Genomic DNA, 62807 nt, shown 5'->3' with positions numbered 1-62807 from the left:
AAATAAATTAAATTAAAACCATCTTGCACTGTAAGGGTTCCGATCGCACTGACGGAATGATGTTGAATGATACATGATCTGCACATTGGTTTTCATTTGGCCTTGTTTCTCCCTGGAGACAATACTGTTTTGATTTACAATTGGTCTAACACTGAGAATTTGACGAGTCTCCTTAACCGAAGTGAAACTTGAAATCATGTATACCCACTGTACTCATCATTCACAAATGAATTTTTACGTGTTAACATAAATAACTTATGTGAAAACTCTCATCATTTTAAATAATAGCCCTATATTTTCCCTTCAGTATCTTTTGTAAATAATATAGTAAATAAATAATACAGACAGAACTGATTATGCATAGTCTTAACCCTGAAATCCAGTGAATTGCTTATCTATGGAGAAATTTCTTAGGATTGTTCAGTTGTTTGTTTTCCGTCTTTCAGTGGGGCCTACTTCCCAAAAGTACTAGTTTTGTAATATTAGTGTAAAACTTCTCACAACTGAACATTTTATAATATGTTCCATAAAACTACTACAAACTAGAGGTATCAGCATTATTATTTAGAAATGGCTTCTACTATTATTCTAATAATTAGTCTACTTGTAAAAACATATTACAAGACTAGTAGTTTTGAGGACTAAGCCAACGTTCTGTGATCATGGACAGATATATGCAAGGGCGCCGATCCTGCATAGTGCATACTCATGTGGGGCCCATGCATTTTTATGAATATGTATTTTATATGTTTTTTTATTATTATATGTATTGTTAAATGCATTTTTATGAATATACAAACACATATTTGAATGCCCCCCTCCAAAAGTTTCAGAGAAATCGACGCCCTTGGTTATATGTCCCTCAAAATGTAGAACAATTAACGAAATGAAATCCCATACGAAGAAATACCTTCCGATTTTAAGAGAATCAGTTGTTGTCGTTCTCTCAAACTGTTGTTTATTTTGATATTTGACCTTCATCCAACATACTGTAGTTATAATCTATTTTATAGTAGCTTACAGAATTTTACTGCTGAAAAACTTATGAAGTATATTGCATTGCTTTCAAAACTGTTGTATTTTCAATATACAGGGTGAGTCAAAAGTGTTTGGACACTCTTTTATTTTCAAACCTGAAAGGAAACTGTGAAACCTGAGAGACAGTAGTAGAGAGGGACACATGGACACAATTTGTAGGACAGATGGAAACCATGGCCACCATCTTGAATGTAAATTTGAAAATGAAATGAAATATTTCAGTTTAACTTCAAAAACAATTATACCTTTTGAGCTACGGGAGACGATGATTAATTCAAGTGAATAATGATGGAAGAATTGGTGGAATGAAAAGATAGAAGGAAACGGAGTACCCCGAGAAAACCAACGGAAGATGTTTTTCACAACAAAATTTCTTGGGAGGGGATCGAACCAGGGATCCCGCACACCAGAAGTAAGCATTCTACAACTGACTCACTATATTTCCCGAATGCAGATCTGAAATTTCAAATGACAAAGGGATATGTTGCATTTCAAGTAACATCAACATGAACTCAGGCATTCAAAAGTATAATTTTGCCTTTAATATCTTGTATGGTTTGCGCATTACAAACACTGAACATTTAAAAATCTCCTAACAACTTCACTCTACAGCCCATGTTCTATGTAGTGGCCACCCTGTCTAACTTAAAATCGTAGTCACCGCATCCACTCCTACACACGCAGGATGTCCAGTGAAAGGTGGGTCACACGTGAGCTGAAAGTGTTCCTGTAAGCTTCTTATTGCTGGGTATCTCAGCATACATCGTTTTCGTCGCATGGTCTTAGAGATAGAAACCAAAGGGTGCGAGATCACATCTCTTCCTCTTGGTTAACAATAATACTTCACGTTGAACCCATGGCCAACGTAAATTGAAGCGTATCGCATTCACATGTATTACGCGTTTCTAAAACGTGTTTACATTTTTTTTTTTTTTTGAACAGACCTGTATCGAAGGAAAACAATCATTGAACAAGTATATAAATACAATTACCCGAATCATCAAATTAAAGTAATATCATCAACGCATTCATCATCCATTTGAGGAATGTCAATATAGAACGCTGAAGTAGACCATTAGAGAATTAAGATGTCCGAAATAATTCCCAGATACCCTTAGAATAGATGTTCGTCCATGACTCATCACATTGGAGTATTTTAAAGAATTGAAGGCCTCGGTGCAAAAAGGGGACAGCTCCATTTTTTTTTTTTTTTTTCAGGATTGAAAGAAATAGTTACAAATCAATACTTGTACTTTAGCCTCAAAACTTTTTGAAAAGAAAGGTTTTTACCCCTATAATAGGACTTCTCTTTACAAAACGTTTGGAGGCTAAAATGAAATAAGTTGAGTTTTAATTTCTGTTTTTCCTTTCAATCCTGAACGAAATATACAATTGGAGCTGTCTCCTTCTTGCACCGAGGTTTTCAATTAGTAGTCAGTACTCTTCTACAAATAGATCTGTTTTAAGAATCCTTGTTTTATTTGTCACAAGAGAAATATACACATTATTACAATATATAATTTAAAAATTCTTCATTTCTGTCTGACGTCCATATGTAATTACTTAATTGACAAGCTGAATTTCAAGGTCCATCATATTATGATCAATCCATTGTTAACGATTTTCATGATTATTTAATACAGATAGTTTCGTTTTAACACTCAAATTAAATTAAACTAATTTTTCAGGAAACTAAGGAACTATAATAATTCAATAATAGAAGACATTAATAATATTGTTTATGAATTATAAAATAATCGATAAGTTATTAACAATGACCGAAATTGCGCTACACAAAGCACTTTTTGATTACCAGATAAGAGGATAATTCAGTTTAATTTCTCATAAATAGGGATATAATAATTTGATAAAATCATATGTTGATTCAATCATTTCAGAAACATAGTAAATAGATTATTAACAGATAACAAAATCGCTGAATATACAATATTTTTGATTGTTCCAGTACATCACACGAAACATAATTTAACTAATGTGTTAGACAATTTGTAAGATCGTCTCACGCTTACAATGAATTTCCATTAAAGCATGGAAGATTGGTTATACATGATTTGACAAGCAAAATTAAATAATTTTTCTAGGCAAACTTTGTGCCATAAAAAAAGAAGTTTGTTATTTATCCTCCAATTAGAATTGTAATGTAGAAAAGGAAATGTTATGAAATTCATTAACATATGGAAAAGTTAATCAACCGGATACTCGGGAAGTTTGTTTCCAAGTATTACTTCTCTTCTGATTCCATTCTCTGTGATCACACCATACCGTATACAACCTCCACTTTGTGTATCACGACCCATCGCCAGAGCTACAGCTGCAAATACAAAATAATATTCAATAATTCGTATCCATTACTCTCTAAAAAATAAAAATTCATTCCAGTAACACTTGGCTTGCAATGAAAAATTTAAAATGAAATGTTATTACCAGTCCGGGGAATGTAAGAAATTTTCATAAACAGGAGAGTAAAAAGTTCATATTGTAACATTAGCATAAATTGTAATGTTATTTAAATGATATTTGTTTCTAATACCTACTAAGTGAAATTAAAATCCTTTCTAGGCAGCTATAATTAAGCGAACTCATTATGAAGTAACAAATATTTCAAGCTGAACGACAAAGATTGAGGGATAATATTAAATCTAAAGAAAACCGATTGTTTTCATCAACTAATTTACATGTTACAAAGTAAACTATAAAATTACATACATCAGAACCTTTTGTGTTATCTCATTAGAATTCAAACTTTTGCTTTGTATAGATTAGTAACTGTAATAACCAGGAACATAATACAAGATTTTTTATTATAATCCCATAATATATTTTTTCTGCTGGAAATCCTCACTTTAGATACATGTTACGACATCTCATGTTGACGTCTCAACGGTATTGTGCACCTTGACTTAGTGTTAAAGACGTGAATGCGTGTGATCCGTAGGATTGTGAAATGAGTAGACATCGGATTTTTTTTTTTTTTTTTTGGAAATACATATTTTGTTTCCCTATATGCATCTCTACGTGGTAGGAGTTTATAACAACAATACAGCTCAAATTTGAATTTTGGTAGTGCCTATAAATGCATATTTCAAAGGTTAGAGCATATATTAGTTCTAAAGAGCATATACAGCATATTCTATAGCATAGAATTTTATTTCAGATGTATGCTTATAGAAAGGAATAAATCCAATTTAATTTGATTTGCAATGCACTTACATGTCTATGCAAATGAACGGCCTTTTTCATGGGAAGATGGAAGACCGCCTAGTTTATGGATTACTAATAATGTTAGTAACCGATCAGCAGAGCAAAGACCTTACAATTGCCAAGACGTTAAGAGAAATCTGGTAATGATAAAGACATTGTAATATCATGTGTACATCAATTCAGAAACAAGAGACACGACGAATGCTTCTTAGTGAATGCTTAGCTCTAGTTGATGAAGTTCGACATAAGCTCCAATCAGTTCCTGGTAAATTCGGGCTAGTATGGAAAAGAAATTGATCCGACTACAAAACAACTGAAGCCATAGGAAAATCCGTCATGGTTAAATTTCAATTTGCCAGAAAATATCTAAACTTGCTTCTCTCTGTAAATATTGTTCAGTAACGTGTTGATGTTAACAGATCATTTTCTGACTACAAATCTCACAAATTTCACACTAAGAAATGAAGAGATGCATCTTGTGATATTACTGTACCCTTTAAAAAAGGAAAAGAAAAGAAAAGAAAGAAAGAAAGAAACGAAAGAACTTCTTTTTAGAGTTGAAACGTGTAGAAAAGTGAGCCACAAATTATATCGTGTAAAGTAAATGTGCTCTAAAATACAAATGTGAAGAAAAAGTAGAGATCGTGTTCGCATATCCAGTGAGATGTGTTTGTTTTGATCTCATAATTTTGTGCGTTTTAAAAAGTTAGGAGTATATAAACTGTAACTGTTATGAAAATAAACGTTGAAGAGAAGTCTCTGAAAGATAAAGTACACTTTTGAGATTATATTTCACATATAAAACTTTGTCATAACTTTGCTACAGAGACATACGAAATGATACAAGTATTTTCAGTAACGCATTAATTATACACGCAGATAATTTCAGTAGTTTTCAAGTCTCCAGAGAAGGAGAGCAACGAACTGTCTCGGTATAGAGGACTGAGTTAGAAATGGTTGGACTAATAACATGAATAATATGTAGTAGTAAAACAACTTCACTAGCTTGGGATATAAAATGCTAATCCAAAACTGTCTCGGAACAAAATGAACTAGGGATTTGTTTTTCCCTTTTTGAGTTTTTGAAAGCATTTCACGAAGTTCTTATATTCTTTAAAGTATGTCATCAAATTCTTAACATATTCTATCTTCATATCCTCGATTTGCAACAAGTGTAAGACATGAATAAAGACATATTTCACGGTATACAGGGTAAGCAGCTCATCTTCAAACGCTCTTAAAGGACCAGGCAAACGCATCAGGAGCACTTCATCTCGACGATGAGAACGAGCGAATGGGTGTCATTTTCCAAGGTGTAACTTAACTGTGTGAAATTTATTTTCATTTGCCTAGTCCAAATCTGTTTGCCAATGAGACCGCATCAAGGTATGGAAATAGCTAAAGAGTTCGGAGAGAGGAAGACTAACAAGGAACGTATGCGACCCTTACAGATAGATATTTATGAAAATTGCTACCCTGACTAATTGTAGATCGCTAATCATCGTCGGTAAGTCACTCGTTGCGGAAATGCCTTGTTTACCCGCTACGTATAATATATATATACCAAGCAGTGACCGGGTGAGGCTATGCCGAGTTATACCCCAAAAACGCAAAAAAATAAATAAATAAAATAAAATAAAGTATGCAGGTAACCTGATACCTACGGGAGCGGGACGCGTGACCAAGAACACGGCAGTAGTGTCACCAAACAATGATGTCATCCCAATACAAATTTATAGTTTTTCAGATAAAGCATATACCATTTTATGACATTAAAACAATTGACATGAAAAATAAAAGAAAATAAGCAAAAGGTGGGTTATCATTGTTGCCAAATAAGAGAGATGTGAGGCTCTAAAGTTGCGAAATTACGGGAGAAAGAAGGGAGGTGGGAAAGGCTAGATCCCACACGCACTCGAAAGTGTCATTCATGAAGAAAATTCGCAATAAAGTGAGCCACATGTCCACAAAGACTTCAGTCATATAATTGTTTCAATATACCGTAATGCCAAGTGGTGTCACACGCGTTCTTTAAGTCGATAAAGTAGCAACAAGATGTTTTCCGTTGAGAAAGGCACCCTGAATCTGCCCCTCGAGATGAACGAGATTGTCGATAGTGCATCGGAACGACCGAAACCCACTGTCATACTGTTCTAGAGCGAATTCCAAATACCAAACCATGCGCGTATTTACCATGCATTCAAGCAGCTTAGAGATGTAGCTCGTAACGACAATATATATGTCTGTTTCTTATGGGATTAATTGTAACTTTCCCTGATTTCCAGATGGGAAGAACCAGAGCCTCACATCAACATGGTTGAGAAATTCCTCTAACCAGAGGCAATTATACAATTGTAATAATTCAACTGTGCATCGTGAGAAAGGTTACGCAACATTTCTTACAAGATTCGAACAGGTCTGGGACAGCATTCGCGGAGAGCAGAATGAAATTCAACAAGCGTGAGAGGATGTTGTAATGCTCGCTGTTGGCAGTGCGGAAGTTTAATCGGTTTCACTCTAGATTTGCCCGAAAACGACCAAACGCTACGGGGCAGTGTACAGACTCATAGATAAACGAAAAGGTAGCCGAAAGTTTTAGTTACGAGTATCTCTGAAGGGTTAGTCCGTAACACAACATTCACAGATAATGCAGCTACAGCAACAGAAGAATTATTACTAGTAAGAGAACAAATCCGACGCCACGCTGTAGACACAGGTGTTCGACAACTGAGAAATTTCAGCTTTGGTGCTTCGAGAGTTTTAAGCCCGAGCATGAACAACGCGAAATCGCTTCTCGTCAATTGGATGACGGTTAAAAGTATCAAGAGCCCGCTGACAAGCCAGAATATCCTCAAGGATTTCCGCAGACCACCAAGGAATTGGCTGACGGGGATCGTTGCCATCGCATTCTGGAATGAAACCTGAAGCAACATTGAGAAGAGTCTCCTCGAAACCCTTCTACAGCAGCTACAGGGGAATTATGATTACAATGAAACTTACTGAGTGTACGAAAGTTTGATCAGTCAGTAGACTTGAATTTGAAGTGCCGGAGAGGAAACAGAGGAGAAACAGGGAGATCTTCGAGAAATGACGGAAAGTGATCATTGCCACAAAGACCAGGATGCACTCTTCACAATGAGGCCGACAGACCAGCACTGCACGTGGTGAGGTCGATACAGGAATAGATACCATGGGCAATGGAGAAACAAGTCGGACTGCCATCATTGAGGATGAGTAACCCATTCTCCTCAAGAAAGTTCATTACCTGATGTCCACGATCGTCAGTGCACGAAGATCCTCAGAGACGGTGATACACATTAAGATCTCTAACAAGCTAGACTGGCGGTTCAAACTGATGATAGAACTGAAGCAGATCGGTGTTTGTAAAGGCTTCAGGTTGAGGAATGTCTCAGCAACAAACGGTAAGCAGGCGAAGGAAGAAAACTCGCATAGCTATAGCTTGCAGTCAGGAAACCATGTAAATCAGCCCAGAATGTAAAGAATCGGAGAAACATGTGGCCATGCCACCGGTAGCGCGACCAGCACCAGGCTTATCACATATAAACAGTACAGCCATAAATAAGATAGGACTTGGTAGGCTTAAAATGAGTTTCTTGCAACCAGACACTGATTGATGAGTGGTCTGAGAAGTCGTAACAATTCCCAAGATGACTACTGAACCCATTGTAGTTCCACTGAAGAAGCGCCATAACTGGATAAATTAGTTTTTGAGGGGAACCTTTCCATGTCTGCCAAGTATCATCCACTCAGTGCCCATTAGTTCGCCTTCTACTTTGTTAGATTACAAAGACACTGTAGAGTTTGGTCTTTTCGGGGAGCTGGCTTATATGCTGGCTAAGTTTTAGGTCGACGACAAAAGGTGAGCTGGTGTTCGTCCAAGACCATTACTAATAGGAACACGTGGGGTTTTGAGGGGTACGCTAGTCGATGCGACTGGGGTCAGAATTTCTGGACTTTTGTCGGGAATATCAGTTTGGGTGGAAACATCAAATGTTTGGGCTGCCACAGATCTACAACAGCAGCAACAATACCTGCAATAGTATCAAAGGGCACAAAAGGAAGGGATGTTTTGTTATAAGTGATACTTAGGATCAGCAGCAGATATCTTCTCAATAGCGATTAGCTCCCGGATACGTTTCTCACGTTGAAAGCCTGGACAGTCCGGAGACCAATCAGAATGCTCGTTCTTGCAGTTGACACAAAAGGGTTTGGTCGCCATGCAGGGTTCCACACCATGACTACCCTAACCACAATTCGCACAAAGAGCAGCACTCGCATTACACGAGGTGGTAATGTGCCCAACGTGTTGACATTTGAAACAGCGCAGGGGACTGGGAATATAGGGACGGACCTTAAGTCAATAACAGCCACCCCTCACATAGTTCCGAAGTATAGGCAAACTGAAAATAAGGATTACATGTCTCGACCACAGTGCACATCTCGAACATCCACAGTATGAAAGTCTGGCCGTTTCTGATAGTTGAGAACCGTGGCAGTTGAGTAATTTATATTTAGATCGTGCCGTATGAGAACTTTTATGCACAAGGGTTAATGATGGCGAACTACTACCCATCTGCAGCGCTGGTAACCACCATGGTTACATCCACATTTTCAGTTGCTTGTTGTCATCTGAAGTGAACGAATTCATTTCACTCAATTACAAAACTCCACTGAGTAGGTCGGTAACACTGTATTTTACATAACGGTCCCTTCCTCCAGTACCATCATAAATAGCATCATCATCTGTAAAAAAAAAAAACAGTGGAAAGGACACTACCGGAACCACAGCACAACCGCATGCATAAAATGGCGCTTAAATTTCCAAAAGAACGAAAGTATACGAGAGTGCGAATATTATATGTACTTTTTAAAACAGTCTAGTATAGCTTAACCCGCCTCCCCAAATTTTAGCATTACATCACTGATCACTACTCATCTGGCACTTATGTTTATTTAATTCTTTAATTTCAAATATACTGAGCGTTCAGAAACAACATTAAAAACCATTTGGACATGAATTCTCACACGAAAACATGAAAATATGGATCAACGTAAGTGCACAAATGCCTTACATCGGAGCTATAGCTTTTTGAAAATTATTCGGATCGGTGAAATGAAGGATGATAATCTGAGGACAAAATATCGGATGAAATTCAGGTAAAGGACCATAAAGATTATTCCGAGCCTAGATTCAATTAATGTACCAATAGATGTGGAATCGGGACGGTGACAGAGTTAGCCTCGAAGCATAGGCACGGGAAATGATAGATCAGGAATCCAAAAACTGACGCATATTTTATATCCACTGACACATGAATGGCATCCAAGCACAAAATAACTGCTATGTGTCTTTACTTGACATCACTTGATCCTCAAGCTATAATCTTTTTTTTTATGATTCCGAACAATTTTAGAGGTGGACGGGAGTATAATTCTGAATTGACGTATTTGTGTGTCCATATTGACTTTTTTCTTGTTTTGCTGTAAGGATTCATTTTCTTAAGTTTTTTTGTGTTTCTGAACCCCCTGCGTATTAGTTACTTATATACATATTTTCTTACAGCATAGTGATAACTCATCAGCAAGCAATAAAATAAATATAATACTCATCTGACTTAAATAACTATTAATTTCATATGTTTACTTTATAGAAGCAACACTGAAAGTAGAAAACAAACAAACAAAAGAAAGCAGAATTTACCGTGTGTAACCATATGGACGCATTGCTTTTCAGTTGGCATCTTTGTCTTAGAATATTGTTGGTCAATATAACCGAAAATATAGCTAGAACCAGAACCACCTAACGCTACACGCTGCCTCATTATCATGCCTCCCATTGGAACGCTGTACACCTTCGAGAAAAGAATTTCAAAATAATTATTAGAAAATAATTTATTATATCATATTCATCATCATCACTATGCATTTTCAAATAATTAAATGAGACCACATACTTTAAGTTGCAATTATATCATCAAAATATATTACTGCACAAAGACGCAAATATTAATGATCAAATCTAAATATGGTTACGGCCCTTGTCTTGATAAAATAAACGTTCATGTTCACTGTTCATCTTGAAATAATTAAACTGAAACAATACAGTTTAAGTTCCAATTAAATCATCACAATATATTACTGTAGATAGACACAAATATTAATATTTAAATGTTAATATGGTTTTCACTTTGCCCTATTACGAAATAATCAAATTCAAATTATGCAGTATCAAAGTTCCCATTAAGTCGTTACAATAGATCTAAATATGCAAATTGCCTCACACTAACACTAAAGTTACGCTGGCTGTTAACTTCAGAAATTAGCGTTACTCAAAGACTGAGACGATTTCGTTTTTCCTTGTACATGCTCCGACAAAAAGACCTCTCGTATTTGGAGAGGGCGCTGTGCTAGTTGTGGTTTGGGATACGCCAGTGGAAGTGATATCAGTGGATAGCAGTATACGTGTAATTTTCAGTAGTTGCCATGGCGTGGCGCGGTTAGCATCGTGCGTTTGTTGTGGAGGAGTATATTCGTAATGGTGGTTCTGTGATTCTGAATGGAGCCACAGAGATCATGAATTGTATCAAGTGGAATTTTACATTATTTCACATGGAGTGAATGGCTCAGTTGTTCCAAGAGAGAGGATGGAAGCGAAAATCTGTGCCAGATTCGTACCTCTGAAACGAACTATAGATGTTCAATTATGTTTACTACAAATCTAGGGATTAAGCGGGCCAGGTGAGATGTTCCATTCCACTCCATGTTAATGTTCCTCAAACAATTCTCAACAGCTCTAGCGGTATGAATGAGGGCATCATCCTGGAATATGGCGTGATTGATTGACCGAAAACAACATCTGGACCGTAGGATGCCCATGGTCTCCTAAAATTGCGATATAATCAGGGGAAATGATATGACCAGTAAGTGTCAGCACAGAAGCCCCTGGAAATTACAATATTGCAGCCCGCACCATCAGAGAGCTTCTGCTATGTTTCACGGTTGGGTGGAGACATTGCAGATAATGTTTCTTTGGAAGACCACCTCAAATAAATATCGTTCGTGGTTTGAAATAAGGTAAACTATGGCTCACAGAGTTGTCAGTCATCAATGGTCGAGGTTACATCTTCAGGGAACTATCGGCGTTAGCTAAAGCGTTATGGTCCCTTATCAGTGGGCTCTATATGCCTGTGTCATTTAACTTGCGGTGAATTGGGATTGTAGATACAGTCTGTAGAAGATGCTGCTTAAGTCCCTTCGTCATTTCCATGTCGAACGCACATCCACTTTCATGCTTTGCGGGGCTCGTCGCTGAGGGTTTCTTCCGACTACTGCTCTCCTCTTCACCGATGTGCTTTTGTCATGAGTTTTCTAGGCCATTGTTACCTTGGACATTGTCCCTCACAATACATTCAACACGCTTTCCAGTTTCGTTACCCTCGTACCTTTAACAGGTCACCAACAATTTGCCCACTTTGGAAATCAGAAAGGTAGCACATTTTACACTATCCCTGTCTTCTCGGTTCACTACACACTGTCATTCTATTTCTCCTCATGTAACACAGCCTCATCACCAACTACATGTATTTGTGGTCGCTGCTTGACTGTTGCCAACAGATGCATTTTCTGTGTTTCCAACTAAAGATGTCTCCATTATTCTCATAACCATTCGTATATCCACACAACGTCAGGTTCAGCAATTTAACACCCACGTGTTGGTATCGATCACTGTTCAATTATCTTATTTTACGTGTTCTTAGTATTTAAATGTAGATTACTTTTAGTTTTCCGAGATATTCTGAAAGTAGTTACTTAAGCAAAGTTAAAACCTAGTTCTCCTATCTGCAATATATGATGGGAAATATTAATTTACCATAATGACATGAGTCGGACCACAGGCTCTGTAAACGTTCACCCCAGCTTGTTTGGTGGACAGAGCTTGTGATACTAGACGTGTGATTTTATTTCTTCCCAGTGCTGTGATATTTAGGCAAGTTTCCCACCAGACATTAAATCGGAACTTTCATTTGCACCAACCTAATATTTGGATCACATTTCATCTGTGACTGAGAGGGGAGATTAATAATTAAACAAATTAAAGTTTTTGGTCAATTGAAAATACTTGTCAAAACTAAGAATATTGGGAAACATACATTTCTCATTCTCTCTTGCATTAAAAATTCAGGTACCAAACTTCATAATAAATTCTCATCCTTCGACCATCCCTGTTAACGGAAGTTTTGACTTATTAATCGATTTCGTGTCGATTAAGTCGAACTGATGTCATTTTTGGTCCAATTGACTATGTAAACCAAACATCTACTGAATTGCTTGCTAATCGAATGCAACTAATCGATTTTCAATTGACAGAGGTTCTATTTTCTGAGGTCGGTTCAGACTGATCGACAAGCACATTGAACCAGATCGCGTAATGAAAATCTGCCACCGGAAAAGTACTGAAGAATGCAAGTTGCGACCACAAGTGTTGCGACCACAAGTTTCGACCACATATTTATAACACTTACCAGAATATTAAGGCTAAGAAATCTGTACTAGAAGCGATTATAAAGCAAATTAATTTTATAATGCCAATTTACGAATTATAAACTAACTATAATTGTGAAGTCACTAAAATTAATTATTTCACTTCAAAGATGTCTGGAACATACTCGGAGTCCGGAGTAAGAATAAATCAACTTTGTCCTCAATGTGACAATGTTCCATACGCTGAACATTCTCGTAGTCTAGTAAATTCAAGTTAGTGCTGCTGAGAGTTACACAAATGCGATATCTTTTTTCCGAATGCTCCAACAAATCTATCGTTCTTCACAGATTCTATGAACCAATGAAAAATTCATAATAAAAATGCAAACAGAACTCCAATGTTTGAGCAAAACACGATGGTCTATCTGTGATGATGTGTGTCACTCTACAAAATGACTGGGCATGAGTTATTCAATATATAGAATTATTTTCCAAAGACGAAAATGCAGAAGCGCCAAACACGAGACAAGGTCACATCGTTAATGAAGAATCTCAGTACTTTGGAAACAGCGTTTATGACAATTGTTTGGGGGTAATATCCTAAAATGATTTCAAGATGTGAATGCTAGACTTCAGGCTGTAAATATTAACGTAGAGCAATATGGAATTGTACTGTTAGATTTTACAATCCTCAGACAGAAGACTTCATTCGATTTGAAGAATTGGCTAAGGGCACATCTGGACATCAGACTTATTCATTGGATGAAAGGAGGAAAAATCAAAATATTTATTATTTCCTGGTGACAGCGTCATCGAAACGACAGAACTGAAGGCTGGATCAGAAAATTTCACGGTTGCTCCTGGACTCTTTGCGTTTCTCTCTCAAAGAACGCAGTGATCGCTACAAGGAATATCATGATGGATTTGGCTTCTGAGAATGTCTGTTTACTTAAGTTTCAGCAGCTGTAAAGAAGTTTAAATCACTGTATAAAGATGGACTTGGCTCCACTTTGCATGATGAATGCATCCGAAATCTCATGTACAACTTCTAACGTCGGGCGACAATAAGGCAGCAAATTTGTCGTATCTGTATCGTCAACTTTGCGAAGAAGATCTTGTGAAATCGTATCAAAACGTAGATATAGTAAATCGGATGTCACTAAGTACATCGGCCACCAACTGTTCAGGAACGCCTTTTCTCAACTTTGAGACGTGTAAAGACTTATTTGAGGTCATCGAAGAGTAGGGAATGGTTTATAGCTTTGGTACTTGTCAACATTGAAGGAGAAGTGATACAGAAAATGAAATTTATTGAAAGTCTTCTTTGGAAAACAAGCTAAATATTAAAATGTAACATACATAATTTGTGTTAAGGTATCGCTTTGATACATTTTTGCGACATAATGTAAGTATCACTTAAGTTCTGTTAATGGTAAAAATAACGTCTTCCCTTAAAAGCAAGGTAAATATAATCCAATTTTAATAACTTATATAATTTAATTACAATGTAGTATGTCATATTGCTTTGTTGCATTTTTGTATGTAGCTATCATTTAATTAATACTGCATACTGTTAATAGTGAAAATAGTAACACAATAATAAGGATTTGCTTTTAATTCTTGACAAACAGTATGGAGCGGCAGAGCTTGTTTGGCCTTGGGGCGGCAACAAGCCGGTAGCCAGCCCAAAAATGTACGGGGGCGGTAGAAGTTAGGGGGGGCTTGATTCAACCATATAATAGTTTATCACCATATTATAGTTCATTTGCAAGCCTACCGTGAAAATTTTAGGGGGCAGCCTTTCCCTAGACCCCCCTTGGATATGGGCCTGGGCGACAAAGAGTTAAATTCGGCCAATCGACGTACTCAATTCCTTTTAGTAGCCACTTTAGAAGGTTGATGCCATGCGCCGAAATCAAATAAATGATAACAGGGTGAACAGGGATTGTGAAATTGTCACGTAAATCCACACTTTGGGACTTCGCGGCAAGAATAAAGAAAAAGATTTGCAACACAGCTGTTCATGGGGAAAAAAATAGTCTCAGTGACGACACAAAATCATCAATGGATGTGTAAAAGTCAAACGACTATTTTTGAAGTTCAAATGTGACGAGTTCATTATAAAGGTAGTATTTAGATTTTCCACAATTATAGTGATGAAAAAATCATTTTATATCCATTTACCGAGAAAATTGCACATATTTGTTATGCAGTAAAATTATAAATGTAACTACGTAATTACCTGTCCCTTTTTAATAGGATCCCAGCCAGCAACTATAAATGATGCCGTTGCAGAATTACGGGAATGGTAAGAGATGGCACGGAACATATTTGCTGCTTTTTCTACTGTTATTGGTTGACCTGTCTGTAACCTGCAAGTAAAATATATAGGGTGTCCGATGAGGAAAGTCAAAGATTTTGGGAGGTGATAGGGGAGGTCATTCTAAGTAAAAATGATTATGTGAACATAGGGTCTATTCCCCTCCGTTAAGGAGACAGGGGTGGGGGTAACTTTGTTGCCCCTTGCACTTGCCTATTTTCGTTTGAAATATTCTAGCACACCCTGTAGTTGGGGTTATGTTACATATTATACCTCGTTTGAAAGCTAATGAAACAGGCTTGCAGGTGGTATACAGATTGTCCAAGTACTACATACAAGAGGGAAGTAACGTAAGGAAATTTTTCGAATTTCCCTATAAAATTCCCTTTTTTAAACAATTTTGCACTGGTCTTGAGTGGAAATACTGTCGCTAGAGAAACAGTATCTAACTAGGCGAAAATATTACTATATACCGAAGATCCAGGTGAGGTGTCAAGTTGTTAGCTTCATTAGAAGTCCTACAATAAGCATTTTTCCTGACTCCTTACTCTAATAACATATCAATGTTCTAACTTTCCATAGTTGACAATGGTCACAAATATTACTAAATGAACGTTTTTATGTAAAATTGGAAATACTATACTATTCCTTAACATACGAGAGCTCTACATTTCTATGCAGGAACACTAATTACAGTTCTGAACAACAGATGGCAGTAAAATAAAACCCACTTGAATTGAAGTTTTCGTACAACATACTACACGAGAATGTCCATTGCACTAGGGTTGTCGGAGTCATAAATAATTACTTCTAATGCACAAAAACGGCGCGAAACTGGTGTATACTAAACTGCAAGAAACTGGCGCCCTTCCCACCGTGAAGATAACATCTGAACGAGCTTGAAAATACACCCCTCAACAAGAAGACAACGTTATTTAGGCTGTACAGCGAAGTCCAACCACCAGCATTAGGGAACTTTCTAATCAATTTGCACTTCCTACGTATGTACACGATGTACTGCGAGGAGAAGGGTTTTATCCGTTCCATGTCCAAATAGTGCAACATCTTCATTAAAAAGACAGTGAAGTACTTGTTGGTTTCTCCCAATGGGTACAGGAGCATCCTAATCTTTCGCCATTCATCTTGTTCACCGATGAGGCCACTTTCACCAGGAATGGGATAAACAACATCCACAACTGGTACCGTTGGAGTGACAAAAATTTAGGGCAATCACAGTAAAATAATATCAGGAATGATTTTCTGTAAATGTTTGAGCGGGGATTATTTGTGATCAGATCAATAGTCCCTTTTTTCTGCCCCAGCGTTTGATCCGTTTGTATTATTTGCATTTCCTGCGCCCTGAATTACCAGTACTACTGGAAGATGTGACTGTTCAAACTCGGGCGTTCATGTACTTCCAGCACGACAGGGCTACCTGTCATGCAATACAAGCTATATGTCGATATCTTGACTACAAGTTTCCACATCGATGGATGGGTCGCGGAGGACGGATATCGATTATTCACTGACCACCCCGCTCCCCGAATCTTACGCCTTTGTACTTTTGCTTGTGAGAATAGTTCAAGGACATTGTATACAGACGAAAGGCCAACTAACGACAAGAGTTAATTCAGATCATTATAGAGGCATTCAGTACGGTCAAAGTGCGCCTAGAAGACATCCATCGGGCAACACTACAGGTACTGACGAGCACTGCAAAGTGCATTGAGGAGGATCCTTGAACATTTGCTGTACGTACAAAATAATTACGTTGAAGGATTACGCTTGTAGAGTTATGTCTCTATCTGTACGTACTAGAAGTAATCATTCTTTATGTATTAGAAGTAATTATTTATGACTCCGACAACCTTACTGCAATGGACATTCTCGTGTATAGCAGATTTCAGATGAGAAACGACATGGCCTTGAGTTGGCTTCACACAGCGTCAAATTGGCATTGAGCAGTGTTGACAGTTCGCGACAAGCAGTTCTGCACGCTGTCTTCTCGCGCTACTGCGAATCTTGACAATATCACAGGCGCTACTTAGAAATATTGTACTAGCACATTAACTGCTCACTTTACCAAGTAGAGAAAAGAATTACGAACAAATACGTGAAAACTACATCTTTCTATGTCAATTGGTTGTCATGATAGACGCTTTGAAAGGTTTCCATATAAAACAATTAGTAAAACGAGCGTTGAGTTCCGCGTCTAATTACCAGCGGATTTTGTTTCGATTTGCAAATAGAACTTACAACGTTTATTACAGGATAATCAGGGGTGTAGACAGCAGATTTTTCTAGGAGAACATTACTTTCAGGGGGAGGCAAGGTTTTCACATATTAAAAGGAGAACAAATTACCTCTTTCACAACATGAAAGCATTTTAACTCACCATACATACATACATACTATGCGCATATTATATTTTCACAATGCTTCCTTATCAAAAGACGGATCGTGACAGTACTGAAGTTAAAAACCGGAGTGTAAAAGATGAATCAATAAGCTATTCATAAGAAAATAAATGCTGTTTATAGCAGTCTGTTTATCTGACTTTGTGTTTATGTAGGTTAAAATACTAAAGGGAAAAAAACTCGAAAAAATATTAACTCCGATATTATTATGCAATAATATAGTAGTGAGTTCACAGTGCACCCAGTTAGGAAAATGAGAATATAAAGCATATGATTAATTTTAGTTGTTTCAATTAGGTATAGAAACCGTATTGATGATGATTGATTTAAAAAAAAAAAAATTCATATTTTATTATAAAGTCCTTCATCTGCATTAACTGTTAAATAAGTTTATTAAACATACTTATACCAGACGAACCTCATTTTGGAGCTGGAAATAGTTCGGAAATACAGAGCCCCCTTTTCCCCCGTGGCTACATACCTTTGCAATCTTTGCAATCATCGTAAGATAAAGCATGGGAAGTTTGTAATTTGTTTTGAAATTTACTTCAAGATAGACCCATTCTTACTCGACAGAAGGAACGCAGTATGTTTTCTGTTTCTTTTTTTTTCTTTCACGTTCCACTGCCTTATTATGTGCGACTTTTAACACCCTCTTTTCTCCTCTATAAGGGAATCAAAAGCATCAGGCGTCTGAATGGTGTCATAAATTATCGTAACCCAAAACAAACTCGAGCATATCGAGTTGCTTAGGAATCAAATAGATTACTTTCGTGGCACCTACACGAAGCCCAAGCTTGCTATTTGTTATGAAAACGGAGAAGGAAACAAAGGGGCTAGTTGTATAGAATTCATTAGTGTCTCGTTGCTTTCTTTCGTGATAGTTCGTTTATTCTCCAAAATTATAGTTGACAGTGTCTTTAAGCAAACCGAGTACAGCAGAAGTTGTATTTTCTGTCTTCCTTTTTTTTCTTTTTCTTTCAAGTGCTACGAAGTCAAGCTCAAAGAATTATTTTTTGTGTTTACAGTTTTTGGAATCCATAAAAATAAATTTACAAGAGTCAGATTCAGACAAAGACGAAATATTAACTGACATAGATGATAGTGAAAATAGTGTTGAAGACAAGTGTTTAGCATTTTCACTGGAAAAGTTAACATGTAAGTAATTTAATTACTATATATACTTCTAGGATGCACAGTCAAAATTCTTGAGTTTGCTGGAATAGTACATTTACATTGTGAATAATGTTGCCAATGTATCTGTCATAATCTCAACTGGAGGAAGAGCGAGAAGGGAAGGGGGAGTCCAAAATCCGGCAACACTGCGCGGAATATCGTGCTCCATTGGCCACTGCCCGTGATCCTTTACATTTAAAACACACAGTAGTGTGTTGTACGATTCAATTCAAGTGGGTTTTGTTTTACTGCCATCTGTTGTTCAGGACTGTAATTAGTGTTCCTGCATAGAAATGTAGAGCTCTCGTATGTTAAGGAATAGTATAGTATTTCCAATTTTGCATAAAAACGTTCATTTATTAATACTCGTGACCGTTGTCAACTATGGGAAGTTAGAACATTGATATGTTATTAGAGTAAGGAGTTAGGAAAAATGCTTATTGTAGGACTTCTAATGAAGCTAACAACTCGACAACTCATCTGGATCTTCGATATACAGTATCATTTTCGCCTAGTTAAATACTGTTTCTCCAGCGACAGTGTTTCCACTCAAGACTAGTGCAAAATTGTTTAAAAAGGGAATTTTATAGGGAAATTCGAAAAATTTCCTTACGTTACTTCTCTCTTGTATGTAGTACTGGGACAATCTGTATACCACCTGCGAGCCTGTTCATTAGCATTCAAACGAGGTATAATATGTAACATAACCCCAACTACAGGGTGTGCTAGAATATTTCAAACGAAAATAGCAAAGTGCAAGAGGCAAAAAAGTTGGGTGGAAAGAGGTGGAAAGAGGCCCCACCCCTATCTCCTTAACGAAGGGGGATAGATTCTATGTTCACATAATCATTTTTGCTTAGAATGACCTCCCCTATCACCTCCCAAAATCTTTGACTTTCCTCACCGGACATCCAGTGTATATATATATATATATATATATATATATATATATATATATATATATATATATAGGGTGTTAATGAACTATACCGACAAACTTTAAGACGGGATTCCTCACATTAAAATAAATCAAAAAGTTCATATGGACCTATGGCTAAAAGTGCGCAGTTTCAGAGCTAGGGCTGTCCAAAATCGCGAAAAAGTTAATTTCAAGAGGCCCTATTTCAAATTCGAGAAAGTGTGGATGGTGGTCCTTATCAGCTTAAAGAAAGCCATGCATACACAATCCAAAAGTGCATATTTCATCAATTGTCAGTACGTGTAAAGGTTATTCCTTACAAGGTGTAATTCACAGATATGCTTTCAATATTAGTTTACAGATATACCCTGATTTCAAGAAGGATCCCAAGTAGGCAGGAGGTAAACCTTGACAACAATGGAAATCCAGTGCTTCGGAGGGAAGGCGGAAGTGTTAGGAACCACAGCTTCATGTTTCTTTGTGATCGCAATAACGTGTGATGGTATGTATTTCGTTACGGTATATTTCACGTTTTCTTCACTTATATGCGTGAGAGAAAACATCGCAGCATGCGTTTTTCCGAGTACGAGAGACTGTGCTGCTGACGATCCTTAACACTGCCGACATCGTTATAAAGGATTGCGTGCTTACTGCTATCAAGGCTTAACGTTTGCCTACTTTGGACCAATCATAAAGTTAAAGCATACCTCACAATTCGGTTGATGGCATGTCTGGGAATTTCACCCTGCAAGGAATAATCCGTACACCCATTGAACATTAATGACATATGCATTTTTAGATTGCTTACGCGTGACTTCCTTTACGCTGATAAGGACCACCATTCACAGTATCTCGGATGCAAAATAGGGTCTCTTGAAATTTGGCTTTTTCGCGATTTTGGACAGCCCTAGCTCTGAAACTATGCACTTTTCGCCATTAGTCCATATGAACTTTTTCTCTTATTTTGATGTGAGGAATCACCTCTTAAAGTGAAAGAAAACTTCTTGTCCGTTGCCATAGAAACCGCCGTTTCTAGGGCAACAGGTCCTGTCACGGTTAGCCAATATTGAAAGAAGACGTAAAAAAAAATTTAACGAAGATAAAAGAGCTAATGTAGAGTTGGAGAGGAGTCGCTAAAATTAATTTTCTTTAACGAGGACGATTACGAAAGATCACTTACTGATTGAAATCCAGATTATTTTCCAATAGAGTAACTTCCAATAAACCTTTTGTTATTGTTAATTATTCCATATCGGACTCCCGAAGAAAACTCATCGAAACAACTTATTGACCGTGCCAATAGCGACTACTCTCAATCATGACTCCATTTTCTTTCATTTAGAAATAGGAAAGAAAGAGAAGAAAGTAGAAGGGTAAAAGAAGGAGGTAGGTAAAGAAGAAAGAAAAGAGATAGGGTATTTGAATGAGAAACAGATTACTGGATAATTCCGGAAATATAGTAAAAGGTCGGGAAAGTCGTTGAAAGATGAATCATTCTAAATGTTATTAACAACTAATCAATTTTGGAATGCTTCGGAATAGGCACATGTTCCCTCATACCACCCAGACCTAGCTCCAGGCACCACGATCATGGGGTTGCCCAGACCTAGACCTGGAAATGAGAAAAGTGGAATTTAATTCTTTGTGATGTTATTCCAACTGGTGATTGATAACCATCCAGCATCTGAACTCCGTCCTCTAGGATCGACCACACATATGAATTAGCCGAGGAAAAAAAAAATCACACTTATCAACTCAATATAAATTTATGTATCGCATCAATAAAAGTCTCAACTTCCTGGAAGAAAGATGTCGTATTTAGGCTTATCCTGCTATTTTTGCTTCACTCCTCGAGCCGATTTAAACCATTAGTGACGGTCCTTCATGACCTAGGTTATTTACCTTAACACATATATTAAAACATGACACATATATTACAGATGTTAATATGACAAATGATATCACTAAAATTACTTATATTAAATCTATCATGCATTCACACGCTCACTCACTCAGGACAGTGTATATATGTTTAAAGGAAACCAACTAACTACAAAGGTACAAATAGTTTATTACATTCATAGTGAAAAAAAAGACAAACATATAATTATGAAGAAAATATTAAAAGCACAAGTTCTTGGTTATATATTAATAGAGTACATAGTATTATATTTTAGTAATTTTTTATATATTCAATCATATTGACAAATGAAAAAGAAAGAAAAAAAATAATTACACGTATCATATCTTAGGCATGCTAAAGCAAAATGATGATTTGCGACATACGCAAAAAAAAAAAACTTATTTCACTTAAAAAAAAATTGGACAAAGAGGAAAGAAAAAAAACTTTTTGGTGTATTAGAACTTATATGAGTCTCTACCTCACGTCGAGATATTAAAATATTAATAATTTCGAGCGTCCAAATCACAACTCACGCACTAGTCGTAGTGTCCAAAACGTTTCGCTCCATTTAACTTAGTTTGTGGTCATTTATATATATCTCTATATGTATATATATATATATCTATTGGTTTACAAAACCATTCGTCGTCTATATTTGGTTTGTAACTGGTAACAGTTTATATCTGCAATCGCACACTGCTACGTCTATACCCATCTAGGGATTTCGAGAAAATAACTTTCACTAGAGGAAGTTTCTCCTCTTAGACGGTCTATTTCCAAATTTATTAATCGAATAATTTCAAGTTATTTATCCAACACTGGGACACTTCACGAGACCTTTCATTAGGATCACTTTCGTATATGTTTATACATGGTTCGGATTAAAAAAAAATGATCTTCCACAGGTGTACGGAGTATGATGGTTCAAATTGAGGATAAAAAAAAACTGGTCAAGTCACAGGATACACATGTAGGTGAGAAGGATTCAAGGTGCACTTTCCACAATGGTTTTAGGTTAATTGTCCAGGGATAATATTTGTTATGATGTGGGTTACGTTTAGACCTGCCGATATTTTTTCAATGCATGCCATTATATAATTACAGAGGTTATCACTTACATTGATTCAGAAGAAAAGGAAAATTACTTAAGTGCACGGCGGTATTCTTAACAAAATCTACATTCTTAAATTCGTCGGAAGACTTCTGGTAAACTATAGCAACCAATACACGTCTAGGGGGACAGACACGAGCGCTCTTACATATATTCATAATACATTTAATATCATACTTTTACTTTAACATCATATTCACATACTAATTACACATACATTTCGAAGTATTTATTTCTCTCTATATATATATATATTTATAATAAATGCGCACACATTTAAATTAATCATCCCCAACAATAAAATTTTACAAGGTTGCAACATTGTCCAAGAAACAAATGACTTCCAACATTACATTTGGAAACAAATCAAATCTTATCTGATACCGCGCGTCTATAAATTTTTAACTTTTATATACTAAATTCGTGCTTAAATAATGAAAAAAAAACTTTGTGAGGCAGGCACGTAACACAGAGCATTTCTAGATATAACTAGGTAAATCAAAATACAATTTCTGGGCCAGGTTAACTACAAGGTAATTGAAAACCAAAACAGAAAGGAAAGTGACCAATGGATTAAAAAGAAACTTAAGAGGAACGACGGTGAAAGAACGTAATCGAAGTGTCGTCAACTACGAAGTCTTTGTTCATTTCGGCGATAGGTCAAAATGTGATGGAGGACCCAATCATTATCTACTCCATTCATGAATCGTGTCTTGCAACGTCTCAGCTGGTAATTTCAGATCAGAGTTGTACGTTAAATAAATCGTAAGTAACAAGTTCAAAATCTCGGGGGGGGGGGGAAGGTTGAAAAAATATTAAAAAAAACTTGAAGAAATGAAGACAGAGAGAGAGATAGAGAAGAAGGAAGACTAAGAATAGGGGCGCCAAAGACTTAAGTGAGAAATAACTAACGCTACAAAGTTAGAAGTCGAATTTCGCTCTCAACAAAATCCATAGCCAAAATATTCTTAACATGCCAGAAAGGGTGGTCTACTCAAATACGTAGACTCAAGGGGCGCCCTGCTGCCAAGGATGCAAGTTCTGTGTCCATAAGATCCCAATCCCACAAGAGTTGGCTTGTAAGATTGAAATCCGATCCCCGTATCCGGCCCAGACCAGCAGGATAAAAGGAGGGGGGAAAGGGACCAGGTAACTGCGTCCCCAATTTTGAAATCTCTAAGTAAAAAAAAATATTCGACCCCTTAGAAAAAACTAAGAAGGTTCGAGGACAGTAATGAAACTAGAATAGAAGTATTATCTAAGATATCCCTAACTAATGATTTGCCGAAATAAAAAAAAATTAAATAAACTGAATTATGGATCGGTGATTTCTATGCCAAACCTCACCGATAGCTACCCCGCGCAGACACGCCACAGTCTGGGATGTCGTTAATTTCCCTCGTCTAATTAAACTAAGAAAAGAAATGAAAATACTTAAAGGGACTAGGGGTCGACATCCGGGTACGCGAAAATAAATTTCAATAACTAATTGTTTTGATTCTGTACCCAGTCAGAGCTGTCGCCTCCATGAACATTGTAAGCTAGCCTGAGTAGGTAACGTGAAGAAAAAAAAAATCTCACGGAGTGGTACATTCTATTTTTAAAACCGACCAGAAGATATGATTCACTACAGCCCTGTTGTCTAACTACTATTGTCTTTTCATAATTTATTATTCAATATGTCTAGTCTGCGATTATATGATGCTACCCCTTCTATCAGATGGTATTACTATGGTTGATTATTACTATAACACATTAAACTACAAAGTATTACCATAGTCCGACTATATATCGCCCTCCGGTCCGCGTGATATTATGGTGCAGGGGTCAGAACCTGAGATGTTTGTAGTTACACGTATCTATTCAATATCTATATATCAACACGCGGCGAAGTATTCACTGGGCTACTATATATTTAACTATATGGGTGTCCTATATTCTATATTCATTTACTACAATATTCATATACTTATTAATATTCATATTCACATTAATATTCATTTGCCACGACGCTATATTCTACAAACACCCTGTTTCCTCTATCTACGCCCAGCCTATTTACACATTTCATCATAATACTTTAAAATCTATAATCACTACAAACATTTTCCCATTCCGATCACCGCACGACAACCTCACTCGAACCCAAGACTCTTTTACCACACACACAATACTATGTAATACTTGGTAGCTTTATTAAGAACGAAAGAAAAAAAAATCCTATGTATGTTCACTGAAAATAGAATTATCTGCGATAATGTCTAATGTTTATAAAATTCTGCATCAACAATGAAATTCTACAGCCACGAAGAAAAATGGACATTTAATATATTTTCAAAGCGAAGAACTAGCATCATATCGCCCGACTTCTGTTAAAAATTTACGTATTGTTTATTTATTTAAATATTTAGATTTCTAGACTATGCAGAATGTTGAAACTTTCAGAATATATTAATTTTAGGTCACTTGACCTAACTGTACATTCATATGGGCTGTGAATTATACCTTCTAGGTTTTATTTCGGAAAGAAAGGTCAATTTCATGAAAACTAAATCACTAAGCACCTCGACGGAAGAATGGCGGTTAGTACTGACTTCTGACACTAGGGCTAGCGACGATATAATGAACCCTTGAACAACTGAATGTGACCTTGTACACGGAATTATTATACTATATTACGTTCACTTAATGACGGAGTAATAAAAATTTATCGCATAGTAAATACTACACTGTCCAACACACTCTTTCATCACTTAATTATCACTATCACTGATACTACATTACAAATATACACATACTACTCGAACTACAAGACACATCATGCCACATTCATACTACACACTACATTAATACATGTTATACTAATAAATATACACAGAAATCATTCAGATTTTACCATGTTAAATCGGCTCTATGAAAGGTAACGAAAGGAAAGAAATGAACAGGGCCAACTGGCCCTTATATTTACTAAATCATATTCTTTACTCGACCTATTTAATCGATGCCCTGAGGGGACATATCGGAGTATTAGCTAGCAATAGGACCCCTGCCCTGAAGGGGCAGGAACCCGGAACAAACTGAATGTTCAACTCATCCCGCTGGAAGCCGTACTCCCAATTTGGGAGTCAGATAGGAGCCCTTACTGAAATTTACACGTGCATTGTGATTACTGGACTGACTACCACAAAATTAAATACCGCCATGTATGTAATTAAAAAAAAATCACTCACTAACTACATAAACAAATCTATAATGGACAGGTCTTGTAACCCTCAATTAGTAGGAAAATTGGGAGGTAGAAATATGATGGGAAACACTGATCTTCTGAACCGGTTTTGGGAAAAGAAAGACGGAAATCACACTACTGTTGAATCCTGTCCATAGCGATCCGCAGATGAAAACATGGCGTCACTGTTGCACTTACTATTTCAGCTTTTTTTAGTCCAGTTTTGACTATGAAATTTAATAGTTTTTTGGCTCCTAGAGACTTCCAACGATTTTAGGTTAAAAAACTCCCAAATATTACCTTGTTTGCAGTTTTCTCACTCCGTTGCGACCTTTTAAGCTCGACGATCGAAATCTGGCTGTTGTCAGCAAGATTTTCCGGCTTGGAATGGAATAATTGCGCCCTAATATCATAGCGTGGGTTTATCAGCCAATCAAAACTAAGCATTTTGGCGGTGGGGCTTTGAAACGAATAAAATTTGGTAAAATCTGGATTAAACTAGATTTTAGAAGGACCTAGGTATCTAAAAGAGAGGTGAAGGGTGGTCCTGAAAATTCTGTCGAATTTTAGATTGGTTATTTGATCTGGAAAGTTTCGTCCAATAGTGGATCTATATTTTCGGATAGCACTGACACCGTAAGAATTGTAATAATCCATTTACATATACATATGCAAGACTTATAACTAATTTAAAATATAAATAAAGATATTGATTCCCAAAACTATCATTCCCAATGAATTTTTTACAGTTTTTCCATGTTAATTTGAAATAGAATAACAAATAAAATTACGAATTATATGAACAGCCAGAAATTTTTTTGTTAAACGTCAAGTACAGTCGGTGCAAAAAAAAATTTCGGGCACCCTCCTATTAAAAACATAATCTCATTAGACTGTAATGGCATATTACAGTTCCCCGGCGTCGTTAAAAAAAATTTTGTTTGAATAACAAAATTTTGTTGAATAGAATTAACATGTATTAATACTAATAAACTAACTACTCACTCATACACTCATACACTCATACACTCAAATGAGACAGTGTAACATTCACTTTGGGTATTGAGATAGAAGTTCCCGTTTTTTGTCCTCAGTACAGTTGAAAAGCTTAAGATTCTGGAAATTGTGAGTTCACCTTTTAGGTAGCAGGAAAACACGAGGCAACCAGTTCGCAATGTTCCCATCGAAAGTGGGAAAATGTTCAATATCCCGGAGGGACACTTTAGAGCTCACGCTAACATGAGTAGGGGAATAGTTACTGGGAATTAACATATTCTCCTGCACGATCGGAGTCGTCACCGGATTTACCACCGACGACGTAGTAGCGGTGTTATAACTACCCATGTAAGTGAAAGGGATTCTGTTGGTCGTATTGAGTATGTTGGGCTCCATCCCCGGACCAATCGCACCCATGAACAACGACTCAGAATGGCACCCATCTCCTTTTCCCGGCAACACGCTATGTGATTGTATACCTCCATGTAAGGAGGGAGCACTCACGCTAGTGACCGTAGTCATCACAACACTCGACTGATTCGGCACACTATTAGAATTGAACCACGACTTTGGTTCTGACCGATGCATAGGGTAGTGCGTCGCAATATCCCGTGCATCAACCGACATTAAATTTTCTTTTCCTGCGCTACGGGTAGTTGTAGCGGGTAATATTCCTGAAGAATCGCTACCGGGGAAAGGATAGGTTACCTCTGATTTTTCGCGACTAGATTTTGTCATTTCTTTTCGAATATTTACTATGTCGTTCTGAATTTTCGAAACTTTCTGGTCAGTTACTTCCAGTTCGGTTTTCAATGATAAGTCTGACAAGGTTGACTTTAAACTATCAATTTCGGCCTGCTGTGTTTCCAGTTTATTGTCGATTTTATGTAATTTGGTATCCATTTGTTCGATTTCAGAATGTACATGATCTAATTTACTTTCAGTCTCCTGCTGAAGTTGCTTTATGGACTGTTGAGCCTCGCATCTGACCAAATCGATGTCAGTAGACGTTTGCTCTCTCAATTTGTTTATTGAGGAAGCAAAGTCCAAACATATGTTGTCTATTTTGTGAGTTAATACTTCGAATCGAGATTCGGTTTCTCGGTTCGAGGCATCTATTTTTTCATTCATTTCCCGGCTATTCTTATTCATTTCGCGTCTCATCTCTCGGCTATTATTATCTATTTTTTTCATTTATTTCGCGGCTATTTTCATTCATTTCGCGTCTCATCTCTCGGCTATTATTATCTATATTTTCATTTATTTCGCGTCTCATTTCCTGTAGCATTTGTTGCAATGAAAGGAGGAGAGCGTCATTATTAGATGACCCAGTCTTCCTTTGCTTTTCTTTGGGTTTATCACCAATTGGATCCCCATCTCTTTCATCATCATCGAGGTCAGATATCTCCACTGGAGATATTTGGCCTCGGTTCTTCGGGGTACTATACCCTCGCTCACCGTCCGAATCGGGATGCTCATTTTCTTTTTCAGAGGATAAACTCATGGGTTCACGCGACTGGTGGAGCTTCTCCTCACATTCTTTACAATATTTGACTATCTCACCAGCCCGGACCTTTTCTGCATTTTCCGCAGTATCCTCTAAATTGATACAACTGAAATGAATCCATTTCAGCCCACATTCGTGACACCTCACTAGCCTACGAGAGACGCGAGCTCTTTTCTCACTACTTTCTAATGTACATTGTGTACATGAGACTTCCGCGTTCTCGTGTGATACTACTTCCCTATTGGTTGCCATAGTTTCCATATAAAAAGACACAATATAAACACATGCAATTATATCCTTATAAACTAACAATACTTATTAATCAGGTACTATTCATAAATTAAAGGACTCCCATCTAATTCCCTCCTTGGGTCAACTTCCAGCATTTTCAAATTTTAGAAGTCACTTTAGCAAATTCCTTCATTTCCCCCTTTCTACAGAGAGAGACAAAGATAGCAGAACAGCCAATGACTATAATTATTTAATCTCACTGTAACTTTTTAATTATGCACCTTTTGTGGCCAAGTCAATATGTGCTCGATCCTAAACAGTGTTTAATAAATAATTTCAGATTCGTTACCAGGGAAAACAATTGTTTCCATGGTAACTGTCCTATGTCAACGGTCGCCAAATTTGAAAGAAAACCGTCAAAAAAAACGAAGATAAAAGAGCTAATGTAGAGTTGGAGAGGAGTCGCTAAAATTAATTTTCTTTAACGAGGACGATTACGAAAGATCACTTACTGATTGAAATCCAGATTATTTTCCAATAGAGTAACTTCCAATAAACCTTTTGTTATTGTTAATTATTCCATATCGGACTCCCGAAGAAAACTCATCGAAACAACTTATTGACCGTGCCAATAGCGACTACTCTCAATCATGACTCCGTTTTCTTTCATTTAGAAATAGGAAAGAAAGAGAAGAAAGTAGAAGGGTAAAAGAAGGAGGTAGGTAAAGAAGAAAGAAAAGAGATAGGGTATTTTAATGAGAAACAGATTACTGGATAATTCCGGAAATATAGTAAAAGGTCGGGAAAGTCGTTGAAAGATGAATCATTCTAAATGTTATTAACAACTAATCAATTTTGGAATGCTTCGGAATAGGCACATGTTCCCTCATACCACCCAGACCTAGCTCCAGGCACCACGATCATGGGGTTGCCCAGACCTAGACCTGGAAATGAGAAAAGTGGAATTTAATTCTTTGTGATGTTATTCCAACTGGTGATTGATAACCATCCAGCATCTGAACTCCGTCCTCTAGGATCGACCACACATATGAATTAGCCGAGGAAAAAAAAAATCACACTTATCAACTCAATATAAATTTATGTATCGCATCAATAAAAGTCTCAACTTCCTGGAAGAAAGATGTCGTATTTAGGCTTATCCTGCTATTTTTGCTTCACTCCTCGAGCCGATTTAAACCATTAGTGACGGTCCTTCATGACCTAGGTTATTTACCTTAACACATATATTAAAACATGACACATATATTACAGATGTTAATATGACAAATGATATCACTAAAATTACTTATATTAAATCTATCATGCATTCACACGCTCACTCACTCAGGACAGTGTATATATGTTTAAAGGAAACCAACTAACTACAAAGGTACAAATAGTTTATTACATTCATAGTGAAAAAAAAAGACAAACATATAATTATGAAGAAAATATTAAAAGCACAAGTTCTTGGTTATATATTAATAGAGTACATAGTATTATATTTTAGTAATTTTTTATATATTCAATCATATTGACAAATGAAAAAGAAAGAAAAAAAATAATTACACGTATCATATCTTAGGCATGCTAAAGCAAAATGATGATTTGCGACATACGCAAAAAAAAACTTATTTCACTTTAAAAAAAATTGGACAAAGAGGAAAGAAAAAAAAACTTTTTGGTGTATTAGAACTTATATGAGTCTCTACCTCACGTCGAGATATTAAAATATTAATAATTTCGAGCGTCCAAATCACAACTCACGCACTAGTCGTAGTGTCCAAAACGTTTCGCTCCATTTAACTTAGTTTGTGGTCATTTATATATATCTCTATATGTATATATATATATATCTATTGGTTTACAAAACCATTCGTCGTCTATATTTGGTTTGTAACTGGTAACAGTTTATATCTGCAATCGCACACTGCTACGTCTATACCCATCTAGGGATTTCGAGAAAATAACTTTCACTAGAAGAAGTTTCTCCTCTTAGACGGTCTATTTCCAAATTTATTAATCGAATAATTTCAAGTTATTTATCCAACACTGGGACACTTCACGAGACCTTTCATTAGGATCACTTTCGTATATGTTTATACATGGTTCGGATTAAAAAAAAAAGATCTTCCACAGGTGTACGGAGTATGATGGTTCAAATTGAGGATAAAAAAAAACTGGTCAAGTCACAGGATACACATGTAGGTGAGAAGGATTCAAGGTGCACTTTCCACAATGGTTTTAGGTTAATTGTCCAGGGATAATATTTGTTATGATGTGGGTTACGTTTAGACCTGCCGATATTTTTTCAATGCATGCCATTATATAATTACAGAGGTTATCACTTACATTGATTCAGAAGAAAAGGAAAATTACTTAAGTGCACGGCGGTATTCTTAACAAAATCTACATTCTTAAATTCGTCGGAAGACTTCTGGTAAACTATAGCAACCAATACACGTCTAGGGGGACAGACACGAGCGCTCTTACATATATTCATAATACATTTAATATCATACTTTTACTTTAACATCATATTCACATACTAATTACACATACATTTCGAAGTATTTATTTCTCTCTATATATATATATATATTTATAATAAATGCGCACACATTTAAATTAATCATCCCCAACAATAAAATTTTACAAGGTTGCAACATTGTCCAAGAAAACAAATGACTTCCAACATTACATTTGGAAACAAATCAAATCTTATCTGATACCGCGCGTCTATAAATTTTTAACTTTTATATACTAAATTCGTGCTTAAATAATGAAAAAAAAAACTTTGTGAGGCAGGCACGTAACACAGAGCATTTCTAGATATAACTAGGTAAATCAAAATACAATTTCTGGGCCCAGGTTAACTACAAGGTAATTGAAAACCAAAACAGAAAGGAAAGTGACCAATGGATTAAAAAGAAACTTAAGAGGAACGACGGTGAAAGAACGTAATCGAAGTGTCGTCAACTACGAAGTCTTTGTTCATTTCGGCGATAGGTCAAAATGTGATGGAGGACCCAATCATTATCTACTCCATTCATGAATCGTGTCTTGCAACGTCTCAGCTGGTAATTTCAGATCAGAGTTGTACGTTAAATAAATCGTAAGTAACAAGTTCAAAATCTCGGGGGGGGGAAGGTTGAAAAAATTAAAAAAAACTTGAAGAAATGAAGACAGAGAGAGAGATAGAGAAGAAGGAAGACTAAGAATAGGGGCGCCAAAGACTTAAGTGAGAAATAACTAACGCTACAAAGTTAGAAGTCGAATTTCGCTCTCAACAAAATCCATAGCCAAAATATTCTTAACATGCCAGAAAGGGTGGTCTACTCAAATACGTAGACTCAAGGGGCGCCCTGCTGCCAAGGATGCAAGTTCTGTGTCCATCAGATCCCAATCCCACAAGAGTTGGCTTGTAAGATTGAAATCCGATCCCCGTATCCGGCCCAGACCAGCAGGATAAAAGGAGGGGGGAAAGGGACCAGGTAACTGCGTCCCCAATTTTGAAATCTCTAAGTAAAAAAAAATATTCGACCCCTTAGAAAAAACTAAGAAGGTTCGAGGACAGTAATGAAACTAGAATAGAAGTATTATCTAAGATATCCCTAACTAATGATTTGCCGAAATAAAAAAAAAATTAAATAAACTGAATTTTGGATCGGTGATTTCTATGCCAAACCTCACCGATAGCTACCCCGCGCAGACACGCCACAGTCTGGGATGTCGTTAATTTCCCTCGTCTAATTAAACTAAGAAAAGAAATGAAAATACTTAAAGGGACTAGGGGTCGACATCCGGGTACGCGAAAATAAATTTCAATAACTAATTGTTTTGATTCTGTACCCAGTCAGAGCTGTCGCCTCCATGAACATTGTAAGCTAGCCTGAGTAGGTAACGTGAAGAAAAAAAAATCTCACGGAGTGGTACATTCTATTTTTAAAACCGACCAGAAGATATGATTCACTACAGCCCTGTTGTCTAACTACTATTGTCTTTTCATAATTTATTATTCAATATGTCTAGTCTGCGATTATATGATGCTACCCCTTCTATCAGATGGTATTACTATGGTTGATTATTACTATAACACATTAAACTACAAAGTATTACCATAGTCCGACTATATATCGCCCTCCGGTCCGCGTGATATTATGGTGCAGGGGTCAGAACCTGAGATGTTTGTAGTTACACGTATCTATTCAATATCTATATATCAACACGCGGCGAAGTATTCACTGGGCTACTATATATTTAACTATATGGGTGTCCTATATTCTATATTCATTTACTACAATATTCATATACTTATTAATATTCATATTCACATTAATATTCATTTGCCACGACGCTATATTCTACAAACACCCTGTTTCCTCTATCTACGCCCAGCCTATTTACACATTTCATCATAATACTTTAAAATCTATAATCACTACAAACATTTTCCCATTCCGATCACCGCACGACAACCTCACTCGAACCCAAGACTCTTTTACCACACACACAATACTATGTAATACTTGGTAGCTTTATTAAGAACGAAAGAAAAAAAAATCCTATGTATGTTCACTGAAAATAGAATTATCTGCGATAATGTCTAATGTTTATAAAATTCTGCATCAACAATGAAATTCTACAGCCACGAAGAAAAATGGACATTTAATATATTTTCAAAGCGAAGAACTAGCATCATATCGCCCGACTTCTGTTAAAAATTTACGTATTGTTTATTTATTTAAATATTTAGATTTCTAGACTATGCAGAATGTTGAAACTTTCAGAATATATTAATTTTAGGTCACTTGACCTAACTGTACATTCATATGGGCTGTGAATTATACCTTCTAGGTTTTATTTCGGAAAGAAAGGTCAATTTCATGAAAACTAAATCACTAAGCACCTCGACGGAAGAATGGCGGTTAGTACTGACTTCTGACACTAGGGCTAGCGACGATATAATGAACCCTTGAACAACTGAATGTGACCTTGTACACGGAATTATTATACTATATTACGTTCACTTAATGACGGAGTAATAAAAATTTATCGCATAGTAAATACTACACTGTCCAACACACTCTTTCATCACTTAATTATCACTATCACTGATACTACATTACAAATATACACATACTACTCGAACTACAAGACACATCATGCCACATTCATACTACACACTACATTAATACATGTTATACTAATAAATATACACAGAAATCATTCAGATTTTACCATGTTAAATCGGCTCTATGAAAGGTAACGAAAGGAAAGAAATGAACAGGGCCAACTGGCCCTTATATTTACTAAATCATATTCTTTACTCGACCTATTTAATCGATGCCCTGAGGGAACATATCGGAGTATTAGCTAGCAATAGGACCCCTGCCCTGAAGGGGCAGGAACCCGGAACAAACTGAATGTTCAACTCATCCCGCTGGAAGCCGTACTCCCAATTTGGGAGTCAGATAGGAGCCCTTACTGAAATTTACACGTGCATTGTGATTACTGGACTGACTACCACAAAATTAAATACCGCCATGTATGTAATTAAAAAAAAATCACTCACTAACTATATAAACAAATCTATAATGGACAGGTCTTGTAACCCTCAATTAGTAGGAAAATTGGGAGGTAGAAATATGATGGGAAACACTGATCTTCTGAACCGGTTTTGGGAAAAGAAAGACGGAAATCACACTACTGTTGAATCCTGTCCATAGCGATCCGCAGATGAAAACATGGCGTCACTGTTGCACTTACTATTTCAGCTTTTTTTAGTCCAGTTTTGACTATGAAATTTAATAGTTTTTTGGCTCCTAGAGACTTCCAACGATTTTAGGTTAAAAAACTCCCAAATATTACCTTGTTTGCAGTTTTCTCACTCCGTTGCGACCTTTTAAGCTCGACGATCGAAATCTGGCTGTTGTCAGCAAGATTTTCCGGCTTGGAATGGAATAATTGCGCCCTAATATCATAGCGTGGGTTTATCAGCCAATCAAAACTAAGCATTTTGGCGGTGGGGCTTTGAAACGAATAAAATTTGGTAAAATCTGGATTAAACTAGATTTTAGAAGGACCTAGGTATCTAAAAGAGAGGTGAAGGGTGGTCCTGAAAATTCTGTCGAATTTTAGATTGGTTATTTGATCTGGAAAGTTTCGTCCAATAGTGGATCTATATTTTCGGATAGCACTGACACCGTAAGAATTGTAATAATCCATTTACATATACATATGCAAGACTTATAACTAATTTAAAATATAAATAAAGATATTGATTCCCAAAACTATCATTCCCAATGAATTTTTTACAGTTTTTCCATGTTAATTTGAAATAGAATAACAAATAAAATTACGAATTATATGAACAGCCAGAAATTTTTTTGTTAAACGTCAAGTACAGTCGGTGCAAAAAAAATTTCGGGCACCCTCCTATTAAAAACATAATCTCATTAGACTGTAATGGCATATTACAAAAGTTTGTTGGTATAGTTCATTAACACCCTATATATATATATATATATATATATATAGATAGATAGATAGATAGATAGATAGATAGATAGATATAGATATATATAGATATAGATATAGATATAGATATAGATAGATAGATAGATAGATAGATAGATAGATAGATAGATAGATAGATAGATAGATAGATAGATAGATAGATAGATAGATACATACATACATACATACATACATACATACATAGATATCGATCCAGAAAGAAATTTTAAAACATACCGAGTGATATTTTCTAATGATAATTTCCTATGTATTAAATAGCGCCATACCACTACAATTAGAGAGGAATTTTAGAGCGAAAGAACGGAGAATGAAATAAGCGTATGTGGGAGTGTACACGTAGAGGTGGATCCAGGAATGTTGTGCTTGCAAAATCATTACCAACGCTTTCCATGTTCTTAGATACTGGCCATTACTGCTATTTTTCAACACTAAGTTTTCTGCGTGCTCCTTTTCTTCTTCGTGTGTTTTGCTGAGAATGGAAGCATAGAACGATAACATCACAGAGTATTCAACTTGAAATCATAATTCTAGCGTAATTTAAAATTTGTATTCAGCAGAATATTCTTATATCAAAATAAATATAAAACCGCAACCCCAAATCGCATTAAGCTAACGATTAGACTGGTATTACGTTTGCATGATCCAACTTATAAAGACAACATGTGCTCTCTATCTCACAATACTTATGAAAGTAGACGATCGCATTTAATATGTCGTCATTTGAACCATATAGAAACAGAGAAAATGTCACTTTGTTTTATATCCGTGCAATGACCTTCTTCGTCATACCCCTCTTTCGCTTCTCTTTGCCCTTTACCACTTCTCCTTACCACCTGACAGTCCTGACCATTTTTTCATCACAGACATCACCGACATGGCATCGCCTTACATTATTCCATCTTTTGAACAGTAGTCCCCTTGTCTAACTGGGCTTCCCCTGTCTCCATCAGATCCGGAGTTGTCTCCGGATCAGAAGATAACACGCATCTGTGTTGCTAACAAAACCCGTTTCTGTGACGTCTGATGCACCTCATTACCATTCATTCCCATTCACCTTCAGATATGATTATGGTTAATGGCCACCCCTTCCCATATTATATGATTTACTGTTCTGTTGATCAGTAAATGTCCTCCAATATATTTATGATTATGTACAATATCATGTTGAAATAAAGTTTAATATCCTCCCAATATATTTACGATTATGTACAATATAATGTTGAAATAAAGTTTAATAAATCTACCAGTACCTATCCACACTTTCCTAATAGTCATCATTCCTTCACTCTATTTCCCGATATAAAGGGCGGTACCCTGCTAGTCGTCCGTGACTAGCAAAAAAGAAATAAATTGATGTATATCTCATCTTTAGACAATATAATAGTTAAGCAGAAATTAAAAGTTAATCATAATATTTTAGACTATATCTCATTAACCGTACCGTATATTTTGGACTATATCTCATTAACCATACTGGGTATTTTAAACTATATCTCATTAACCGTACTGGGTATCTTAAACTACAGCACTGGCACAATTATTATGGATTTTTGACAAAAAAAAACATTTTTCTACAAAAACGACATTTAAGCAAACAAATAATAATGCAAATCAATTTTATTCACAAATAGTGAGTACGTCAATAGTAAATAACTATTTTACTATTTAGTTTGTCCACCCTTTGCATTAACAAGTGCTTTAACACGTCTGGGCATTCCAGTGATCAACTTTCTGCACAATTCCCTTTTTCTACCTGAATGAACCCATACTTTGATAAGACGTTGCATGAGTTCTGTTTTGGTCGTTATGGGAACTTCATGTATTTCATCTTTCAATACAGACCATAAACTCTCAATCGGATTCATATCCGGGGAATTTCCAGGCCATGAGAGCACTTCTACACCATTTTCTTCAAACCAGGTCTTCACTGACCTTGCCGTGTGACACGGGGCTGAGTCCTGTTGAAAAATCCAAGGTCTATCCGCAAACCAGTCCCTTGTTTGAGGTAGCAAACGTCTTTGTAGTACTTCTTTGTACTTTTACTGGTCCATGGTGCCATCAACAATCTCCAAACGATTTGTACCATGCACAGAAATGGCTCCCCAGACCATGGCCTTCTGAGGGAATTTTACAGTCTTCTTTAAACATTCCGGTGTAAATTGCTCACCTGATCGCTTTCTTACAGTCTGCACACGGTCGTCAAGCACTGCAATGGTAGACTCGTAAGAGAACACAACCTGCAACAATACAGTACACAAAATAATGTGTTGAACGACTGAAGAAAGTGATGGAAGCAATTGAATAACGAGTAGACTTAAATACGTGAAAGTCTGCAAGGCTTAAAATTGGAAGTAAAGTTTAATATTTTGCATAATTTTAATCATTTGTGTTATTAACGTTTTTACATGAATATTTTAAACTCTTATCTTCTTGCTCAGATGTCCAGTCAACGTGAGCCTCTGCCCAGGCCTTACGAGCCTGTGTCATCTTGTCAGTAAGGATAGGCTTTTTCCTGGAACGATATGCTTTTAGTCCACCTTCCAATAGTCTCTTATTTACTGTTCTGCGAGCAATGGTAATGCCCTCTGCTGCAAGTTGGTTGGAAATCATTCTGCAAGATGCTCTTCTGTTGTTAATTGTCATTTTAATTATTTTTCTGTCCATTCTCAGTGTTGTTTTCTTAGGTCTACCACATTTTCCAACCCTATTTGATGCCAAACTGTGGCCATATTCCAATTTCTTCTTGATATTACTGACAGTTTGAGTTGAAACTTTAAATTTCTTCGCTATTTCTTTCTGTTTTAAGATGGTTTCTTTCAATAAAACACTAATCTGTTCAACCTTGCGAGGACTCAAATCACGAACTTTGCCCATATCTGCTCAGTTGCATAAAAACATTAGAAAATCTGAAAAAAAAGTTGGCATTAAACTTAAATGCACAAATACACAGAACTAAAGTGATGACATGCAAATGACAGGCAGACAATGCAACAAACACACATTTCTCCACGTAAATGCCAGACTATTACTGAGCTCTGTCCAGACAATGTCACGGTTGTGTCAGGATTGTGTCAGGGCTGTCAGACATTTTCTCTCTGTATTGCCAGACACTCCCATATAAGACTGTAAAACCCACTTAAAATAACTAATAAATATTTGTTTGGTACTGGTGTAGTAAAGTAAATAAAGTATTAGTTAATAAAATTGTTTGCAAGACATTTTTGCACAAAAGTTTGGTTTTATCAAAAATCCATAATAATTGTGCCAGTACTGTATATCTCATTAACCGTACTCTATATTTTGGACTATATTTCAACCGTACTGCGTATTTTTTACTATATCTCATTAGCCGTATTGTGTATTTTGGATAATATCTCCTTAACCGTACTGGGTATTTTGAACTATATCTCATTAACCCAGGGCCGGATCCTGAATCCTGTGAACTATGCATTCGCAGGAGGCGCCGGGTGAAGAGGGCGCCAAACTGGAAAATTAATTTTGTGCTTAAAATGTGAATATTTATTAGAGAAAATGTTATGATGAAAAACTTTCCAAATAGCTTCGAATATTTTGCAGACTGAGATACAGGTAAAATACATCAAAAGGACAATAAAATCCAATCTTTGCGTGGTAGTCTGTAAAACACCCCTTTACGATTAAAATGGACTCGTATATGAATTGACGCCAATGCCACACTCACATGTGATGCTAGTTTGAGGAAAACTTCCCGCAGCGCAGGAGATTTAGGAAAGATTTTTTAAAAAGGGAAAAAGGGAGATTTTACGAATATGAAATGAAATGCAGGAAGTTTTGCTTTTCAACAGATGTTATATTAAGCACTACGGCAGTATGACTAAAGAAGGGGGCATTCTTTCCACAATCCCATCATATGCACAAAATACAAATATAACAGAATCTTCATTCCTCTCCCAACAACCCTTCTGTGACCTTGCTAGAGAATATCATTACCAAATATGTCTTTGAAATAGAAGTGGATCAACAAACAAAAGGAAGTGAACTGCATGTGTTGCTTCTGGGATTGGGGAAATTATCCGACTAGAAAGAAATGTCTTCAGAGCTCTTCCGCTTTGTCATAAAATGTCTCCCCATAGTGCTTTGGTTCAATGACCAGTTAAGGGTTGAGAAAGGTCAACGTAAATGAAATGCACATTATTGAAGTTCAAGCGACTAGGCTTTTCTTGTCAATTTCCAGAGAGGGGGGAGGGCGAATACAAAGAAAAGACGAGCGGTAGAAATGAAATTTTTGATCATTTCTGAAGCAAATTTTAACTTAAATTCGTAATATCAGTGTCTCACAGTCGCTGCCCAATGCTTAACGCTCACTTTGTTAATGCCTATTAATCCATTTGTCATTCGTCAACATTTTCGTTTTTATCCTGAGTCGTTTCGGTTATTATTATTATTATTATTATTATTATTATTATTATTATTATTATTATTATTATTATTATTATTATTATTATTATTATTATTATTATTATTATTATTTATAATGACGTGTGTTTTCACTTTCATTAGTACTCTGTTTTTCATGTAATAATAATGGCAGACGATTGAAAATAACAAGCGGAACATTTTCTCGGAAAACAAAGAAGATGAGCGAAGCTCTAAAAAGCTTTGGATAATATCGCTGGTATATATCTTATCTTTACGTTCTTTTTCCTTATCCGCAAGTAATATTATGGAATCTTTCAATCATTATTTCATGCAACAAATTATTTTCGGAAGAGGTTTAGCGTAATGGTAATATCTACGAATTTCTTATCGAGTAATGCTTTTCCGCAATTTGTTCCCAAACATATTATGTTGTTATATACAAATATCCACGTCCAATTTACTTTAATGCCTTCAAATTTATAGTATCCTAGGATAATTTCTTGGATGGTAACCTTTTTCTAGTTCATTCTATATCTTCATAATCAACAATATCAATTATATCAAAATACAGGGGCCTGTTTTTTTTAAATCAAACTTCAGTAGCCGCCACAGATGAACAACGTGAGATGGTGGCAAAACCCAAATTAGTCAAATCTGTTTATTGGAGATCGCACATGTTCCATACGAGAAGACAGACTCTGATGTTTAATAATTGTGGAGTAATGAGTGTGAAACTGTTTCTCGAGTGGAATCGAAGCGCCCGCCAAGTGTGAACTACATGATGTTATTCGATTTTTCCAGACGAGAGGTCACAATACAGCCGCCATTCATCGTTGAATGATTAAATATATGATGGGAATATTATAAATGATTGTTGTGTGTATAAGTGCTACAAAGAGTTTAAAGAAATATCTATCGATCGACACGACGAGAATAGGCAACGGTATGGTATCTATGGCGGAAAACAATCTTGGTGAACACATAAATCATATTGTTCGTGAAAGGGATAGAATGTGGTTTGCCAACTATCTGATATTGGAATTTCAGAGAGATAAGCAGCTGCCTAGAAAAATTAAAATCATACCATGTAGTTTACACTTCGCGGGCGCTTCGATTGCACTGGAGATGCTGTTTCAGTTCACTATTCCACAATTATTAAACACCAGAGGTTGCCTTCTGCTATGGAGGATGTGCGATCTTCAATGCACCGATCTGACTAATTTGCGATTCGCCATATCTCACGATTCTCTTCTGGTAGCTTAGAATGTGGCCCTCGTATTATCCGATGCTTTGCAATTAAGAAAATATAAGTTAAATTTAGAATATGTATTAAATTCAGGAATTAAAGTGAATTTGAAAAGATAAAGGAACGATGCATGACGTCACGCCATCTCCCATGCCTATCTCGGCCCATTGTAATTTTTCAGGAAATGGAGCAAGCCACAGACATTATTTTGGAAGTGGGGGAACGATGTTACCCGTTTCTCTCTCACTTTTACCCCTGATTAAATTAGTGCCTCCTATCTACTATACATCTGAATCAGTCTACATTGCTACCTGCGTTAACCTAGAATCTGCTTACATAAGACGATAAACCTGTACATTAACTTACTATTTTTTTAATGATACTTACCTATGTAAATCTAAGTTGGCAATCGCTAGTTCAGCAATCTTTTGAGTGTGAGCCACTGTTCCAGCTCGGCAACAATAGATATTGTCAGTAATTTTCATTAGTTTGTCAGAAATTCGATTTATTACATATGGGCTGCAAAACAAAAGTTTATTTATAATGTAGCTATAAAAAAAACTGCAGCAATAATCTTGAATATTTGAAATGAATTCTTATTACTGTAACATTTAACTAAAGCAGCGGCTGGAGACGAGTAGACAGATTATATGCTTAGAACATCAAACGCCCTGTAAGACAATGCTTCACAATATTTTCTGACTGACAACAGACTTTACTAAAAGCCCATAGATAGAAAGAATTGAACATTTTTGAGAATTGTTAGAATTGAATTCAAATTTTAAGGAGACACAAACATTACACTTTATAGTTAGTAAAGGTACAGATTTCATTTGTTATTATTATCATTATTATTATTATTATTATTATTATTATTATTATTATTATTATTAAGTACTCTGTTGGCAAATCTTGCGATTATTTTTTAAGGTTCTAGCCAGAATTCGTTTCTTCCATATTTCTCTATCTTCACCTTCTTCACTTAACTTGCAAATCATCGATCAGTTGTGTTCTTCCTCTTCCTAATCCTCGTTTTCTTTCCACCTCTCCCTCTCTAGCGATATGAAAAGATAATGTCTAATAGAAACTAAGGAAATCCCTAACACAGTTACGTTTTTTGTTAGGTGACCAACTGTAGCTGGACATCTCTGTCTGCAAAACTCGTGGCTAAGCGGTTTGCGTACACGCTTTTAGCGTGGGAGACCCGGGTTCAATTCCCGGTGAGAGCTCATGTGGTTCGGATTCCACATTAAAGTGTAGACCCACGTCTCATATAGTCTCACTGCTGAAAGGGATGCTAAACTACGAATGAAATCAATCAATACTCTTGTCAAAATTTCTTGTTCGTGGAGAAGAAAAGGTTTCGTTGTCAAAGCACACGGCACTGAGTATAATTTCTATTTTTATGCATTGAATATTCATATTGTATAGTGAAAAGATATATATGTGAACATTTTATCGGTGACTATGTCAATTCTACGAAACAAGAATATTGCTCGCAGTCTGGTGATTCCAAAGGAAAAACATGTTATGGCACTTGCGTTAACCATCATATCCAATTTGTATTCAGTGGCCCCGCGTAGCGTAGTCGCTTATGTTCTTGCCTTTGGTGCAAGCGGTCCCGGGTTCGATTCACGATGAAGGCACTCAGTGGAAAAAGTGTTAAAAGTTATTTCAGGCCAGCCATCCTGAATGAGGTTTTCCTGAATTTTCCTAATTCACAACAGGCAGATGCTGGGCTAGTACCTAACTCAAAGGTCCCAGGGGACTTCCTTCTCCAATCCTTTCTTCCTTTCCTTTTCCCGGGGGACATGCTCGCCGAGGGACGTCATAACCTCATATGTGACGGGCTAAATGGCTATAGATGCTGAAAGCCTAGAAATCTAAATCCAACAATTTGTATTCAGAAATTTAAACTTCAGTTAAAAAATACCCGAGAAGCCTTAGTCTGTAGTGCAAGATTTAAAGAAAATGTTCGTTCTTTTGAATATTTACTGTTTACCTTAATTGGTGTAGACAAAAATTAAAGCTAGAAGTTAAAGCAAGAAATACTCATAGCAATTATGGCAAAGGAAGGATATAATCTTACACTTTAACCCTTGCCTTTCGCTGAAGAAATTCTTAAAAAGTGTTCCGCTACCAGGGTAATAGATAAAGCTCTGAATATAAATCATTGCATTTGATTAATACGCGTATTTAGATATTTGATGGTCGACACTTGATCGTGATGGACTCGCCATTCTGACGCTATTGTTTGTTTGCTTATTTGCATATATTGTTATTGAAATATACAGGGTGTTAATGAACTATACCGACAAACTTTAAGAGGCGAAGAGAAAAAGTTCACATACCCTGATTTCAAGGAAGGTCCAAAGTAGGCAGGAGGTAAGCTTCATGTTTTTTTGTGTTCAGAATAGCGTGTGATGCGATGTATTTCGTCACGGCATATTACAAGTTTTCTTCACTTATAAGCGGGAAAGAAAACATTACAGCATGCGTTTTCCCGAGTACGAGAGACCGTGTTGCTGACGATCCTTAACACTTCCGACATCGGGTCGAAGGATTCCGTGTTCACTGCTATCAAAACTTATCGTTTGCCTACTTTAGACCAATCATACAGTCGGAGCATACCTCAAAATTCAGTTGACGGCATGTCTGGGAATTTCACCCTGTAGGAAATACTCCGTACACCCATTGAACATTAATAAAATGTGCATTTTTGGACTGCGTATACATGACTTCCTTCACACTGATAAGGACCACCATCCACAGTCTCTCGAATTCGAAATAGGGCCTCTTGAAATTTGGCTTTTTTGCGATTTTGGACAGCCCTCGCTCTTAAACTATGCACTTTTCACCACAGGTCCATATGGACTTTTTCTCTTATTTTGATGGGAGGAATCACCCCTTACAGTTTGTCGCTTTAGTTCATTAACACCCTGTATATTATTTAATCTAAAGGTGTTACTAAGAAAGGGAGAGAAAATCCAAGCCTGATATTTATTGATATGATATTTAGTATTGGTATTATTATTATTGTTTATGTGTATATATGAGAAATAATCCATATATACACATTCTATATTTAGAGGAACTTCGTATTGATCTTATGTCTAAATCACCACATTGGAGAAGTGTTTATTTACCATAGTAGTGGAGAACCTTTCTTGCTTTAAAGATCACATTGCCAATGCTTATTTGCCAAGAAGGACGCATATGCTAGTTTTGAATAGACCTAAGCTTATTAGTAACTTTTGAGTTATTAGTTATATAGTTACGCTAATAATTTAGATGAAATGTAAAACACTTTAGCATATTAAAAGGATAACGTAAAAAAAAATGCATCAACCATTTACTTTTTGCTCACCTATTAAGTTCTGTGAGGTCGTTTTTGTCGAGAGATCGGGTTACTAGGTACTAGCATGAACGTTTTGAGCTTAAATCGGTCTTGAAGGTGCACACCTATGATCTGAGTCCTCAAAGTATTCTTGATTTGCCGTATATTTCACATACATTATATAATTTACCATTTTTCAGTACAAACCCTGAAGGACGCACTTTATGACTGAAGGCTGCAAGTTCCCCACTTTTGGTCTAACACATATTCGGCTCAAGTCTTTACTTCATTGTTCACAGTTTCTCCTTCAAATGTGCCTCGATTTGGCTGTCCTGTCCTTTGGTTAATGTGCGGCTACGTTTAGAGCCCAGAAAAGAGGACACATCCAAGTAAAAGAAGTTTGGACTGGATAACTGAAGGATTTCTATGCTTCCCACCACTGATTTGAATTTTAGTGAATAACTAAAAGATAGTGAATAACACCAAAGGTTCAGGCAGAATCTAGATATTAACTACAAAATTCTATTAAGGAAATTAATTGATTCCATCTCTTTTCTTATAGACCAAAATCTACGGTACCCCATGACGTCATATTTATCGGGCACTTAAATTGTTCCGCTCACACTTGTTCTGTGCAGGAGGCCCGGGTTCCATTTCCAGAAAGAAAACTCATGTGGTTCATATCCGACGGTAAATGGTGAATACAGATTCTCATGTAGCCTCGCTGTTGAAAGCAACCTTAAATCTACCCAAACAGTTAAATTACTCCACTATAAGAAACATCTTGAAAACAATTATTAGTTCATTATAGACCCCTATAAATTTCCTAGTTTAAAAAAATCTGATTTTTTCTGTTATTGAGATAATAATAATAATAATAATAATAATAATAATAATAATAATAATAATAATAATAATAATAATAATAATAATAATAATAATAATAAAAATTTATTGTACTTAACACCCAAAGGCAATTATAAAGTACAAAATTTTATATGCAATCACCAAAGGATGTGCAACACCAAACATACATATAGTTGGTATTTAAACATGCATTTAAAGGGGATGCTGACACAGAGAAGCTGAGTTGCAGTAGTGGCAGAGAGAGAAGAAAGAAGATAGCGGCGAATAAAAGTTTTCTTCGAGACCTTCAGGAGCAAGATGAAGATGATCTTCAGTTAATACTCCGGAAACCTAACGGTGCCAACTGAAGGAGCTGTTGAAGCAGAGAAACAAAAATTGCTAGTCTTCCTTAAGATATGCTGCAGACAGTTACTTTCGAAATAAAGTGCTACTGACAACATTCTACTACACACACCGCTATTTAGAAGGAATAGGCATTGTTTTTCTGTCGGCTGGACCCCCTATCGCGGACCAAAATTCGCACTGTCCGTATAGTTTGTACAGACTTTGCCGACAGTCAGCTGACAGGAACTCAGTACTATCTGTTTTAGATAGCATGGAGAGACACAAACATCTCACTTGGAGAATCTGGCCCCTGTTAGAACCAAACCAAAACCAGAATTTTCGGCCCTTTTTAGAGCCACGCAGACAAACATTCCGAGATCAAAGAGCAATCACAAACCACCACCAACACAGAGGTCAAACAGAAGGAGGGACAGAGTTGAGGAGCAGAGCGGCAAGGAGGATGAGGGACCTGGTTCCTTCTAGAGCAGCCTAGGTTTCTCCACATCTGAGGGACAGGAGATGCATACTCAAGCACTCGCACTGATGGAGGAAAGCTTCAAGAAGTACCTGAGAAGAGACGATGTGGAAGACCAGATGTTTGACTCGAGCCAGAGTCGCCACACACAAAACCAGCAAGATGCCGGCCCTCATGATGATCACCATCCCATAAGCCCAGAGCACCACTTACAGGTGGAGTACTGCATGGACATGAGGACCAAGCTGCCACTGCCAACCCAAAGACGAGAAGCGAGAATCAATCTAGAGGACGATGACTTCCAAGTAGTCCACAGGAGAGGGAGGAAAAAGAAAACACTGGAAGAAAAAGCACCAACAGAAGAAACAACAGGAAGACTCACACTGGAGGGAGCCAAACCTAAAGAAAAAGCCAATCTCACACAGGAGAAACCATTCACACACAGGTGAAAAACAATTGCATACAGGTGGAAACCAACCCAACACAGCTGAAAACCAGAAAGCCCGGCCCTTCCAAGGACCAACAGGAGAGAAGCAACTCCACCCAGGTGGAAACCAACCCAACAGAAGTGAAGACCAGAAAACCCGATCCTTCCCAGGACCAAAACAAAACTGCAGCTGCCAGTAAGGCGTCCACGAACAATAGCCAATCAGAAACCAATGAATACAAAACATCAAACCAATCACTGAAGAGAAGTCAGAAGAATGAGAGTAAGAAACCACATATGTTCACATGTGTCATAAAGGGATTCCCCACAAACAAAGAACAAACAACCCTCGAAGAAGAACTACTTAACCAAAAAATCCAGTACACCGCAATAACCAGGATCCAGTGAGAGAACGGCCCAACTCCACTTGTAAGGTTATTCTCTACCAACGCAGATCACATAAATAGACTAATTACATACAGCCTACTCATCGAAACTAGGATATACAAAGTGGAGCAATCCAGAAGCTAGTCACGACCGTCACCATGTTGGAACTGCTACGCATACGGACATAGAAAGTATCAATGTACTAGTAAGAGAGTATGCAACAGGTGTGGTAGCACGCATACAGATGCATGTAGCCTGCCAGTAAATAGAAACTTCTGTGCAACATGCAAACTAAATGGTCACAGAACAGGCAGCAGTGAATGTCATGAGAGACCAAAAACTTCAACTCAGGTGCCCAGGCCCAGGCTCATCACAGAAGAAAAGTTCACATATTCAGGCCCTTATGAGGGACAGGAAGACAACACTGTTCAACGATTAAAGACAGAAGAGACACATAACAACTCACAACCACATAACAAATCAAGCAATAGAGGAAGCCACAGAGAAAGCGACACAGCAAATAGTAACATGGGTAACATCGATACTAACTATGACCACACCACCAGGAAGCAGGCCAACACTTACAGATGCAATAACAACAGCAACAAAAAAGATCTTTAAATTAACCATTAACACCATATCAACAAGGACTGGACAGATATATGTAACCAAACCACAGATAGCTACTAGAAGCATCCACGTCAGAGGGAGCAACTCCAGAAAGAAATAACCCGAGAGAAAAGAGTGAAATTGAGCAGCTGCGACCACTGCACACCGATAACGACCAGGCGAGGTCAAGCACCATGTTGTATGCTTAAAAAATAACACAATACCCTACTAACCAAACTCACCCACCAAACTACAGACAATTAACAACTTAGATTAACTCACACTCAGCTTTTTAAGTTAGAATAAATACAGACAGTAAAGAATAATTTTACATGGATTTTCTCCACCCCTTCTTAGTGTGGTTTCCCATGTAAATAACTTTAGCATGTGCATGACCGATAAAGGTTTTTTTCCTGGACTCCATGTGTTTCCCAGGTTTTTCCCTCCTACTACCCAAGCCAACGGTGAGGTGAAAAATCTTCACGCGCTTTCCTATCTTCTATTTTACTCTTCTTTCTTTCTCTAACACACACTGCCCGATAAATGTCTTTGGATAAAAACCGCGGCGCGACACAACATTCGACATGCTGCTTTAGATTTCTAACTGCATGTAGGGGTGCACGTAGATATAGATTGGTGCATCACTCAAGGGGGCGAGCTTTCTTGCTAAGGGGCCCTCTTTATCTCTAATTTATTTCCGTATAAAATTATAATAAGTATACCCTTTGTTCTTCTTCAGGTTATAACTTATACAAAATACTAATCTACAATTTATCAATTAACGTCTCAAATCACTTTCGCTTGAAAGTCTTAAATTTATACTGAATTATATATAAACACATAGTCCCAATTCTATTATCCGCATCACATAATTTATACAGTGGAGAATTTTTATTAATATTTATTCTATTATGAGGCATGTAAAAAGTATGTCTTCTTCTTAGACTTTGTCGAGGCCAATGAAAAGGTAATCTGCCTGATAAAAACATATTTTCTTCCCTATTATCAAACAATGTATTAAGATATAACACTATTTGTATAAATCTCCTATTTTCTAGTGACAACAATTTACATTTTTTAAGAAGTACTTCGTAAGAAATATATTGTGTTTGTATACCAAACATTTTATAAGCAGTATATTTCAATAATTTGTTGCTTTAGTTGTTGTTTCAATAATGTCTGTATTTGTTGTTTTAGATACTAATTAAAAGGATCCCAAACTATAGATGCATATTCTAATTTTGATCGTACAAATGCATTATATAACGATAATATAGTTCTAGTATTTTAAAATAATGACTTGACTTCTTTATAAAGCCGAGCATTTTAAAAGCTTTATTAGTTATTATATTTATATGGTATTTGAATTTCAAATTCATGTCAAACCAAAGCCCTAGATCTCTTATAATTTCCTTTTTTTCTTAATCTCTGATTTCCTATAGTATATTCAAACAATATTTGTTTTCTGTTAAGTGTATAAGTCATTACATAACATTTAGAAATATTCAGTTGGAATTTGTTTTTCATACACCATCCATTTAGTCTATTTATATCAGACGGTAATATATTACAATCCCTCTGTTTTAATTTCATTATATAATTTGGTGTCGTCCGCAAATATCAGACATGATGTATGTTTAAAAGCTTCTGGTAGATCATAAATCATTATCAGAAAAAGTAAAGGACCTAAATTTGATCCTTGAGGTGCCCCTGAATATACCGAATATTGCTTGGATTTGTTATTATTAAAGATAACATATTGAATTCTTTCAGTTAAATGTTAATAGTAATAAAACAATTTAATTAAATCCCTCGATATACCAAACATTCTCAGCTTTCTGAGATGTACACCATGATCAACCAAGTCGAAAGCTCGTTTGAAGTCTGTATATATTACATCTACTTGTCTCCCTCTATTGAAAGAGTCATTAGTTTGACTCTTTAATAAATTTGAAGTAATTGATCGATTACACCTAAAACCATATTGAGAGTTCGACAAATACACTATGTAATCAAAAGTATTCGGACACCCCCAAAACATACGTTTTTCATATTAGGTGCATTGTGCTGCTACCTACTGCCAGGTACTAATTATCAGCGACCTCAGTAGTCAATATACATTGTGAGAAAGCAGAATGGGGCGCTCCGCGGAACTCACGGACTTCGAACGTAGTCAGGTGATTGGGTGTCACTTGTGTCAGAAGTCTGTACGCGAGATTTCCACACTCCTAAACATCCCTAGGTCCACTGTGTTTGATGTGATAGTGAAGTGGAAACGTGAAGGGGCACGTACAACACAAAAGCGTACAGGCCGACCTCGTCTGTTGACCGACAGAGACCTGCCGACAGTTGAAGAGGGTCGTAAAGTGTAATAAGCAGATATCTATCCAGATCATCACGCAGAAATTCCAAACTGCATCAGGATGCACTCCGAGTACTATGACAGTTAGGCGTGAGGTGAGAAAATCTGGATATCATGTTCGAGCGGCTGCTCATAAACCACACACCACGCAAGTAAATGCCAAACGACGCCTCGCTTGATGTAAGGAGCGTAAACATTGGATGATTGAACAATGGGAAAACGTTATGTGGAGTGACGAATCACGGTATACAATGTGGAGCACTGATGGCGGGGTGTGGGTATGGCGAATGCCCGGTGAACGTCATCTGTCATCGTGTGTAGTGCCAACAGAGGTGGTGGTGTTATCGTGTGGTCGTATTTTTCTTGGAGAGGGCTTGCACCCCTTGTTGTTTTGCGTGGCGCTCTCACAGCGCAGGCCTACATTGATGTTTTAAGCACCTTCTTGCTTCCCACTGTTGAAGAGCAATTCGGGGATGGTGATTGCATTTTTCAACACAATCAAGCAGCTGTTCATACTGCACGGCATGTGGCGGAGTGGTTACACGACCATAACATCCCTTTAATGGACTGGCCTGCACAGAGTCCTGATTAAATTCTTAGAACACCTTTGGGATGTTTTGGAAAGCCGACTTCGTGCCAGGCCACACCGACCTGTACTTGCCGCGACCTTATCCTGATAACCGAGGTACGCAGCTTCAATTCAGGCGATTCCGCGCACATTACATAGTTCCTCACGTTACACACGTAAAACATTACGTAGGAGATCAATTCCAAGGGTTAATTGAGTTCAAGTATATAAAAATGTCAAAAACAGAAACAATATTTAAAATAAAAGATACTACATTTATTAGTAACGGGTTATGAAAATGATGTCACGACTCAGAATCGAAAAGAGAGAAGGAAAGAAAGGAGTGAAAAGCCAGCAGCTAAGATGCGACTCTCTTGCAAGTGTTGCAAGATTATAAACTTGAAAAATCTTATATCAAAAACAGAGGTCCAGTAAAATTAGTTAATTGATCAATGTTAGAAACCGTCCACAATGAATACGAAATGGCTTAATATTTTTATATGATATATAAATTAAATAGAGTAGCTACCCCGTATGAAAGTTCTTTGCCTGCTGATAAATGAAACAAAAGAAAGAACGGAACTCACATGTAACTTCTGCAATTTTTGTGCAGAGTAAAGGCGGATTTTCATGTGTCCTTTACCTCCGTGAGTTGCGAGCGATTGTGCTAAACAACCAATGAAATCACGCATCGGAGATGGCGCGCTACACTCGCGTCAGAGTAGAAATTTGTTCAATTCTGACGGAAGTAGCGCGCGTACACTATTGTATTCACTGACTAACATGGCGGAAGTCGCAAACTTTCTATTTTACGCATGCGCATTAGCTAGGGAGTAGTAATTTGGCGCAATACACGCACGGATGTATGAAAACGAAAATAATTTACGGTGAATACGCTACATGTGATGCTTCCGTTCTAACGCGGGCATGAAAATCCGCCTTAACACTGCTCTGCCAAATATCGTCTTTGCGCGTGCGTTAGAGTGAATACGTGGGTGTTCTGAAACTGAAACCATGGAGAGTGTTAAGCGCGAAGTTGAAAATATGAATGAATCCGAATTATCATCTTCTCAGTATTATCGCAAACACGAAGAAGGGAAACCTCTTTAAAGTCAAGCTAAGTAAATTGTCATCAATTTGTACGCTCGACTAAGAGAAAAATGTGCAGACAAAACTATTAAAGAAATTGTTGATATGATTGTTGCCGGTTCGCTGTGGTTTACTCAGTGCCAATGTAGAGTTGCTGTGCTTTGAGAAAAAAAATCATATTTTTACTTTTTTGTGTGGGAGGGTGGCTGCTCGTATGTTTCTGTTTATGATTGACCTTTTCCAGGTAGATATATGAGAATAACTTCATTTCTTATCCTTTCTTACCTTGATCAATTGAAATGAATAAGCAAAATAGTTTTCATGCCCTCGGGTTTTAATTGTGAGGATCAAATACATGTGCGAATTTCCAATACATTTATTACTATTGTCGTGTCTTCATGAATTATTAAAACAAATAGACCAAAAAACATATTTTTCGTGATAGAAAAAGGACGGGAAATCACCGCTCCGCGCATATCAGCTGAAACCCAGAGCAGCGCCAGTTGAAATCTTAGCGATTGAGAGCCAAACCAAAACACAAACACACACATACAAAGGCTTCCCTGTGAAAAGGTTCGCGCGCCGACATGTACTAATGCGCTTGTGATGCGGCTCTCAAGTTAACATTGCGTTTAGTATACATCGATACCTCTCCTCAGTTCAGCACTCCGTGAAGATGGGCTGCCATTCCCCAAGGAACCTTCCAGCACATGATTGAAAGTATGCCTGCGAGAGTGGAAGCTGTCATCAAGGCTAAGGGTGAGCCAACACCATATTGAATTCCAGCAGTACCGATGGAGGGCGCCACGAACTTGTAAGTCATTTTCAGCCAGGTGTCCGGATACTTTTGATCGCATAGTGTATGTAGAAACATGATTGAATAGATGTTTATAAATAACTGTTTCAAATGTCTCAGGAGAAGGTATCAGATTAATTTGTCTATGATCTATCAATCTTACTGGATTAACTTTAGGAACTGGGCATTCCGCTGAAATTTTAAATTTTGCTTGAAATTTTCCTTCCAAAGACAAATTGAACAAATAAGTCAATAGTTTGATGAGGAATTCTTTACAATCCTTAAAAATATAAAATGGTATACTATCATGACCAAATGATCTTTTACTTTTTATTTTGTTTATTGATTCTTCAAGTTCAAATTCATATATCTTATCTAAAACTATTGTGTCTGCAGATGAAGGTATTTTAATTGGGTATATTTCAGATAAATTTATATTAGGTCGTTATGAACTATAAACGGATTTAAAATATGTGGCAAAAGCTTCACATTTTAATTTATTATCGGTAATTTTATCGTTGTTGTACTCAAGAACAGAATGTTTCTCAGTCAAATTTTGGCATCTTCTACTATTTACATATTTCCAGAATACCTTAGGTTATTTAATGACGTTCTCTTCTATTTTCTGATTATAGTTTTTATAAGCCAGTTCAATACTAGACTTAATCTGTTTCCTAATATCAAAAAACGTATATAATCAGAATAGCGTTTGGATTTGTTAAATGCACGTCTAAGACGATCTTTCTCCTTTAAGTTTTTAATTATACCTAAAAAAATTCATTAACTTTGGTTTTTAAACCTTTAACATTTTGATAAAAAATATGAAATGTGCTATCAACTACTGACATTATTCTGAAACAATTTGTAACATAAATACTAGGTAATAAATATTACTGTAAACTATTTTCAAACTAGTTACTGAACTCATTATTATACCTAGTATAATAATTTTTTTTATTCATACAATTATATTTATTTATCCTTTGAATACAAATGCGGCTGTCTTCATATCTTCTCAGCAATATCCAAATTTACCAATTAATTAATAAGTAAGTCGTTTCTTACTTCTTTGACAAACTTATGAAAGCCTGATATGTCCTCCTCAGATTTTATAATCATTACCGGACTATTTTCATTTTTTTTTCAAATTAAAATATGACCGTTAGGATTAACCCAGCAATACTTGTGTTGAGTGTTTCTAGCTGCATTTCGCGTTTTCCAGAAGAATTGCCTATTTCTAGGGAGTAAGTTAACATTTATAAAAAATCTTTTGATCGTCATTTCCAAAAACTATGTTGTTACTAACTAATCCTGAATTTCTTTTACCTAGCCACCTATCCCTCGCAGATCGTGTCTTGAACTGTACAATTATTACTTTTCCCTTATTTTTACCCCTATCATTTGACATTCGATTTACATCAGTATCTTGTTCCTCACAATTTATTCGTGAGATATTTTAAGTGTAGAGAAGTAGGACCCTGGAGCCTCCTTAATCCTTATATATATATATATATATATATATATATATATATATATATATATATATATATATATATATATATATATATATAGATAGATAGATAGATAGATAGATAGATAGATAGATAGATATGAAAAATAAAAAATTGTAATGAGAGAAATTCTTACAATCTAGTAGTTCTTGAATCTGCTCCTATTACGACACCTTCATTAAATTCTGCTGCCATGATTGTAGTCTAGAAAAAAATAGAAAAAAAAATATATATATATATTAAAAATACTTTTCAAATATGTTTATTGTTTTAATTATTTAATGAATTAATCTGGAACAACAAGAAATGTAGCAGAACAAAACTATACAATTGTGTGACAAATCGCTCAGATTTTGTTATTCATTGAATACATTAACTTCATATTTCTAATAACTATATGATCTGATAGAGTTGATACATATCCAACTCAACTAAAGATAGGACGTTTATTACAGAAGAGGAAAAACACCATCAGCTGCATTAGGAATCTGGATCTCAGTCTCTACAGTATTACTAAATATAGTTTGTACATAAAGAAAAGCAACTTTTCTAACGGAATGACAAGATCTTCAATTAGAATTATTTTAAGGAAGACTTGATCAGTCTTTCTTGTGACTTGTGTAACAGCAGCAGAAGCCTAATCCCTTTGTAACGGTGGCCAAATTTGACTCATTGGCGTCCGCGAGTAGTAGCTAATGCCTTTTTGAAAGTATTACTGCTGATAAGAAAAAAGTTGGTTTAGATTGTAATCTAACTATATATACATATACCTCCAACAGCAGGAACAGAACATAATTCAAATAAAATAGGGAAGTTACAAAAATAAAAGAAACCATACAAAAAAGAATATGAATTTCCCAAACAAATTGGTAATCCAAATTTTCATACATTTTATATTTCATAATTACTTACAGTGAAATCGGTAGCAACCAAAATTTCACACAACTTATATTTATAAATTTTACTAAAGGAAGTTATTGCATACCAAAAAAAAAAAAAAAAAAAGTGATGTTAATAGCATTCACTACACAATTCACTGTTAATACAATTCACTTTTAACACAGGCAACCACTTACATTAGTGTGTTATTTCTTTAACATCCAGCTCCCCGTATTGCGATTAACAAGAACCAGTGTTACCAGTTTGATACACGGTCGGTTTTAGAGAAGCAATTGAATGAACGAAGGAACGCGAAAGTTGCAAAGCGCCACGGTATTCTTTCATTTCTCTTTGTTTTCAATAGAACCCTAGCTTGTACAGTGAACGTAAGTTATTCAGGTACTAGTGTTCATAACTGTACTGGTATTGCGATTAACAAGAACCGGTGTTAACGGTTTGATACACGGCCGGTGCTAAAGAATCAGTTGTATGAACGAAGGAACGCGGAAGTTGCAAAGCGCCACGGTATTCTCTCATTTCTCTTTGCTTTCGGTGACATTCTAGCCTGTGTAGTGAATGTAAGCTTTTAAGATACTAACATTGATATAACTGTATTCCTTGTCAGCGATCCCCTACAAGAACGACTTAGCGAGAACGAGCCAGTTATTTCAAAATCCTGTGTAATAGAGATTTATTATTATTATTATTATTATTATTATTATTATTATTATTATTATTATTATTATTATTATTATTATTATTATTATTATTATTATTTAGAAGACAGATTTGTGGAAATCTTTATTGTCGTATAACATTAGAAAATAAGAAGCTGCCACTAGAGGGTTTGGCCTTTCTCTTGACCTGCAATGTAGGAACATCAATTAAATCTTTATTGTATTTATAGTGTGGCAATGAGCTGTGAAAGAATATACTGATGATAACAATTAGCAAATATCAAAGAAATTCCAAAAACATATATGTATGTATACGAAAATATTAAATAACATTCCAACAGTAACGATTGATAACTAAACTGACATATAAGTATTATAGAATAATTATTCTATAATACTTATATGTTAGTTTAGTTATCAATCGTTACTGTTGGAATGTTATTTAATATTTTCGTATACATACATATATGTTTTTGGAATTTCTTTAATATTTGCTAATTGTTATGTAATTATTATAATAAGTGTATTTAGATAAGTGAAAGTGAAGAGGTGCAGAAAAAGCAAAAGATGAAATGAAATGAAATATTTAAGTTTTACGTCCATGGTTATACCACCTAGGCTAAAGGAGTCGGTTATGATGAGAAATGAATGAAACGGTGGAATGAACAAAGTGGGAGGAAACAGGAGAACCTCGAGGAAACCCATACCCACGGTGTTGGTTCACCACAAAGCACACTTGGCGCGTGCTGGACCCCATGCACCAGAGGTGAATGCTCTACCACTGAGCCACCGCGGCCCAGACAAAGCGAAACAGTTAATAAATATACAAAAATAGATTAATATCAAAACCTATTAGTGAAACATAGGCATATTGTAAAGGACGACTTTCATGCTCATGATAAAGAATGCAATGCACTTCACATCACATACAATGAAATAAGTAAGGGAGACGAATGCGGATTAATCTTTTGTCTTGGGGTGGCTCAAGACCAATGAAGAACGAGGGAAGCGCTTATTAGTATTGTGGGAGGAGACAGTGCTGTAATGGTAAAGGATGAAAAATATCATGATGGATGAGTTATTATCGGTAAAATCTTGTATGATACTGATCGTCTAGAAGATATCGACCATAAATGGAAAGAAAGATGCTGAGAGGAATTTAGTGTATTGCAACTGAGAGTTCTGTTCTAAGTTTATGAATATGGTGTCAAGTTAGATATCTTTGATGCATGAAGACATTCAGCCAGGGGCGGATCCAGGATATGATCAAGGGAGGGACTAAACCATATTTTGCCGTTTTATCCAGTGTAAAGCAGGATTGAAGCCCATTTTATCCAGTGTATACCTGAGCGTCAAGGGGGAGGGGGCTATAACCCCTATAGCCCCCCTTGGATCCGCCACAGCATTCAGCTATATATTTTTGACGTAAGAGGGGATTGTGCTGGGCAAGCGGAAGAAAGTCATGGCTGAAGTTTACAGACATGTAATTTTATAAATCTGTTCAGAGTTGGAAAGCGCCATAAAACTAGGAATCTTAAAGGCATTAGGAGGTAATTCCAGAAAGAATTGTAATTTTAAAACAATTATTTCTATTGACTGCAACTTAACACGAGAATAATATTATGGTTATGTTAATTTCTATTCTTACGTTCAGTTTATTGCTATAGATAATAATACTAAATATTTTGTATATTTCACAGCATAGTTTATTTCTAATTACATTTATATTCAACAATATCAAGAATTAACTACTACTGTGATATGTCCCCAAAGAAATATCAAGGTTTTGGTCAAGTTTAGCCGCACAACATATTGCAAAATTTACAGGTAAAACTTAATACTAGAACCTTTCTATTTCGAGTGTGTCCTCGGAAAATATGTGAAACATACTTCGACCACACTCCTGCCACTCTCTGACAGCTAAGAAACCTTCACTTTGCTTTGGGCAAAGCAGCGAATGACCGGCTATGTTGCCAATTTGTCATTCGGTCGTTTGGTCTTGGCAAGTGAAGATAGTAAGCTCCTTAGAATGGCTAATAAGACCGTGCACAGAGAAGAACGTGAAGTAATTCAATGTAGCAAACCTGTCCGTATCCAACCATTGAAGAATCTCTGCTACAGTAACTTGTCCCTTTCTTTCGAGGAGGTACGGGAAAGCACACGTCCTCAGCAGCGCCAGCAGCAATACACTTGAAATAGAAAGGCTCTAAGCATGAAAAACAAACGTTTATAAGGAACAAACATCTGCAGGTGGCAGAACAAAATAGTAAGCAATACAGCTGTATTTTTTTTTTTTTGTTTACAATTGTAGGATTACTAGTGTAAAATCATTACAAATGCTATACGAGAGTTAAGTAAGGGACTGTGCTAGATATTATTTCTGATAATGTAGTATTTCTTCACAGTATACAAATGTTATACTTTATTTTAAAAGTGTAGTGTTAGTAGCTTGAAATCATTACAAGTGTTATAGAAACTTGTATCACTGCGAAAACTCACAGCCTAGCTTATACGTATACCCACAGTTGGTTTATGTCTGCTATGGACGCACTACCACACACACACACACACACACACACACACACCAGCTTCGCCCCGCCCTGACTCGGATAGACAATTGTGTTTGTAGTGGCCATTTAGCATAGGTTGTTTTCTTTTGCACTGCAGTTTTTATGTTATATGTTCGAATGCAATACCATATTTATACACAAATGATAGAATTACAATTTTTCAATAATTACTTCTCGAGAACACTGAAATTCATCTACTACTTTGGGTATTGTCATGTCACCCAGCCAAATCTTTTTTTTTTAAGACAAGAAGAAGGAAATTAGTAAAAGAATTATAATTTCCAAAATCAATTCGAGAGGTGTGCCTAAACTTGACCTGCAGGATTTCAAATGTTACTAGGTTAGTACTGTAGACGAATCTATTTAAGATCCATGTTTCACAGGAATCTAGATGATATAGCTAACTGAGAAACTCCGCGTGAATGAAATAGAGTGACGCTGCTAAGTTACAACAGTCATGACTGATCATGACTTTGGCAGATTTCGAGACCTACAAAATTATTCATGTAATTACCCCTGTAGATAATGGGCTGCCCAAGCACTCAAGTTCTCCATGAGGTGAACCGAAAACGTGAGACATTAACTTCTTCCTATATTCAACAAATTCATCCATTATTGAGGTAATTGTGTCCCTGTTTAGTGACAAGTTTTGTACTTCTTCTTCTTCTTCTCTACTTCAGTAGTACATTTGTTATGAAAAGAACGATACAATTATTCAAATCGCCTATATTATGACGTTTTATATTTTGCATTTAATCTCCTACACTACGTAAAATCAATCATGATAAAATTGTTGTAAACCAGAATATTCAGTAGGGGAGAGTTGTATAAAACGGGGACGGCGGTTCAAATGGGGACATGGTGTTTCTACATGATTAGCGCTGCTTACAGCGGCAAGGTTATGCATTATTGTTCAAGACAACGATTACACCATTTTGGGCAGGAATAAAAACATCACTGTACAGTTAGTGTGGATGTGTATTGCTTTGAAGTTTTTTGGCGAAATCGTTTTCGATGTGTCACCGTTCTACTATTTGACTTACTCCCTGTTTACATGTAGAAATAAATTTGGTAAATGCACTATGTATTCATTAGATTTAAGCTATTGTTTACACGTTTCACTTATTGAGTTATATAACCTATGAGCATAAGGAAGCCGTTTTTCCATGTATGTCACATTCTGCCAAAACGGGGACATAGAAGGTAGTACAAATTGGGGACGTCCCCATTTTAGACGACATGTAACATCATTACAATTTACTTGTAGTTCGCGTATTACAGTCCGCTTGAGGCTGCGTATTACAGTCCAGCACATACTAACACTAGAAGAAAGTCTTTTTGGCCTGACACTAACCGATTTACGTTCTCTTGCGTTCGAGTTAACTGAAGCGAACCGTATTTCTTACTCGTTTAACAAGGTCAAGAAGATTGCTGGAAAACACTGGCTTACGGTTTTCTCTGAGGCATCCTAACCTTTCTTCGCGTGATCCTGAGAAGACATCTATGGTTAGGGCAAAGGGATTTAATCAAGAGACTGTTAAAAAGTTTTTGATCTATTGGAGTATTTTTATGAACAATATCATTTCTCTCCGAATGATATTTATAAAGTTAACGAGACAGGCATCTTGATGGTACCCAATAAGCCGTCTAAAGTGCTTGCGCTCTTTGTGAAAAAAACAAAAACAAGCAGGTGCTTTGACAATCTGAAAAAGGGGTTTTAGTGACTACAAAAATATGTATAAACGCGACTGGTAATTTTGTGCCTGCCATGTTTGTTTTCCATACGAAAAGGGAAAATAATATGTTGATGGATGATGCACCTCTTGGTTTATTTGTTGTGTATCACGAGAGTGGCTGGATAAATAAGGAAATTTTTGGTTTGGTTTAATAAATATTCAGAGTTCGCAAATCCTACTTCTGAGAAACCTGTGCTACTTCTATTAGACGGTCACAATTAACATGTCAAGAGCTTATAACTGAACAAATCTAGCAAAGAAAAGGAGTATAATTTTGTTCTGCTTTCCACTACACATTACACAGATTACAACCTCTGGATGTTAGTTTCATGGCACCTCTAAGTAACTACTATTCTGGAGAAGTTAGGAAATGGTTGATAAATCACCCTGGCCGGCAAGTAACCATTTATCAAGTCGGGAAAATTCTGCAATGTAGCTTTTGTAAAGCAGCTTCAGTGCAAACGGCAGTAAATTGCTTTAAGAAAACTGGAATATACCCCTTAAACAGAGATGCATTTACTGATCACTTATTCACTCTATCTGAGAAGACCGAAAGACCATACGGATCGACAACAACTGCTGAGCTTTCTCAACTTTCTACCTCTGTGACCATTTGTGTCCTGCCACCAGCTGCAGAACTATCTCAATACTCCACGTATGCGGCTGCCACTTCTCCGACATAAAAATGTTAAACCTTCTTAACCTTCAATATCTGGGATTAATTGGGATCCGGTGGAAAGTTTTTCAAGTTTTCGCATTTCATCAAAATTGCTCATACCTTCACCTAAAGAGCTGAACAGAGTTAAGAAACATAAAAACAATAAAAGAAGGGGTAAGACGGTAGTTCTCACTTCCTTATCATACAAAGTTGATTAGAAGCAGAAGAAAAACGAAAGGAAGAAAATAAGAAAAATCTACAGAAAGTTTGCTAAATAAGGCTAATCCTAGGATCTACTAGTAAAGAACGAAAAGTGAGCAAGCGTATTGGAATGAGATCTTGTCTGATAAGGGTTATACTCTTAGATATCCGAAATCAAAGAAAATTAAACTCAAGACGGAAACAATACTATCTTCATCGTCGGAAGAGGAAGAGAATTCTGAGCTGGCTTGTGTTTTTTTGCAACGGACTCTATACTCATTCAAAAGCAAAAGAAGGATGGATTAGGTGTTCTGGCTGCAATGGTTGGGCACACGATCCCTGTTCTAGCGTAGACGAAAAGGATGATATATCTGTTTGTGACTTTTGTAGCACGTAAAGTTTAAATTGTTGCTTACTAGACAAAAGTATTTTATTTCTAATTAGTTTTATTTAGTACGAAAATCTCATTTTTATTTCTTTTTTGATTAATTATAAACAAGATATTTGTAAACTAGATATGTGTATAAGATATAAACAAGTTGTAAACAAGATGTAAAAAGTTTTAAGCAAGATATTTGTAAGTTTTGAAAGTATTTGGTAAGTTTTAAAGGCAACCCCATTTTACCCGACTAGTAGTATAAAACGGGGACCCTTTTTCAGTTTCCCTTATTTTTTGTTGAAATAAACGTTCTTATGATACAAAAAGGCCTGTTTCATGATAGCCAACATTCCACTGAATGTATTGATTTACATCTAGCAATTTTATCATTGATAGTTTTGGTTTTATGTACTAAAATATATAAGGGTCCCCATTTTGTACAACTTTACCCTATATTAGAATGAAAAATAGTGAAGATAATCTAGATTTCTGTAAGAAAAGTACACACAAATTGAGGTTTGTTTCTTTTTTTTCAATGTTCCTTTTTTATGGTTTTTAATATAAAACAAGCCATTTATATGAAGAAGAATTATGAAGTGCCTTAGGGCTGTATTCATATTTGCATCCAGACCCGCAACCAGCCACAGAGGTTTGGGGGGGGCATGGATTTGTTAGGGGGCCAAGTCATTAAAAATTATCTTACAATATATGAATTTTTTCGTTGAGGTCTGTAGGGAGCCACGAAAAGTTTAGGGTGGCAGGCCCCTCTAGCACCCCTCTGATTGCGGGCCTGGTTGTATCCTAATGAAATTTTTTCTCAAGATCTGTCTTGAGAATTGAGTTGTTATTTCATAATCCTACTCAAGCAAGATTTTGAAATATAAATTTTCAGTAAGAAAGTCTACATGAAATAGTCATTTTGACCTTATGCATAACATTTCTCAAAATAAATTTACTATCTCGCTAATTCATAGTAAAGACTAAAAATCGTTTTTACCAAGACTGGGGCCCGAATAACTATCGATTTGCATGATCGAAGCACAATATTTGCAATGAGTTGTGACAAATGTATAAAATATTATTTTCTCGAGATTTATATAATAAAATCAGTCGCAAAGTTTTATAATTATAGACGCAAAATTAGTAATCATTTTATTGGTGTCACAATCCGAAATTTAGGACAAAATGACAATAAACGTGGCAGCTACTTTCCGATAGAGAAAAGTGGGGCAGAGCAAACCAGCTAACTTCAACAGCCTCAAGCGACAACTAAAATTAGGACATGAAAACTAAAACTTTGAGGAAATATTTTATGATTGTTAAACTTCCAAATGATAATATAAGAATATTGAGAATCTCATACACAAAGTGAAATTACGTAATAACTGAACTATTGTCAATGGTCGGGCAAAGCGGATCATGGTAGTAGGGCAAAGTGAATATATACATGGGCGGAGTTAGGAATTGTCTGCTGGGGGCAAACCTTTTCTCTGTTGGAGGTACGATAAACACAATAATAATATTAATAAAAAGAACTACCACCTAAACGAACTGCTTGACATAGAAGAATATTGAAGTGCTTAACATTTTGTGAGTATTACGCCAAAACAATTAAATACAGAATTGGATCTATACAAGGCTTGCATACACAGTAGACCGAAACATATTTAAAGAGCTGAAGTCCATATAGGTCTACTTGCTTATCAAATAGGCAATGTTCTATGTGCCTAGTTTCTTTTAATCTAAAGTAACTTCAATTACAACAATCTGCGTAACAGCACGAACTGAAGAAAACAAATTAGGACTTAGAATATCTCATCACATGCTTGATTTGCACAGATCACAAACATAACGTCTTGACCCTCATAATCATTGCAATTTTCATGAAACCATGGCAGACAAATAGAGCATTAGACCCATTCTTCAGTAGATGGGTGTGAATAATATTCATGACAAAACTTGCACTGATAATTACCGTCTTCTTCTGAAGATTTTGGATGTGTTTTTTGTTCTTTGTGATTCTAGATGCACTTGGTATGTCTATAGCAGCAGCAAAAATATTTCTTCTTGCAGAAATATCTTGATCGGTACATTTGCTTTTATTTTCTGGTAGTTCCTTCACGGAAAGTGCAATAGTACTTGCTTCAGTGGACTTAGTGGACTTGTTATACTTCTTCGCACTCTTCTTTTGTAGAGATTGCTT

At 36.3% G+C, this 62807-nt stretch overlaps 1 protein-coding gene across 2 annotated transcripts; it reads right to left on the bottom strand.

Moving 5' to 3' along the window:
• Positions 1-2496: 2496 nt before the first annotated feature.
• On the bottom strand, positions 2497-58311 carry LOC145671862 (proteasome subunit beta type-6-like). Of its 2 annotated transcripts, XM_081741088.1 has the most exons (6): positions 58145-58310; positions 53641-53708; positions 41140-41271; positions 15005-15134; positions 9983-10133; positions 2497-3370 (listed from the first exon to the last, which is right to left on the bottom strand). In XM_081741088.1, the coding sequence occupies exons 1-6, from the start codon at positions 58241-58243 to the stop codon at positions 3243-3245; spliced, it is 708 nt and encodes a 235-aa protein (XP_081597214.1). In that variant the 5' UTR covers positions 58244-58310; the 3' UTR covers positions 2497-3242. The 2 variants fall into 2 exon arrangements, with proteins under 2 accessions (XP_081597214.1, XP_081597215.1); XM_081741089.1 differs by lacking the exon at positions 41140-41271 and having other exon boundaries at positions 58145-58311.
• Between the last annotated feature and the right edge of the window lie 4496 nt (positions 58312-62807).

The sequence above is a fragment of the Thermobia domestica genome, chromosome 15 (assembly GCF_964235325.1).
Source record: "Thermobia domestica chromosome 15, izTheDome1.hap1.1, whole genome shotgun sequence".
Classification (NCBI taxonomy): domain Eukaryota; kingdom Metazoa; phylum Arthropoda; class Insecta; order Zygentoma; family Lepismatidae; genus Thermobia; species Thermobia domestica.
Note: the sequence above shows the minus strand (reverse complement) of the source record. Positions and strands in the feature narration are given on the sequence as shown.

Excerpts from the sequence above, each read along its gene's own strand:
- LOC145671862 (XM_081741088.1), bottom strand. The coding sequence starts at position 58,243 with ATGGATGAATTTGTTGAATATAGGAAGAAGTTAATGTCTCACGTTTTC. Across the intron at positions 41,272-53,640 it reads GATTCAAGAACTACTAGATT|CCCATATGTAATAAATCGAA; the intron begins GTAAGAATTTCT and ends TTTGTTTTGCAG. Across the intron at positions 15,135-41,139 it reads GCCAACTTAGATTTACATAG|GTTACAGACAGGTCAACCAA; the intron begins GTAAGTATCATT and ends TTTTACTTGCAG.